At 36.7% G+C, this 72,089-nt stretch overlaps 1 protein-coding gene and 1 pseudogene across 1 annotated transcript; both read left to right on the forward strand.

Annotated features, from left to right (window-relative positions):
* Nucleotides 1–24,409: 24,409 nt before the first annotated feature.
* LOC149259947 (F-box/kelch-repeat protein At3g23880-like) lies at nucleotides 24,410–25,591 on the forward strand. Its single transcript, XM_089455885.1, has one exon. The coding sequence runs from the start codon at nucleotides 24,410–24,412 to the stop codon at nucleotides 25,589–25,591; it is 1,182 nt and encodes a 393-aa protein (XP_089312011.1).
* Nucleotides 25,592–28,758: 3,167 nt separating this feature from the next.
* On the forward strand, nucleotides 28,759–59,403 carry LOC149259948 (putative xyloglucan endotransglucosylase/hydrolase protein 6; annotated as a pseudogene).
* The last annotated feature ends 12,686 nt before the right edge of the window (nucleotides 59,404–72,089 follow it).

A 72,089-nucleotide genomic window follows, 5' to 3' on the forward strand; every position in this document is an offset into this window, starting at 1 on the left:
TTATGATGGATACTAAGCTAACACAATTTTTTTTACAGGTCACATGAGAGCCTAAATAGTCAATTTCTCAATTCTCTTAGAAAAGAAATGATAATTTTTATTTAAAAAGCTACATTTCTTTTATTCTAAAACATGATTATTTTTATATTATTTAAAATCAAAAGATCAATTTATTGAAAATATTAGTGATGTTAATGAAAAAAAATGCAAGAAAATAAAAAAAAATCTAAATATTTAAAGTTCTAAAAAAATGCAATTAAGAAAAAAAATGCAATCAAGCTTTAAAAAATGTAATCACGCTTGATTTTATTTTTCCTAATTTATCTACCTGATTTTTATTTTTACTTTTAATTATATGAATGTTTACAATGGATCCATATGTGTAACAAAATTATAGATATACTCATATGCAGGTTTGAAATATATTCCTTAATACATACCCATGTATGAGAGACCAACTACCTTGATTGAGATGATGTCAAAAGACACTGAAGAATGGAATACTGGGATCCAATGAGTATCTTGAACCAAGATTCAACATAATCTTGTCTTCCTTGGCTTCTTGCTATCATGCCATGCAAGTCCTCACATATGTGATCCCCATTAATAGAATCTGGTGATAAACATGCATAAAACATTTTAATCTTAGGTTCCAACAATTATTCTTTATCGATGAGCATCCATGATTCTTGGACCTTATCTGAATTTTATTCTTCTTCTAGCTATTGTTCTTCAATGGAAACTGGTAAATCATTTTACAATACCTCAACATTGTAAGTGGATTGAGGTGTTTTGTTGTTGGGGATTCGAAATGGTTGTGTAGGTAGTGGGAAAGATTGAATTGAGATTAACTAAGGGTGAAATTGATCTTGTTTTGGAGGTGAATGGTATGGATAACATTGAGATTGGTATTGAGGATAGTGAGGGAAATATTGAGTATATGGTGGACTTCCTTTGTAAGGCTCTTCCCAACCCTGTTTCCATGATTGGTTTTGAGATTGGGATTGAGATGACCAAGGTTGCGAAGGCAAATGTGTTTTCCAATTACTTTGAGATTATTGTGCATAACCTTGAAATTGTGCACAAGGTTATTGCATCATATTGGGTTGATGAGGTTTCCATGGTCCTCTTGGAGCTTGATTCACTCCATTATCCTTCTGGTAAACTACCTCTAACCCTGGTAATGATGGGAAAACTTTAGTAGTATGTGATCCTGCACGAATTTTAGAAATTTTAATGTTATCAAGTGGATATTCATGCAAAGCAACATTTTCAACTTTTTTCTTGTTTTGCATTCTCAGCATCTCAATTTTTTCATTTAAATTACCAAGAATGTTTAGAAAATTGTTAAGTTCAGTTTGACTTACCAATCTCGTTGTCAACTTACTTTCCCTTGCTGTAACTAGATCTTGAGGAGATCTTCCATACTTTTCTTTTCCTCCTGATATGTTCTTGCATAGTTCATAGATCTCTTGAAATGACAATTGATAAACATATCCTTTTCCCACTAGGTTAACAAGATCAATCTATTCATCGTTTATAGCATTTAGTAGGAGCGTTTTTAATATGTCTGATCCTAAATTATGCATTTTAAATATTTTGATATTATAAGTAAATCTCTCCACTAGGTCTTCTAGATTTTCATCCTCTTTTTTATTCATATTAAAGACTTCATTTCTAAGGTCATGGTTTATACAATAATCTTTGTATTTTTCCAAAAATACTCTTTTCATATCATCCCATGTCCTTGTAGAATTTGTTCCTAAAGTCATGAACCATCAAAGATCTTTATTCTTTAATGTTGTTGGAAACAAATTTAATTTTTGAATGTGTAATGGGTATCCATTAGATCTACAAATGATTTCAAATTCAAAAAGAAAAGTTTGCAAGTCTTCTAATCTCATACCTTTGAAGTTAGGAAGTATGGATTAAGGGATTTCCTTCATTTGAACATTGACATCAGTTTCTTGAATGGGAATTCCAAATGGATCTCCATCCATTTCTTCATCCTCCTTTGTCATTTCTTCTACCTGCAAAAATAATAATTCATTATGTGGATGTGTGGCTCTTACTGCACCACATGATATAGTGGGGGTGGTAGGTGATCGAAGGTCTTTTTTTTAATGATATGGGACTAAATGATTTATGCATCTACATGCTTTAATTGTGCATCTAGAAAAGACTGAAAAATGAACTCTAGACTGAAAGCTAGTTCATATGCACACTTCCTAGCAACGACACAAAATGTTGAGGGAAATTAACTACCTATCATTTAATTGTCAACCCGGGGGTTTTGTAAAACTTGTGAAGCATGCGTGCACTGTATATGCTAGAAATTAACTTCAAATTTAGACCAATCTAACTATGAAACCAAATAACGACAAACCAAATTCACCTATTCTAATTCAACATACAATTCAAAGTAAATTATAGTATGTTGCATGGAATTGAAATCTTAATCTATCCCACTTGCAAGAACTGAAATATTGATCTACCACAGTTGCAGAAATGAAATTGCATGGAATGAAATCTACTCTAAGGGATCAAGTGTGCATTATCAAATCAGGATCCTATGAAATGAATCATCGAAACCACATGATATGAAATGAAAGAAAAAACAATTATTCTTAACCACTATATATGAAAGCAGATAAAAACAATCACTCTTAATCTCTCACACAGGAAAAGATATGAAATAAATAAATCTTAATCTATGAAAAACAATAGATCTCACACATTATAGGTGTCCAATCGAAAATCATGATGGATGGAAAGTTGAGAGGCTCCAAATACAAGCATAACCAAATCAAAGTGAACATCACTTGTGAGCATGGTGCCAATTCCAAATTCTATATTCAAAACATCAGCATTTCCCCAATTTTTCACATGCCTTTCAAAGGACAAGGCTCTCCTATTTATACAAAAACATAATAAGCTACCTCATTAACGGAGGTCCATTATTCTCTCCCTAGACCCCTAGAAAATCTCATATAGTTACAACTCAAATAATTAATGATGAGACGCATATCCTCTTTGACCTTTATCCAAATCTTCTTCCATATCTTGAAGATAGTTCGAATTTGACTATTGAAGGCCACATAAGGTTGCCTTGGAAGCTTCCAAATGACCTACACATGTCAGGAAACTCAAGCCACTTTAAGTATTAGCAAGTATATGTCATTTTTCTAAGTTTTAACCATTTAATTCACTTATAATACTAGAAATCATTATCTTTTGGAAAACACAAAGGTAACCCCATGTAATCATGAAATTGGAGGCTAATGAAAGGTTATATGGTGATGGAGTTGTAACATGTGAGTGAAATGGTGGTGATAAAGGTGAAAGTGGATGATATTTTTAATACATTTTGGATACTCTACAGTACTACTCGAATCAATCAACACTATTACCTTTTTCTTCTTGATATGTCCTTCTATCTTGATAGTTTGAGGAGTGTTAATTCCAACCAATTCATTACAATATATGGTCGGATTCATTTATTATTTCTCTGGGTCATGAATGAATGATAATTATGATTCACAATTCCCTTCGAATCACTTCAAACTACTTTATCAAACAAAAATTATGCAAATGCAAGAAAACAAAAATACATAACTTTTCTTGTTTTTCCACTTTGTATGAGCATGATCTTGAAATAATTGTAACTCTTTAATTTTGGATCTCCAAGTTTCTAAATTTTGGCATGTGATAGCCCTCTGTGCCCTCTTTCCAACCCCATAAGTCTGATCACGATTGGATTCTCCAAGAAAACGTTATAACCAATCTCCCGCATTGACCTGATTATAGACTTGTTCAGTATATCGAACTTGTATGATGTTCCACGTGTCATTGTTTTGATATTCAGCTATCAAAATGATACCCAACAAGCTAAATTCCATCCTCTTTCTGCCACTTATTATGAAATTTGAATCCAATTCTTAGAGAGACAATTATGATGATTTTCCCAAGGTGACCTGTTTGATATCAAATTCGGGAGGCTGCAAAGACACTAACTTACTCAGTTCATATCTCCAAAAATATAATGGGCCAAGATCTAAAATGTGGGAGAAGTTCATAATGATTTTGGCTCAAACAGGTTTTAATTTCAGCTTCATAAACTTCGTAGAAAAAGCGTTATAGTGAAAATTCCACGATAACTTATTTGAAGCAGCGAAACCCTAGAATCCAAAGCTTTGATACCAATTTTTATGCTACCAACTCAAAAAATAGAAGAAAAAGATAGATCAATGACTTCAAAAGTAACCTCTTCTTGGGGGAAACCTCCTTTACATTACACAAATTAAAAATTATTGGATGATACAGATGACAAGACCTCCTTTGTATATATAGGAGTCTAAGGGGTCATAACATAATCAGAGTTGACATAACAATAATAATGTAAGGGCACAACAATAATAATAGTGGGCTTCTATGGGGCACAATAATAACAATATGGGGACAACAAGGGTGCAACAATAATAATAAGGGGCTACAATGACAATAATAATAAGGGAATACACTAGTATTATATGGATCTAACACTATCTTTCTAGTATGTTGTGAACTGACGATAATAATACATCTTTATTCGATTTAGTTATTTAGAATGAGTGATTATATCTGTCATGTTTGCATATGGCGATACGAATTCCACTGGCTCGTCCTATTTGTTATCATGAATGTGTTTTATTTTTTTAATATAAGAGTGAACGTTGATTTCAGTGTGGTTTACACTTTCTTTCTTTAAATTACTTCTCTTGTTTATACATTAGAGCAAAAAAAATGCCATATACCTTGCCCCTGTTTGTTTCGCTTGAGAAATGATTTCCTCTTTTTATGCAGGCTAGGATTCATCATAAACATAATTATGTCCTTTATGTGCAATAGAAATATTGTTCTAGTCTAGTACAGAGTTTATCCTTTCTCCTACCATAATCTTAGTCACTACAGACTCAGGTTAAATTTATAAAGTCTATTTACCTTTGGATATGTTGTAATGTTTACTTTTAAAGGAATTGTATTTTCAATGACTGTGGATATGATTGTATGTGTTGTTCTATGGTAATTTCTCTACCAAAATCATGTGCTCCTAGCCCAAATTTCTCGAACTAAACAATCTATTTTCTAAGTATGTTTTAGTCTTTAATTCTCAAAATTCCATATTCCTTATTGTTTCGTTTCTCTTTTGAGTATGATCATCTATATACTGTATATGAAATTTATAGTCAGTAGCTTAAAGTTATTTTTCCATAAAATCTACACTCAATAACTAAGCTATTTTACAACTATACCATAGTTGGTAACTTGAGTTGATTCCTTGAGCTTATCACAATTATGGCAACAAACAATGATTGATAGCTAGGTGATTTTGGGATTTCCATTCTGAGACTATACTGGCAATCTGTTACGAATCTACTACAACTTTCTTCCTAATGTTTTCTTCTTTGATGTGATAGTACATGATGGGGTTTCTCCTTAATACTCTTTCTCCCTCTTGTGAGGGTTACTGCTAAGGTCTACCACCTCTCAACATGTCAATTCATTCCTACTTTAAACTATGAAACCCTTACCATTCTGATTTGTAGCTATCATAATTCTAGTGATTTCCTACTAGTTCCTTTTGGGAAAAAGATACTTAATATTAAACCAGTTTACTAAGGTACACCTTCATAACTAGATATAAGGACTCCCACCAATTAGTTAATCACTCTCCCATCCTAATCCACCCACACAGCTACACATGTCACTGTGCATGCTACCCCATTTCCGGGCAGTGGTTCCTAGCGTCTTTATGCCAACCACTACCTAGAGATTCTATTGTCTTTGTTGTTATAGTCATGCATAGATTAAGTTCTACTATTTCCTAACTATGGCACTGAATATAATCACATAACAGATCCTTACAACTAACTTCTCAAAGATAAATCTCTTTATCTTAAAAGTAAAAGCACAAATTCTTATTCATAAAAATAAATTACCAAGATCATTCCCACAACAGAAATTAAAATTAAATCCAAAGGTGCAAAAAGCATAATTTACAATAATCCATCATATATGAATAATAACAGAAAACAAAATCTCTAACTAACAGTCCAATATGGAAATTGTATCTCGGACAAAACTGATTCACCCAACCTTGGATCAACCTCTAACCCCCCTGAGCTAAGATGATGCTGCATGGAATCAATGAGCCCCTCTGATACCTCATAATGTCTTTTCAACATTAGTTCTCCCACAAAATTTTCCTTGGTAGTGTTCTGCCTTTTAGGGATTTGTTAACCCTCCAACCTAGGTTTTTCTTTAGTTTTTCCTCATTAAGCCTTCTTTTATCTCCTGAAATGCTTTTTTGAATATTTATCTTCAACTTAGTATATTTATTTAAGGAATTTAAATCAAATCTAATTCACTTCATATTTGGGAAAGCATCTTTTTACTCCAGTGTTTCTTTCCCCACAATTTCCATCTTTATTCAACAATTTATTTATTTAATTACATCAACTGTTCCTGATAATCAGTTCATCATGGCTCATTTTCCAACATACCAATAATAGTCACTTACAAAATAAAATGTTTCTATAATAGCGAAGGGTATTACATATTTTCCCTCTAAAAAATAACACCGTTCTTGATGTTTATTATCCTTTGCCTGTGACCAAAACAACGTTGGGTACACTTCTTCATATGATATTCTCATTCCCAAGTGGCCTCCTTAGGTGTAAAGTTCCTCTAGTACACCTTAACCTGAGTGACAACTCAATTTTGCAGCACGGTTTCCTTCAGCTCAAAGATGAAAAGTGGCTCAGGAAGTAAATCTCCTCTGGGTTCTTCCTGTATCATATTCCAATCAATCACTTGAGAACTATCATGTACCTAATTTTTTAACAAGGACACATGGAATATATTATGAACTCTAATATGATCGGGTAAAGCGAGCTGATAGGCTATTGGACCAACTCTATCTAGGATTTCATAAGGCCGAAAAAATCGTGGCCACAACTTTACGCACATCCCAATGCTTACGATACTCTTCCTGGGCTTTACTCGCAAATACCCATGGTCTCCAATGTTGAAATCTTTATGCACTCTTTTTTTGTCTGCATAATGTTTCTGCCGATATTGTGCTATTTTGATGTTTTATTTGATTTTCCACACAATCTATTCCATTTCCTATAGGTTATCTAACCCCAATATTATCTTATCTTCTGGTTGACTCTAGCTTAAGGGTGTATTGCATTTCCTGCCATACAAAGCCTTAAAGGGGCTCACTTTCATATAAGGCTAATAACTATTATTATATGGAAATTATGCTAGATAACAAAAATTCCTCTCACTTGGTAGGTTGATTCATAACTTACCTTCCTATCATATCCTCTAAAATATGATTGGTCCTTTTGGTTTTCCCATCCATTTACGAGTGATATACTATAGTAAAATTCAATTGTGTTCCCATACCCCCAAATAGTTCCCTCCAAAACTTGGAGGTAAACTTAGAATCTCTGTCTCATACTATTAGCTTCTGTATTCCATGCAGGCAACAAGTTTCTCTCATGAAAATATTAGCTATCTAGGTAGTCCCAAACATAGACTGTATTGACATAAAATGGGCTTCTTTAATCATCACATCTACTACCACCATGATCAGATCATGTTGGCGTTTTGTCCTTGGTAATCGGGTGATAAATTCCATTGAAATTGTCTCCCACTCCAATTTGGGTATGGGTAGAGGGTTGAGCAACCCGGCTAGATGTTGATGCTCCAACTTTACCTATTGAAAATCTATGCACCTTGCTAGATATTTGGCCACATCCCTCTTCATACCGGGCCAAAGAAAATTTTTCCTTAATATGTTAATCATTTTCAAATAACCAGGATGGCCTCCACAGGGCCTTCAATGGTACTTGGCCGCTATTATTTGTTTCAGTGTACTCACATTAGGGATATATAATTGATTCCCATAGGTGAGTATTTTTTTTTCTGAATTTTCAACATATACTGAATTCCCTATTTTCTATAAAAAAAAATTCATTTCCAGATATTGATTATCTTAACGTATTGAGTTCTTCACCTGTTCCAAAAAATTGGTACTTACACTACTAACAGATATCCCTAACACTGCATGAGCATGTTAGCTTATAGAATCTGGTAGTTTGTTTTCCTTTTATTTTACATGTTGTATTTCAAAGTCGAAATCATTGAGGAATTCCATCCATCTTGCTTGCCTAGCATTTAAGTCCAGCTAGCTAAAACGATACTTCAGATTGATTGGATTAGCCAATAGTATAAACTTCTTCCCAAACAAATAATGTCTCCACATTTTAAGTGCATGTATCACTGTTGCCAATTCCAAATCATACAATGCATATATTTTCTCATGCACTTTTAGCTTCTTGGATCCATAAGCTATTACAACATTATCCTGCATTAATACTCCTCCAAGGTGTTCTAAACATGGATCGTTCTATTTGTTATCATGGATGAGTTTTCTTTTCGTTAATCTATAAGAATGAAGGAGGCTATCGACGTGGTTTGCGCTCTCTTTATTTCAGCGACTTCTCTTGTTTATACAATAGAACATCGATATGGACATATGCTATCCCTCTATTTATATAGCTTGAGGAATGATTTCCTATTTTTATGTAGGCTTGGATTCAACATAAACACAATCCTGTTCTCTATTTGTAATAGAAATATCATTCTAGTCTAGTGTAGAGCTTATCCTTTCTCATACAATAATGTTGGTTAGTATAGACTCATGTTCAATTGATAAAGTCTATTTACCTCCATATATGTTGTAATGTTTACCTAGAAAAGAATTTTTTCTCAATGACCATGGAAATGATTGTATGTGTTGTTCTATGGTAATTTATTTTACAAAATCATGTCCTTCTAGCCCGAATTTTGTGAACTGAACAATTTATTTTCTAGGAATTTTTTACTTTTATTTCCCAATATTCCATATTACTTAATGCATTATTTCTCTTTTGAGTACGCTCATCAATATGTTGTGTATGAAATTTACAATCGGTAGCTTAAAATTATTTTTCCATAAAATATACTTTCAGTAACTAAGATATTTTACATCTATACCATAGTTGGTAACTTGAGTTGACTCCTTGAGCTTAACACTATCATGGGAATGAAAAATCATTCATAGTTAGGTGTTTTTGGGATTTCCATTTTGAGACTATAATAGAAATATGTTATGAATCTACTACAAAATTCCACCTAGTAGCTTCTTCTTTGACATGTCAAGTACACGATGGGATTTCTCCTTAATACTCTTTCTCCCTCGTGTGGGGCTTACTATTGAGGTCTACTGCCTCTCGGCATGTCAAGTTATTCCTACTTTAAAGTCTGAAACCCTTACCTTTCTAACTTGTAGCTATCATTTTTATAGTGATTTCTTGCCGGTTCCTTTTGGGAAAAAGGTACTTAATATTAAACTAGTTTACTAAGGTAAACCTTCATAGCTAGATATAAGGACTCCCACCAATCAGTTAATTGCCTCCCCATCCCAATTTATCCACGCAGTTACACACGTAGTTGTGCATGCAGGTCCATATCCAGACAAGGGTTCCTAGGGCCTTTATGCCAACCACTACCCAGACATTCTCTGGTCTTCACTATTATAGTCATGCATAGATTAAACTTTACACTCTCCTAGTAACGCAACACTGAATGTAATCACATCACATAGCCCTAGAAGTATGTTCTTAAAGAAGAATCTCTTTATCAGAAAAGTTAAAGAAGAAATTTGTATTCATAAAAATAAATTATCGAGATCATTCCCACAACAGAAATTAACATTAAATCCAAAGTTATGCCAAACATAATTTACTCCGATCCATCATATATGAATAATAATAGAAAAATAAATCTCTAACGAGTAGTCGAATATGGAAATTATATATGGGACAACACTAGTTCACCCAACCATGGATCAACCTCTAATCCCCTTCGAGCTAAGATGATCATGCCTAGAATCAGCTAGCCCCTCAGATTCCTCATAATGTCTTTTCAACATTACTTTTCCCACAGATTTTTCCTTGGCAATGTCTTGCCTTTCAGGGATCTGTGAACCCTTCAACCTAGGATTTTCCTTAGTTTTGCCTCATGAAGCCTGCTTTTTTCTCCTGTAGTGATTTTCTTCGTATTTATCTTCCAATGAGTATATTTATTTAAATAATTTAAATCAAATCTAATTCACTTTAGATTTGGGCAAGCATTTTTTTACTCCAGTGTTTCGTTCCCCACAATTTCCATCTTTATTCAACAATTTATTTATTTAATTAAATCAACTTTTCCTAATAATCACTTCATCATGGATCATTTTCCAACATAATAATGATAGTTACTTACAAAATAAAATTCTTCTATAATAATAGAGGGTACTACATCTTTCCCCTCTCGAAAATAACACCATCCTCGATGTTTATTGTCCTTTTCGTTTTACCAAAAAAAAGCTAGGTATGCTTCTTCATATGATCTTCCTATTCCCAAGTGGCCTTCTAAGGTGTAAGCTTCCTCCACTGCACCTTAATTCCTTCTGCTCCAAGATGTGATGTAGTTCGAGAAGGAAATCTCCTTCGGCTTCCACCTATATCATATTCTATCCAATCACATGATAACTAGCGAGTACATACTTTTTCAACACGGACACACGGAATACATTATGAACTCTAATATGGTTGGGTAAAGCCACTTGATAGGCTACTAGGACAACTCTATCCAGGATTTTAAAAGGCCCACAGAATCATAGTCCGAACTTTGTGCACATCTCGGTTCCTAGAGTACTCTTCGTGGGCTTTAACCACAAATACACATGGTCTACGATGTTGAACTCTTTATGCAGACTTTTTTTGTGTGCATAACTTTTATATTGATCTTGTGCTATTTTGATGTTCTTTCTGATTTTCTGCAAAACCTATTCCATTTCCGGCAAGGTATATAGCCTCAATATTAACTTATCTTCTAGTTGACTCCATCTTAAGCGTGTATTGCATTTCCTACCATACAAAGCCTTGAAGAGAATCATTTTAATAGAAGCCTGCTAACTATTATTATATGCAAATTTTGTTAAATGCAGAAATTCGTCCCACTTGGTAGGTTGATTCATAACATACATTCTTAGCATATCCTCCAAAATCTAATTGGTCCTTTTTGTTTTCCCATCTGTCTACGGGTGATATGTTGTACTAAAGTTCAATTGTGTTCTCATACCAACCAAACAATTCTCACCAAAAATTTGAGGTAAAATTATCATCTTTGTCTGACATTATTAACTTGGGTATTCCATGTAGGAGAAACATGTCTCTCATGAAAAGATTAGTTATCTAGGGAGTCCCAAACATAGACTATACTGGTATAAAATGAGTTTCTTTAGTCATTACATCCACTGCTAATGTAGGTGGATGTTGGTGGCCACCCTCCTATTCCACTTGTACATCCACCAATATCTCTTTTAGTCTTTTCAATTTCCTTAATTGTATCACAATTTACTATTTTTGGCAGTTTTCGAGTCCTGAACTTCTGGAGCTGTTTTGAGGCCCCAAATGATGTTTATTGGGAAAACTAGGGCCAATTTTTCACTAAGCCTAATGTTTGCCACTCGAAAGTTGTATTCCTTGGATAGGTATTTCTAACAACATATTGTGCATGTCAAATGAAGATCGTGTGCGAAAGTTACGATCTTGGGAGGTTGATGTACCAATTTTCCCAAACAAGACCCATAGTTTTGGCGCTTCATCTTCTAGGGTTAGGTTTTGGATGTTTAGTGTTTTCCATTTTTTCTCAATAATAAATAGGCCTTTAAGTCTCATTGTAACAAAGTTCAGAGGCATGTAGCCGCCACATCTCCTCTCAAAGACAAGATACCAACTCCCGAGCTAGTTTATTGCCATTCTCTATGTAAGAATATTTCATTTCTTTGATATTAATGAAATGAAGTTTTATTTCTTGTACATCTTTGTGTTCAAGTTTATATCTTTATTTTGTTGCGTTACTGCATAAGTCTGGATCAACTACCACCATGATCTAGCCATGATAGCTTTTTGTCCTTGGTAATCCGGTGATAAAGTCCATTGAAATTGTCCCCCACTTCCATTCGGGTATGGGTAGAGGGTTCAAAAGTTCAGTTGGACATTGATGCTCCACCTTTACCTATTGAAAATCTATGCACCTTGCTAGATATTTGACCACATCCCTCTTCATACCAAGCCATTTTTTTTCCTTAATGTAGTAATCAATTTCTCATAACTAGGATGGCCTGTGTAGGGTCTTCGATGATACTGATCCAGTATTGTTTGTTACAGTGTGTCAGGGCCTAAATCTACCTCAGGCTAAGAAAGGTAGGTCTAGGATAACATCAAACCACCCTTAACCTAGTAGCTAGCCCAACCAGGTCGGGATAGGGCTCTCTCCTTGTCAATATCAACGAAAATTTATCAAATAAGGCTTGAGATGACTGATATAAAAAATAATTTTAGGCTAGGTATGTCTGCTCAGAGGAATTTGATTGATTTTAATGGTTGGTTGCTGGATCAGATGGGGAAGGCAGCTTTGGATATAGGAAATCAACACAGATTTGCAGAGGTTTCTATGGGGCGATGTAGGCAAGTGTTTTAGCACTTTGAAATGAGTGTAATGGTGAGTCTAAATACTGGTGAGGAGCTGGAGAGGGCATGCTAATGTCATGAGTCCTCTTCAAATAGTAGAAAACATTCAGAACTAAATAAACCCCAAAGGAGAGCACTGAAATACCAATGGATTCTCCCTTTTACACTTGATTCATTTACTTATGCAGAACAAGAGAGATGATGGAACACATAAACATAAGGTCAATTTAATTACAGAGAAGAAAACAGTGCTAACTCACATTACCGCAAAATCCCACAAAATTCTGCAAAACCCTGGTTTATTTCCTTGCCAAACTGCAGAAGTGATGTACAACAGTGCTCAATGCATCCACAAGAGTCCAACCTTTTCAAATGACTAAGAAATTATAAGAAATAGGCATCAAACCACCCATGTTAGCCATCAGGGGTCGAATCCATGAGTCTAGGAGCTATTTCAACAAGATCTAATCTAGGAACTAAAAAATAGGCAGTGGAACAGATTGCCTCTAAAACTATGGAAACTGATTCATTCAGTTCAAAACCACCTAAAACTGATGTATCTACCTCCTTAAGTCAATTTTCATCATTTTCGCATCAAAGTGCATCAATTTACATCAATTTACATGATGAATTTGACCATGAGAGAGAAAAAGTCAAAATGGTAGAAAACTAGGCAAAAATTTGAATTTTTGAGCAAAATTGACAAAACTCTGCCTGATGCGTAGTGCCTTTTCCAAGCTGATTTTGACGGCCTTTCCCTTCACCAAATTTGCTCCAAGAGGGCTTATTGGAAAGGTCTGTCTGTCTGCTTTCTAGGATGAGTGGAATTTTTGAATATGGTGTCCATTTTCCCCTTCCAAAATTAGTTCTCCTGAGACTGCTTCCTGTGGGTCCAAATATTTAGTTGGATGTTGATGCTCCACCTTTACCTATTGAAAATCTATGCACCTTGCTAGATATTTGACCACATCCCTCTTCATACCAAGCCAATTTTTTTTCCTTAATGTATTAATCAATTTCTGATAACTGGGATGGCCTGCGTAGGTTCTTCAATGATACTGATCCAATATTGTTTGTTACATTGTGTTAGGGCCTAAATCTACCTTAGACTGAGAAAGGCAGGTCTAGGGTAACATCAAACCACCCTTAACCTGGTAGCTAGCCCAACCAGGTCGGGAGAGGGCTCTCTCCTTGTCAATCTCAATGAAAATTTATCAAAGAAGGCTTGAGATGACTGATATAAAAGCTAATTTTAGGCTAGGTATGTCTGCTCAGACAAATTTGATTGATTTTAATGGTTGCTTGTTGGTCAGATGGGGAAGGTAGCTTTGGATACGCGAAATCAACATAGATTTGGAGAGGTTTCTATGGGGTGAGGTAAGCAAGTGTTTTAGCACTTTGAAATGAGTGTAATGGTGAGTCTAAATACTGTTGAGGAGCTAGAGAAGAAATGCTAATGTCATGAGTCATCTTCAAATAGTAGAAAACATTCAGAACTAAATAAACCCCAAGGCAGAGCATTGAATACCAATGGATTCTACCTTTTACACTTGATTCGTTTAGTTATGCAGAACAAGAGAGATGATGGAACACATAAACATAAGATAAACTGAATCACATAGAATAAAATAATGCTAACTCACATTACCACAAGAATCACACAAAATGTTGCAAAACCCTCGTTTATTTCCTTGCCAAACTGCAGAAGTGATGTACAACAGTGCTCAATGCATCCACAAGAGTCCAACCTTTTCAAATGACTAAGAAAGTACAAGAAATAGGCATCAAACCACCCATGTTAGCCATCAGGTGTCGAATCCATTAGTCTAGGAGCTGTTTCAACAAGATGTAAACTAGGAACTAAAAAATAGGTAGTGGAACAACTTGCCTCTAAAACTATGGAAACTGATTCATTCAGTTCAAAACCACCTAAAACTAATGTATCTACCTCCTTAAGTCTATTTTCATAATTTTTACATCAAAGTACATCAATTTACATAAATTTACATCATGAATTTGACCATGAGAGAGAAAAAGTCAAACTGGTAGAAAACTAGGCAAAATTTTGAATTTTTGAGCAAAATTGACAAAATTTTGCCTAATGCGCAGTGCCTTTTCCAAGCTGATTTTTAAGGCCTTCCCCTTCACCAAATTTTCTCCCAAATGGCCTGTTGGAAAGTTCTGTCTATCTGCTTTCTAGGACAAGTGGAATTTTTGAATTTGGTGTCCATTTGCCCCTTCAAAAATCAGTTCTCCCGAGACTACTTCCTGTGGGTCTAAAAAGTGGCAGAGAGGGCATTTTTGAGGTGTTTTTTACTCTTTAGGTGACCCAGATCTGCTCCAAAATTCATGAAATTTTTAGGGTTTTCCGATTTTTTCATGTGGAATCCAAAAATGTAAGGCATTCCTCACAATTCCTTACCAGCTCAATGGCGCTACGCATCAGAGGAAAATTTATGTGTTTTGCAATTAAAAATTAGGAAATGACAAAAAGTTCTCCAAAATTCTTACAAATTGGCAAGAAGCAAGCTTATCAATTGCTTTACTGGTCCAAGGAAGCTTCAGCCAAGATTCTAAGCTTATCTTTCTCCTTTCTCCCTAGCTTGGCTTTTAGGCTTCTTATTCTTGTCTTGCAAATTTTGTTCCGGGCCAAATAGTGATAGGCCATGTGGCGCAACATGTTCTTCTCCTTATTATCCTTATCAAGAAGCTTCTCAAGGTGGACATTCATTCTTTCCAACCATGATTCTCGGTCAGCCTCTATTTCTTGCTCTAGTGAAGTCATCTTTGATTTTCCTTCTTTTCGCCATTTGCTGGTTTTCCCTGATGCTTTGCAGCTCCATCATTGTTTGTTTGTCCTCCAATTGTTGTTCTATTGGTCAAGCTAATTAATGATCCATTTAGCTCTCTCAAGGTGAAGTGATAAGGCTTGGATCTTAGCTTCTTTTTCCTTAATGATCATATCCTTGATTTTTGAGCTTTGGGAGCCCAAATCAATGTGCTCTTCCTCAATCAAAATGAAATCCGTGTCTTGGCCTTCAGAAGGCCCTTCATCATGCAATGGTTGCTTTCCTATATCCTGTACCTGCTCTGCTGAACAACAAGGAAAAGCCCCTTTCACCCCAGGTGAAGATAACATTTGTCTATTGTTCGGTGAAGAGAACAAGACCCCTTCCACCCTTGCTGGAGATAATACTCATTTGGCAACTGCAAAAAGTCTTCTTGTCCCCTTTTCATAAGCTATAAACACTGGAATGTGATCCTCTTCAATTCTGCTTTCATGCTCTCTTTTTTGCTTGGAAGGTCCACCTTCCTCTTGAGGTTCTGCAAACATTTGAGGCCCCTTGAAAATCTCATGGGCAATGAAGGTTTCCCATGGCACTCCCAACTGAGTGAGCTGATGTACAACAACAATCTTGATGACAGCAAAGTGATAAATGCTATTAAGCTGCTGTGTGTATGGTTTCCTCTTTGCAAGTACATTCATCCTCTCTATGTTTTTGCAAATTAAGTATGGAATACTCATAATTCTAACCCTGGTAAAATGCATAAGCAATCTGATATGATAGGCATAGAGTCTGGAGAACCTTCCCTCACATGTGAAGTATTTAATGATGAGTTTCATTAATGGCACATACCGGTCCTCCAAAAACTTAAAAGGAAACACCCTGCCCAATTGACTATGATATTTGGCTTTAATGTAGGGTTCATAGTTCTGTTTGCTGATATTTTGTCTTTTGTTCTATCTTTCCCCCACATCTGGTATCTTAGTTTCTTCTACAATAATGGTTGTGAAAGAGTGAAATTGATGCCAGCAAGCTGTACCATATTGTCCTCCATGTTGATGACAAATTTCCTAGCCAATTCATGATGATACTTAACCCTCTCAACTAGTTCACAAAACTCAAAGCAAGATTAGTATCTGAAACAAGTGGTGGCAAGAGGGCATGCAAGAAGTTTAACAATGCTAATAGGCTCCTCTCTGATTATCTTCCCACCCTTGTGAGGTCTCCTAGGCTGAACATTTCTATCTCCTGAACTGTCACTTTGTGTTTCTTCCTCATAGCTTGAGTCACTGTTTCTTGCCATAGTGCTTGTCTTAGGAAAATGATGAGATGAAAATGATGATGAAAGAGGACAATGGTGATGAGTATGAAGAGATTTTACTCTTGGGAAATGAGGTTGGGGAATGAAGGGAATGGTTTTGGGAAATTAGGGTTTAGTGAGGGAAATAGTCACTTTAGGGGAGTTGGATATGGGAAAATGGGATAAACGGAGTGTATTAGGGTATAAAAGAGTGAGAAAGGGGTTTGATGATGTTTTTGTGAAGATGGGATGAAAATTGCACAATAAGATGGCAAACAATGAAGAGAAACTAGGGTTTCATTTTAAACATACAAGACCTATGATGAACTCAAGAGTGAACTCACTTTCAACCTTAGGAGGATGACTACTTACTTGTAGAATGCAAATATAGCAAATTTGAGGGTTATGGCATGATTTTGGATGATTTAGAGAAAGTTGGACTAATGCGTAGCGCACTGGGCCCAATGCACAACGCCCTCCTGATGCGTAGCGCCAGTTCAAAATTACACTGCAGTTCTGCCTCTGATGTGCAGCGCGAGGCCAAGTTGCCTTGAAAAACAGGGTTTTTGTCTCCTTGGCTCCCAAATCATGATTTTTGCTCTCTAAGTGTAAATTTGCACAATGCAATGATAAAGAGGACCTCTCTCACTTTAAATATGAATGACTTTAATTTTTTACTCATCTCAAACCCACTTTTCTAATGTCAAAGTCACTTTTGGTTTTGAACTTTGTTTTTCCATTGAAATTGACTTTTCTTAATCATTTGATAAACTGATGCATTGATGCTTGTGTTATTTCTTGCAGTGGTTGGAGTTGGCAAGGTGAGCTACAGCAGCAGCTCTGAACTTATTAGAAAAAATTAAAATTACATAAAATTTTGTACATAGAAATAAAAACTATGTTTTCACTTCAAAACAGAGTTTTGAGGTAAAAACCACTTATTGAGTATATCATCATTGACATTTTGATTTTGTGAACTTATTAGACCTCCTCATGTGCCTGCTGACCCTTTATTGAGCTTTTTGCTGACCATGGTGACAAACCCTAGACCTAATGAGACCTAAAACCCTAAAAATGGCTTTTTGCAAATGTAATGACAAAAAATGACTGTACATGACCTGAACTTGTGAAAATAGGTCGGCAGGTAAAGACCATGAGGGAAATTTGATAATGAACCACTAACATCAGTTGATCCATGACCTAATGGAATGCAGCTGATCGGATGGGACACCTAAAATGCAAGCAAAATGATAATTTGATCATTGATGGAGGGATGAAGATACCGACACTAACACAATGTACTCACATTAGGGATATATGACCGATTCCCGTAGGTGAGTAATTTTTCAGAATTTTCAACATATACTGAATTTCCTATTTGCTGTAATTTCTTCTACAATTCCACATATTGACTATCTTGTTGTATTAAATTATTCACCTGTTCTAGAAAATTGGTACTTACAATACTGAGGGATATCCCTAACACAACATGAACATGCCATCTTAGAGCATTCACTAGTTTGTTTTCCTTCCATTTTATGTGCCATTCAAAGTTGAAATCACTAACAAATTCCAACCATATTTCTTTCCTAGCATTTAAGTCTGTATGGCTAAAAAAATACTTCAGACTCATGTGATCAATCACTAGCGGCAAGAAACAAAGTTCAATTTCTTTATCTACAGCTGAAGCAGAATATGTGGCTACTGCATCTTGCTCGACACAACTACTCTGGATGATGCAAACTTTGCAAGACATTCAGATCACATGTACTCCACCCATATCCATTCTATGTCATAATACCTTTTCTATCAGTATTTCAAAGAATCCATTCATGCACTCCAAGACCAAGCACATACCCATCAAGTACCATGTTCTACGAGAACAAGTGCTTGAACAAAAGGTCAAATTGGAGTATGTACCCTACAAAGAACATGTTGTTGATATATTCACTAAACCACTTCCGAGAGAAATATTTGAATATCTCAGACAAAAGCTGGGAGTTGTTGCTACATCATTGTACTGTTAAATCCAGTTTTTAATAGGAAGGTTATTATACACGGGTTTCATGAAGTATAGTTGCGTATACACAAGAAGTGTATATGTTTTTTTGACAGGAAAAAAAGTGGGTCAGACTCTGATATGGGTGCTCTTTCTGATGTTGATGATTACAGTCTAACGATATGTTTTGTTCATTAATTTTTATCAGACTAACAAAGATGCCTTGATTAATGACTTGTTAACCATGCACAGGTAGCATAGGTTCAGGGGGAGCATTAGCCTTCTCACACAATCTGCATTGTTGGCATTATGGTTGCTGAATCTAGCTATGGCTTCAGATATTTATACCATTTGTTGCTTAAGTCATGTAAAAGTCTAGGGTGTGATATGACTTCTCATACATTTGAATGAGTCCTCTTGGACAAATGATGTAATTTGTATCCCCACTTTGCATGGGATGGATGATGTAACATTTATTGTATTTTTGTCATGTATAAATAATTGGTATATCCCCACTTGGTTGGGTGACTGAGCTAAATTTGGTATATCCCCACTTGGTTGGGAGATTGATGTATTTATGAGTCATTGGTGATAGGAAGGTCAAACTCACATAGGTGAGTTATAAAGTCATGTTATTCTTTTGGAAAATATTTTTACCAACCCTGCATGTGCTCAGGGGGAGCATGGATGGTTTAGTGCATCTCAACATCAGCAAATTCAGCATGTGCCTAGGGGAAGCATGATCAATGTTTATATTCAGTTGTTCAGATATGAAAGCCTTCACTTTAGTCACCCCTTTTTCCCTTGATATCAAAGGGGGAGAATATCTTGGTCTACCCTTTGCCCTTGATGTCAAAGGGGAAGAGTATTTTGGTGTTGGTTGTTATCTCTAACAGTTTGTACAGCTTGCAGTAATCAACACCAACATCATTGCCATCAAGTCCAAAGGGGGAGATTGTTGGCATTATGATGTATGTGTTGTACTTGATGGAAACCCACTTGTAATAGAACAACTCACTTGTATATGGCAACGAGATGAATCTACGTAACTAAATGAATCTACAGGAGAGATATCAAATGTAACATAATTCATGATAGTTGCGTTTACAAGTGTGACAAAATGCAAGGTAGTTCAAAGGAATCATTTCAGAAATAATATATAAAATTACAGTGTAACAAGTCTATTTAGAGGTAACAATGCACTCGTATAGAAGAACAGGAAGATGGAACTAAGGTCTACTGATCAGAATAAAAGAAGGTAAAGGAAAAGGCTGATGTAAAGTAGTTTAAGAAGTATACGCGAGTCCACTTAGTCAAAACAACGTATACACACTGGTGCACAGAATAAAAAGAACATATACATATACACTCACTTTCACAGAAGGAAAAGCACGTACATGTTGAAAAACCAAGGTTTTGGTCTGAGGTATTTAGTCCAAAGTACTTTGGTCCAAGGTATTGATCCAAGGTATTTGGTCCAAGGTATTGACCCTAGGTATTTGGTCCGAGGTATTGAGCTTAGGTATTTGGTCCAAGGTATTGGTCCTAAGTGGTTTTGGTCAAAGGTATTCAGAAAGGCCTAAAACTATATAAGGAGGAGAAGATCATTAGGCCAAGGTGTGCAAGTGAATAAGATTCTAAGGAATCCTTCTATCTGAAGTATATTTTATGTTGCAGGGTTATGTTTGGGACTAGATCCGAAATATTTATGTGCACCTTGAAGTTCAATATTAGATCAAGATCATGAGACCTAGAATGACTTATTCTTGAATGATCTGATATTGGTTGAGGCTAGATCTGATGTTTTGCACCTGTTTTATTTGTTATCTATCATGATCTTGGTTTGTTTGAAGTATGGAATTGCAGCAAAGTTCTGAGTCAATATTTGAAGATCTCTATGGAGGTTCGTCTCAGCAAAAGAGTGTATACACGCAAGTTCTGTTCTTTCAAGTAGCGTATACAAACGAAAGGCTTGATTTTTAGAGATGACTGATATATCATATCAGTATTACTGATTTATTGTTCTTGTTATTTTACTATTGTTTGTCATTGAAGTCTTCTTAGATCTGAATGTAAATCTGAATGCATAAGGAGGTTGATATTTGATTGATTGTATAAGTAAGAAGAAGTGTTTTATGTTGCTTGCCTTTGTAAAGTTCCGTAAGTTGATAGTAGATGTTCAATATACTATTGGTTGGTACAGTTTGTGATTCATATATTTTATGATTCATAGTCTTTAGAGGTATGCGCAGGTTGGGCTGAACGAAGCTGCGTATACATGCAAGTTTTCGTCATTGAAGTAGCGTATACAGTATGACACATGAATTTTTGAGGTTTCAGTTGGTTCTGAATGTTGATGCAGGTTTCTAGGTTCAGCACAGTGTTATGACGACAATGATCTCATTGTTTTAGATTAACTGCATGTTGGTTGATGAAGTTTGAGTTTCTAAATTTCTGATGGGTTATTGATGAGTCAAGGTCTTCATATGTTTTAATATGTGCCAAGAGCATCTAGTCTGAGAATTCTTGAAACCTGGTCCCTGGTGAAAGAGTGGTGTTTTCTGTAGGCTGCTACCTACGTATTAGTAAACATATCGGCTAGTGCAAGAGCTAGGGCGTTGTAGCCCCCTTGTAGTAGAAGATGGAGAATGAGAGAAGGTTGTAACCTTCTGTAGGTAGAAGTCTGCGTATTGGTATGAATCTGCACCAGTACAAGATTGTAAACAGATTTTCTTATTATTAAAGAAGACAGAGATGACAGCAGCAGGTGGTTTTCACCCACATTGGTTTTCCACCTTAAATCTTGATGTTCATGTGTGTTTCTTATGTATGATGGTTTGTTTTGTTATTAGTACACATGGTTACTGTTTATATGGTTAATGAAGTACTCATGCATTGATTAAAGATCAACATATGATGAATTAACTGAATCATAAGTCTGTTGGATATACGCTAGTTGCCTTAAATACAGTTGCGTGTACATGCGAGTTACCTTCAATGAAGTAGCATATATAAATCTGACTATGGAAATGAAAAAGTTATAGATTTGATAATACTGATTCACCCCCCCTCTTCGTACTATTTCCAACATGAAGGTGAGATTGATTATTTGATGTCAATTTTTTTGCTGTAGTAGTTATAAGTTTATTTTAGTGTTTATTATAAAAAGGAAGAATACAAATATTTTCTACTCATCAAAAACTAGAAAGGCAGGTGCTAGCTTCGTCGAAAAGAAACACAAAAACCATTAGGATGGAGGGAGATCCTACAATGAATAAGTGGGATAATTTCAAAACTCTCATAAAGTCATAATTTTACCCTATTGTGGATATATAAGACCAATGGATCTAGTGGAAATACTTTAGTGAGAGACAAGGGAAAAGTGTATAGGAGTACACCAAAAAATTGAGAAATATGACCATTATGTTGAGTATCTCCCCAAAGAACCAGATCATACTCCTTAAGAATCTACAGTATCTACACAACCATCTATGAAAAAAATTTATTCAAGTTAAACCCAGAATTATTGACGAGGCTTGCATATAGACATAATATCTAGACAACATAGGGAAAATGAATGAGTAATAAACCTAGTCAAAGTAGAAGGATCAACATGAAGATTCTGAGAATGGGAAAGAGAAGTTGAAAAGGGGGAAAGACAAAAGGAAAGTAGATGAATCACACCAGTGTAAATATCCCAACAACCACTGCAACCATTGTAGGAGTGATCACCATATAGAGGGGAAGTATTCGAATTTGCATATAGAGATTGACTAGAATAATAGAAACAAAGATGCTAAGAAAAAAAAATATCATGGAAACTAATTCAAGAAACTAGGTGGAAAGAAGATTGGATGTGGATGAGAAGAATTCATGTACACTGGTGCATAAAGGGATGAATATTATGATCCTTTAGAATTAGGAATAGATGTGACAAAACTCTTCCATATAAAGGTACACATGAAGAAGATAAAATATGATGTTTTATTTGACTCGGGATTGGAGAAAAATCTCATAAAAACAGATCTAGTAAAGAATTTTGGACTATAGACTAATGATAATCTTAGCCTATATCGATTGGGATGAGTCAACTAGGTAACCAAACAATGCAAAATCAAGTTTTCTATTAGTTCTAACTTCATTGATGAAACATAATTGGGCATAATTCCATTGGATGTCGCAGTTTTGTGTGTGAGAGTCCCTATATGTACATGTGTGATGTAATCCTCATGTAGAGAGCTAACCAATACTTCCTTGTCAAGGAAAGAAAAGCCCTCGTGGTTAATGCACAAAAAGGAAAGTCAAAGGTCTTGCTAGTAATTTCTAATCAAGCCAAAAAGTTGTACAACTTTTACATGAGATAAAATTGATCTATAGAGAAGTCCATGAGAGATAATTCATCCTTGGATGGGTGTAGTAAGAAACATAAAAAACAACTAGAAGAGGTGTTACACACGTATAATGGTGTGTTTCAGGAGCCTAAATGGGTACCACTAAGGAGAGAAGTGGAATATGAAATCCATTTTTTTTCAGACTCTGTGTTGCCAAACATTAGGATGTACAGGGAATTCGTTAATCTTAAGGGGACTTGGAAAGTGTGCATTGACTATAAGGTGTTAAACATAATTATGCTCAAGAACTACTAAATTGATTTTATAACATCTCATAATTTCTATAGAACTAACTAGCCGACAACTTTACTTAATAAGAAAAGTTATTTATAAGAAAAAATTCATCAATATTCAACTGAATTATTCAGTAAATCCTATTAGTTTATAGAGAATCACATTATGTTTATAAATTGATGTGAACCCAATAGAAAAAATTATCTTATTTTTCATAAAATTATAGCATGTTTTAAAAATAAAATAAAACATGGGTAGTATTCTATAGATACCCAAAAACTAATTATTTTACAATAAATAATAAGTGATCATACATAGTAAATCATTACTAATAATTTTACAATAATAAGTGATTCTATATAGGAAATCATTTAATTCATTAATTAAAAAGTAAATTAAAAAATAAAAAATAAATTAAAAGAAAGTGATTCTATTGAAAAGTAAATTAAAAAAAAAAAAATTCAAACAAAAACTGTATATTAATTCGTTCTTTTAACAATATTATATCTAATTGTTACTACTCAAAAAAAAAGATTTCCTCGTTTCAGCGGATTACTTGTTTTTGAATATCGTTATATTGTCTTCAGAATTTTGTATATTAAGATTTTCTTGCTTTTGCTTTGCTTTTGGGAAGATGGCTTGAATTGATAAATATAAATGAAAAAAATATAATAGATTGTGTAGAAATCGTTGGATATGGTTTTTTTCAAAGATGGAAAATTTTCTTTCAGATGTTTAAATATCATGTTGGTGTGAAATCAAATTCCATTTCAAATTTAGTAATAATGATTTTTAATCTAAATTATTAGAAAACGCGATAAAATTATTTAAGAAACTCCATGTTGATTTTAATGTCCAAGTTAACACAAATCAATCCTCACAAAATTTGAATAATTCAATGTATGTTATTTGAATATAGTTATTAAAGATCTCAAGTCAAATAAACGCATGCTGAAGTTTCATGTAGAGTCGCGGCGAGTCGTATCATAAATTTGCAAGAAATAAAATTATGTGGCATTTACCATACAAAACTGAAGCTTTTTACAATTGTTATAGTGTGACGGTCTGATTGTGGTTTTGCAAATATGGGCAATTCTGGGGAGTTTTCACATTTTTGTGAACTGCCAGATGATTTAACTGAAGAGATATTAGCGTGGCTACCAGTGGATTATCTCTCTAAATTCTCTAATGTCTGCCAACAATGGAAAGCACTGTTTTCGTCAACTAGATTTATTACTACACAATGGCTTGAGACGCTTCCTAACAAAAATCCATTGCTGTTGGTAGGTGCGGTGGACTACCATCGTGATTGTCTGGCATACTCTTTCTTCACACAGAGTTGGAAGAGCTGCCGCTTATTTCATTCCTTTATAGAGGGAAAAGAAGGTCCACCTTTCTCTTATCCCCCTCTCTTCCGTTACATCGCGTCCGGCGCCGGCCTGTTCTTGATTGGAGGCGCGTTCACCAACTCCATCTATGTCTGCAATCCTTTCACAGGGAAGTGTTTCACACTCAGAAAGCTGAGATACAGAATCAATTATTTAAATGGCCAGCTAGGGATCGTGCCGGAAGGGGAAAATGGATACAAAGTGGTGGCGGTGTACGCACCCAAACGGCAGGGGCGGCAGATAGTGGATATCTACGACTCCAAAAGCAAGGTCTGGGAGACTGCGGGAGAGTTCCCGGATAATTTGATATTACATTCAAGTATGACAGAGAGTCAGGGGCTATTGCTTTCCGGCGGCAGTTTTTTTAGTTTAGCGGCGTTAGAAGGTGTGGAAGGCATTGTGAAGTTCAACATGCGAGACGACACGTACATATTTGTGCCATTGCCTCGACGTACGGACGATGGCATCTCTTTTGTCAGTTACCTGATGAAATGCGGCTCACGGATCCTGCTGGTGTCGGAAGTGGAGAAGGAAATAGGTTTTGACGATGAAGGTGCATTGGTGCAGGGAGAGGACGTGGTTATATGGGAGTTTATAGACGGTCCAGTAGAACAGTGGAAACTGATTTCGACGATGCCTCAAACGATTTTTCCGGGGCGGCTGCTTCTGAGCGCTCCGTTGACCATTCTTCGGTACACTGGAATAGGGAACTGCCTGTACGTGAGAGTCCAAGGTGGTGGATGGAAGCAGGTCGCAGTTTACAACTTGACCCAGAATTCTTGGGGTATGCTGCCAGAGACTTCCTTTCCCAGAGATGAAATTTCTGATCATCCTCCCTTCTTCGGCTTTACACCCAGACCCGACATGAAGGTGGACTGAGTTGCCATGAAGTTCCATTGAAAGATTTTCTTTTGGTCTTTCACCATGGTATGTGAGTGCAAAAAGATATACACGTGAATAAATTAAGTGGGAAAATTATTTTTTCATTTGTCTTGACGATGAGTCATACTGGTTGGTTCAAAATAGGTCGACAAATGTCTCTCTTTATGTGATTTACCTTGAAATTTTATTTATAACTATTATAGATCACAGAAGCCTCAATTCAAAAAAAAATAATTAAATATTAATAATAAAAATAACTATAGGATAGTCACTATCAAATTGAAATAGTTGGAATTTGACAGCCAAAATGCCCGTCACATATGTGACTTTTAAATATATTGTATAATTGTCTTCCGTGATGTGTTGGGCAATTTACGAAAATATTTTTGATGGTTTATTATTTTTCGAAAAAGTGGTTAATACTCTATTAAATAATTGTACTCTATTTAGGTTGGCCTGCCAACGTCATTACCATGCAAAATTCACAAGATTTATTGAATCTGTTCAAAGCTTGATGCTTTTCCCTTCGATGTTACACTTACATATAATGTAGGGTATTAGATGTCCATTCCTTTCCCTCCAAAACTTGTACCGCAAGATCAAATACATAAATATTTGTTTAGTGGTATATCACATCATCATCGTTGGAATTTGGAATTTGAGTAGGTAATTAGGTCGATAGGCGTCCTCTTATTAGAATTGGTAATTTAATTATTTTTTAATTAATTTTTTTGATTGGATGATCTGAATTGAAAGATGCCAATATATTTTTATAGTGGTCACTAAATCAATGAATAAGATTCGCAACAATAATTTTTTTGCATGTCTAGAACACATGTTTAAACCATACTTAAATTAATTTTTTATAAAACATGATTAAAAATTTACGGTGTCTTTTGTTGATAACCACTTATGTTAATTAGTGAGAACAATCCACCGATAGTTTTCCTCAAGCTTGTGAAACGATTAAAAGTTGAGACGCGCACCTTATACCTCTTCATATTCGGAAACATAGGTCTATTCAAGTTTTTGCCAACTATTTTCTTTATTAATTTAACAATTACCTTACGTGGGTGGTTTAAACGTATCTGTGTTCAACCATACATTTTCACATTTTGGTTTCAAACGTACCCATGCTCAACCATATCATTTCACATTCTCAAAGGTAACAGTGTTCAACCATTTGCCAAGTGTTTTCCGACACCTATAAGGATTGAGTGATTTCCTATTCGTTACTAATTCTCAATCGATTTGAAGGTGGTTGCTTTACTAATTCAACAATGCATTATGATTCTCGTACAAAACCATATATTTGCTATACATATTATGATTTAGTGTATTGATCTCGCTGAGGTTTTGATCTCCTGAGGGCTTTGCCATATAGCTCTCACAAAGGTTTTCATTCTAATCCCACTGAGGCTCTGATCTCAAGAACATTAGTACTATAATTCTATGACTCTGATCTTGCAAAAGTTTTGACTCATATCTTCAATACATTCTCATCTCACGGAGTTTTTGATTCTGATCTCCAACAGGTTTTGATCTCACTGAGGTTTTCGCGTATTGCTCTCACAAAGGTACTGATATCGCGGGCGACCTCAATCCCTTAAGCGGTTTTTTAGGGAATGCACCTGTTGCCACTCACCGATGAACATGTAACTATGGGGAGGAGGACTCAGAAAACCACCTCTATCGAGTGGGTTTTCCTCGCGCTACATTTCCGCCCGATATTCTTAACGGTCGTAGGATCTAATATAAGCAGATCAACCACTTAGGTTTGTCGTGCAAGTTGGATGATCAGGTAAATTTAATTAGTGACTTTTTAAAATCAAAATTAATATATAGACAGTTCCATGCGTGGTCAAGAGATTTGATGATTTGATTAGAAATATCATCCCAGCAACGCTCAGTCAATCCTATTTTGGGACGAGAATTTAAGAGGAAATTACTGTTGTTGGATCTTGGGACTACTATTGTTTTATGGGTTTTGCATTAAGTGTTAGAAGATACAAATAAAAATATTTTTCTTTCAGCAAAATGCAACGGATAGTTAAATATACATTAGATATAGATTTAAATTAAGTGTAATAAGAAATATGAAATGGAAACTAAAAAAATGATATTTTGTTTAAATATATATGAGATATCGTTTTAAATTAAGTGTAAGAAGAAATTTGGAATGGAAATAAAAATGTTTTTCATTTAACAAAATAAAATGTGGTTTAAATATTGTTTTAAATTTACGGTAAAAAAAAGACTTTAGATATTATAGGGTAGGAGTTATTTTAATAGATTATAATATTGAAAAATTATGGCTCTTTTAATTTAATAAATTTATTTAAAGCAAATAAAATAATATATACAAATAACTATTAAATTAAATGTTATATTTTGATTTAATTCAGCATTTTTAATTTTTTTACAAGAGCTATTAATCAATATACATTCAAAAAATATAAATAATCATTATAATTTCATAAAAGTATATATATGTAATAATTGTATTTTTAAAATTTTATTATATATAATTATCATTTCTAAATTGTTTTGCTATAGTTAAAGTGGTTTTCGGGCGAGCAATGGTTTTTTAGGGAATGTACCCAATGCCACTCACCAATCAACACGTAGTTACGGGGAGAAGAGAGGAAATCACCTTTATGGGGCAGGTTTTCCTCGCGCTACTTTTATGGCCGATATTCTTAAGAGTCGTAGGTTAACGTATATATTGGCCATAGGGATTAGGGTTCACCATGGTAATGTCATATAGCTATTTGCCATGGAAAGTTTGAACCCTCTATGACCAGAAAAGTTAGTAAATTGTGATTTGGGCGTATTGATCTTGCTTCGGCTAAGCTGAATTATCAACTAGATCAGTGTAGTGTGAAGTGTCAGCTAGATTTGTGTAGTTTAATCAATTCAACTGAATAATAGAAGTTTATATATATGGTTTTAAATTACATAGCTTTTTCAATATAGTTTTTTTTTTCTTAAGCAATAGCGGGTCCTTTTATTCATTTAATTAAAAAGAAACATAATATACAATAAATACAACGGAGGTGTGGCCCACCTATATGACAAGCAAACCTAAGCCTTTGTATCCGAGACATCATCTCAAACAACGGGCCGAGGGCCCACAAAAAATTACAAACAGTCCTTCTAAGACAATGCGGTCCTCCTCCATAGATCTAACAGTCAAGAATCATTTCGGGTGGCTAACAAGCACACCCTTTATCCTTCAAATCGGACCCGATGAGCCCAATGAACTGTATTTAATAAGAATTTTGGTTGTGTCTAGGGTTCAAACCTCTGAGCACTTTACGTGCTTGAAATCCACCATTTGTGCGCGATCCTGATGAGGCCGTGCGACTAGCCCGAAACTTAACCTCTAATTCGGACCCGAAGCTAGATTAATATCCCGCCGGGTTTGTTTCTCTTCCATGAATAAGTATCTTTTCAGACAAGTGCGAATGAAAATAAAGCTCGTTCCCAATGATTCTGTAGGAACAATTACTGCTTTCTATGTAAGATCTTACTGTTTATATAAGTTGATAATAAGTGAAAAGAAACCCTTTAATTCATTGACCCTTCATAAATTATGTGCTTGCAGATGAACTCCGACACTGATACAGTTCGAGATGAATTGGACTTCGAGTTGTTGAGGAACAGATCTGGACAACCATATACAATCCAAACCAATATATAACTCATGGCAAGGGTGACAAAGAGCAGAGAATGAACCTATGTTTCGATCCTTCTTTAGCGTTTTACTCCTATTCTATTATATGGAACCACTATCATGTCATGTAAGTCTAAATTCAAAAGGTTTTTCAGATTGATTGGTTTATTATAAATTCTGCAACTTGGTATGGAGCTCATGGTAATAGCTAATATATAATGCAGATTCTTTTTGGACAACACCCCTATTAGGGTATTCAAGAACAAGGAAACACAAGGGATCCTCTACCCTAAGTCTCAGACATTGGGAATCTATTCAACTTTGTGGGAAGCTGATGAGTGGGCTATAGGAGGAGGGTTGGAGAAGATCGACTGGAGCAAAGAGCCCTTCTCTGCATATTATAGCGATTTCGACATTAAAGGATGCATAGTGCTGGCGAGTGCTAGTACTGCAACAAGAATGCTGCAACTCATGGGCTGCCAACTTTACTTTTATCAACCCGGTAGTTCGTAACAAACTTGGAAGCATCGGTGTTATATGCACAAGTACTAGTTCTCACTGCAAGTTGTCACTTGGTCAGCCTGCGCAAGATCACTAGGAGCTCAAGCCAACTTCTATAGATTTCAAAAGAAGCTGTATGTGTGATGTAAGGAAAGAAAGATTACTCTAGAGATGCTATTCTAACTGAAGAAAGGAGAGAGACTGGAATGTAAAGCAAAACCTAGTAAACCCTAATTAACAAGCTAATTCTACTTTTGCCAAAAACACAATCAAAACCATGAAATAAATTCCATTACCTACTCAGGGAAGTAAACAACATCTAACCATGCTATTTTTGTAAGTAAATAAGCAAAAAATATATTTTTGGATTTTTATGTGTTTTTATGTGAATTCACATCATCTAATTGATTGTGTGTGAGTCTGGTAGGGAACAGGTGGCATTAGAGGGCATTTTTGGAGCTTGGGTGGATGTAGGATGGTGTGGATGGGTCCTAGGAGGTCTTAGGTGGCCTTCTGGAGGCTTTTCCTGCACTCAACCTTCAAAATAAAGCCTACAGGAAAAACTATAGGAGAACACAGGAAAACTACAAGAGAAAAACAGGGAAACTACAGGAGGCCTACAGGAGGAGGCCGACAACAATTTTCATTGTTTTGAGGGTGTGAGAGTCAGTGGAAAAGGTGGATGAAGTTTGTAATGAGGTGTTAGGGTGCCTAAGGTCTACCATGATTCACCAGGAGAGAGAAAGGTGATTGGTTTTTCTCAAGGAAAGAGGAAGAACTTTTATGAAAAATGCAAGAAAACTATGGCAAAATTGAGGTGAGGTTTGGGAGACCTATAGGGCATGGATCAGATAGAGGGTGTGATTGCTGGTAAGCTGGCCTACTGTTGGAAGAGATCTGCTGCATAGAAACTGGGAGTCAAGCAAGAAAATCAAGAAACCAATGAAATGAGTGCATCCTAGGAAAAACAGAGTTTTGCATTAAAATGGCCTAGACTATGATGTATAGAAGGAAAAGTTGGGAAATGCTGCAAGAAAGGAAAGCATGAAAAAGGATTATTGTGAATCAAGAAGTGAACATGATAGAGAAGATCTAAAGAAAAGCAAAACTAGGCTATCAACCTACTAAAGAGCTGCAAACACTAGAAGTCTTAGGAATGAGGAAAATCTATGTTTTGGGGCAGCAATAGAGTCCTTTCCTCCAATCATGGTCCTAGAGGGAGGAAGAGAGGCCAAGGCATTGTTGCTAGCCTTTCAAATCTTCTCTGGTCATCGCTTAACCTCCTACAAAAAGCACAAATGGAAGAAAACTACTAAATCATCAAAAGAAACCTTTTCTTAACCATAAGAGAAATACATCTAACAACAAACTAATATACAAACTGAAGCAAAGCATTCAAATACAAGTAAAGAGGAGCTTGGTTGCTTGGATTGGGCCCTAACCCAAGAGCTTCAGCCCTCTGAGGTATCTCAGTGCTAGCTCAAAAAGGATTCCATCTTTATTATCAAAAAATAGCAAGATTACATGAAACTATCACAAAATAGTAAGCTCAAAATTTGAGCAGAGTTTACATAAGCAAAAAATCCGACCCTAGTGAGGCCCTAGGCCTCTATACTTATACATTTGAAGCTACCAGCAACCTCCTTAAACTCAAGGAGTATTGGCTCCCAAAACTCGAGATAACTATCAGTCATCCTCCACTTGCTGGGCTGCCTTCTAGTGCATGATTGGGCTACTTGTACTCTGATTTGAATGAAGGGGAATTCGAAGTGAGGAGTGTCGCACGAAATGAGTCGATATTGCGGACAAGATAGACCTTCCTAGAATCTAAAGAGGACCTAATGACAAGCAAACCAACCAGACACTATCTTTCTGTAAATATTCTTCAATAAACAATAGCAAACAAGTGTTTTTAGGGCCTACCTTTGGTCCAATGCAAGCTTGTGGATGCCCTCGCTCCTTTGATCAAAATGAGCTCCTTTTCGCAAATCTGCAAACACAAACAAGGAAAACAAATTAAATAACACCTGAAAAACCAATTGCATAAAACATATTTAACATGAAAGTCAAGAAGTCCATGAAACAAATAACATAAGATACTTGTTGAGAAAAATGAGTTTGATTGTATTAATTCAAAAGAAGAAGAACTTTACAACCTTTGCCTTGACGTTGTACAAGCTCCTCCCAGGGTCCAACAAGATGTCTCCTCTACTTTGACAAGTTTCACTCACTCTCCAATGGAACCAAGAGGTATGTGATCTCTCCTCTCAATCTCAACCAAAGAGTCTTAATTTCACCAACATTTACCCTCAAAATGTTCAACTTCTAACCTCTCTAGTCCTCACCCCAATGCCTGTATTTATAGTGCAATGGAGGGAAGTTACTAGGTCCTCTTTCAAAGGGATAAAGCCATCCTTCAAAGGGATAGCTCCTTTAGTCAAGGGATTAGCTCCTTCTCTTTTGGGATGCATGAACCACCTCAGAGCGAACAATCCACGTCAAAATTCCTTCTAGAAAACTCTAGAATTAACCCAAAGTGAGTTTTTTAAGATAAAACTTGCGCCTTTTAACTTTCACAGGGGTCTGCACCTACACCGTTAGGGACAGAGCGGGTAGGTACGCAGCTTTTGTACACAGAAGGTGCGGGACCACAGGTGACCATGAGAGAAAGTGCAGAACTAGAGTTACATTGATTTTTAATGTCTTTCTCCCACTTCCAAATCTTGATTTGAAGAGCTGAGGTCTTAGACTTGCTTAGGAGGACAGTACAAGTGATGATAGACCCATACTGACTGTAAATAATCATAGTGATGATATTTTTGTGTAACAAATTGCCCCCTAAAGTGCGAAGTCTGTAGTAGATGAGGATTTCATTTATCATATAGTAAGAGTGAAGTACTTTATCATTTCGAGGATCATCTTGTGGAGAGCCCGGTCGGAACCTATAAAAAAATTCAATGCAAGATATATATATGAGATCATATCATCGCTGAGGTAGGCATTCCCATACTCAGATCAAAACTAACTAGAAAGCTATCTACTGCTCTGATATAGGAATGATCTTGTAAAACATCACAAGTATAGACTCATGTGAACACAGTATGGACGCAGCCATCTGTTTATGAATAGTCCACAATACAATGAATACAAAATTCCTCGTAGCCTGGATGGTAGAAACTAGATCCAGGGTCTTCATTTCTACTTCCCGAAAAAGTACGATTCTATCCATGCGAATAAATGTGTTGATGTCGAACATGGTAGAAACCACTTGATTACCAGTCAATGATGTAAACTGTTAAAAAGTGTGAGAGAAACCACCAGTGATGTCAATGGCTCTCAAAGTACCTAGTACAATCCATGAGATGTGAATAAATGTGTTGATGTCGAACATATCACAGAATCCTTCGATCGAAAGTCAATGATGTAAACTATTGTCAAAGGCGAGAAACGTGCCATTGAGGCATGCAGATCTCAAGGTACTGACAATTCCTAGATCATATTTCTAGATAATGAGTTGATGTCGATAGAAAGCGATCTGTCGTAGGCAAGCCCACAACACGAAATCATAGATCAAGTTGAAGAAATTTAGTTGCAAGGACTGACTCAGGGATGGTCAAGATGGATGAAAGATATTTTTACATATGAATGGCTTATTGACAGTGACCTCTTGAACACATAACGACACGACAGATGGCTTGGTGACAATTGACCCAAAGTTAATACCCAGAAACTGGCTGAAGACTTTCAATGTGGTTTGATCAATTGTTAGGCAAAGGATTTCCCAACCCAGGAGAATAAAAGTGTCGTGTTCAAGAGTGGTTACAAAGTATGACAAACACACTCATTTTTCTGTCTTTTCCCCCACCATTTCTGGCAAGTACCTCTTTATTTTTGACAAGCTTGAGGAGGATAACATTTGCTTGATTATAAGCTCATCCTTTGGATGAGTCCAACTTAGTTTAAATTCGAACCCTAAGAAGGAGTGGTTCGTTCCTGTTTGTATTTGAACAGGTCCTTTACGGTGAAATTTTAACGAGTCCAGTATATGAGAGACTCGGAGTTTTTCAATTTTAGAGAGTCTGAAAAAACGTAAGAAGACTCCAGGGTTGACCTTTTCCGTAAGTTTGTGTCTCCCAAGCCCGAAAAAGTATAAAATAATACTTTAGAGAACTTCTTGATCTTTTACGACCAAGGAGTACTTTTTGTTAATAGTGCCCTTGACCCAAAAAAGTAGAAAAGTGATCAATGGCACGTCGTTTTATAACCAATATCGAATTTGAAACGACAAAAATCCGGCAATCTTTTCATGTTTTTACGGTTGGAAAAGAGTTGTAAGTGGACCGTCTTTTAATTTTGTTTTAACGAGTTTAAAAGAAACACTCGGCAATCTTTTCATGTTTTAGGAGTCAGAAAAGAGCTTAAAGATGACTCTACATGTTTTTCTGTCGAAAATGATAGATTTCGCCTGAATAATCCTTTATTCTGCACAAAAATATAAACATTACTCATACCTGTTTGAAATGGATAAAAGCATTGCAAAATACCTTTTCAAAGTGAAACATAAACAAATTTGCGATTTATTTACTCAAAAAACTTATAAAAAGGGCCTTTGTCGATTCATTTTTACCATTCGAGTTTGGGTGAGAAAATAGTGCTTTTGCTTAGAAAACTTCCCGTGAAGATTGTGGAAAATCCAACCGTCGGAATCGAGTGCCGTCTTCTCCAGGTAATCCACATCATCCTACTCTTCATTTTCAATCGTTTAGTTTTTTTATTTAGTCCTTCATTTCATTTTTTGGGAGGGTTTTTAGGCGCAAAACACGCGCGCGGGGGTCCGCAGGTTTACCATTGCGGACCCGTGGACCCCGACTTTTTCTCCATTGGGAAAAAGCTCGGGGTCCGCACCTTCTGTGTAGACAAAGTGCAGACCCACGCACTGTGTCTAACTCGGAGGGTGCGTACCCCGCCGCAAGGGTTTTGAACCCAAAAATTCTCAAAACTGGACCAATCAAAATGTTTTCTAGCAATTTAATTAATCTTTATACTTGATGCAGAGAGTATATCATGCTAGATTGGCGTGAACGAGAGCATGAGGATGTGGATACTGCCGCATGGAATCATCAAACTTCACTTGATGCTTTGAGGGCATGCGGACTGTACAAATTCTGGACCATTCCTGGCATGAGGGCTCAGGTGGATTTCTTGCAGTGGCTGGTTGACAAATGGAGCATACAAGACCAGTTTTTTTTCATTGGCGGCCACCGGCTCGAAATTGAGCCGGCGGACATTTATTTCTTGACTGGTTTGCCTAAGAGAGGCGAAGACTTGACTCTGCACGGGACTAGGCCAGGTGGCCAGTTTGTCGATAGCCTCCGGCTAGAGTACTGCAACAGCCAGGCTAGAGACAAAGGGATAGACATAAAGACCATATCCCATCCTGAGCTCATGGTGATTGCGTTTACTCTCACCAGACTTTGCGGAGCTGCCGCATTACATATTGCCACCGGATCCCAGATGCGTATGGAAGTTGATTGCTTTCGAGGCACCATCTTCAACTGGTTCAATGCTGTGCTGGCCAATGTGAAAGGCCAACTGACCAGGGCCAAGAGCGGACGACTAAAGACCTTTGGTTATGGGGCTTTGGTCGTGAGTTTTGGCCTGGAGAGGGTTCCTATGCTGATCCCACAGCACCTTACTGTTGGAGCTGGGCTTCCTCGAGAGTCCAAACTGCTGCGATGGGTCGCAGTCATGGCCCGTCACCCGGACGAGAGGACAGAAGTTGCTCAGTTCAAACCTGAGTATTTCCAATGGTTGGAAAGTCAGGTCTTTTCCTTCAGGACTTCCCTTACGCTGGGATAGATTTCCGTGGTGACCCAGACATGGCTCTTCCACCAGGAGAGCAGTGGGACGAGTCAGGTAAAATCCTTTTGAACTTTTCCGATTTTAATTTTTTTACTTTTCCATCGTCTCAAAACTGATAGTAAAAATTTCAAATGCAGATGTGGGTCCACAGCGACCAGCTGCTCTCCAGCCTTTCGAGAGGAGGCAACCAGTTGCACCCGTGCCAGCCCCACAAGACGAATCAACAGAGGTTTTGGCCGAGTTGGAGGGTCATCTTGAGCGCTTGACAGGGGATATTTCTCAGACCACTATAGACGACATTCCTCGTCGACTTCAGCGCTATGTGATTGGAGTCCCGAGACCTTTTAGGAGGTTCCTTTGCAAGGTGGCCTGGGCAGTGGTTTCTTATAGAGATCATCACATGTGATAGGATGATCGCCTTTTGTGGGCACATGTGACATTTTTGTTTTTTGTACTTATCATTTTTGCCGATTATAAGGTGTTTTTCAACCTATGATTGAAGACGATGTATTTTTTGACACACTCCTATATATATCACTATTACCGGCTTATCTTGTAAATCATGTTATGGAATGGTTTTAAATTTACATGTATGATTATTGCAAATGTCTATTTAACATTCGAGAAGCAATTGCATCTGCTAATGTATTTAAAGACCTTGGAATATGCTGATATTCAATATAATCAAACTCACGTTCCAAGAGACGCACTCTCAAAAATAATCTTAATAACACTGGATTTCTAATGGCATACACTCTATTAAGCTATAACACTACAAGTTCAGAATCTAACCTCACTATCAAACTCCGAATCCCAAATGAAATAGATTCAGACAATAACTCAATCACTGCACTGTACTCTGCAATGTTGTTGTTGTTTGACCGAGGCTTACCCCATGCATAGAAACTAACTCGTCAGAGGGCGAATAGATAACCCAAGCTACGGAAGAGATGTTTCGTGTATTACGACAAGCACCATCAGAAAATCCAATGTATGTTTGGAGAGGCATCAACATCTGCAATATCAAGATTAAAACCAAGATAAGCAGGAATAATGACGGAAAAACACTCTCTAAGCTAAGCACACCTTTTTTTAAACTAAAACACACTAGCTAGAAAGAAAAACTATCCTAACTAGAAATCTCCATACCCCATTCTTTTAAGCATAATACCTCTTCAAGTAAAGGCCATTTCTGGGTTTACCCAAAGAGTACCCATCAAAGTCTACCAATTCGTAAGCCCCTTTGGCTAGCTTTCGCTTGACAACATAGGGACCATGCCACATAGGAACAAATTTTCTAGCGCCTAATTTATCATTAGCTTGATCATAAACTAAGACTAGATCCGCTTCCGAAAAATTTCAAGGGGTCACATTTCGATCATACTGAGCTTTCATTCGCTTTGCGCGAGTCTTGATCGCTAATGCAGCATCACGTCGATTCTCATCTAATTGAGCTAAGTATAATAAACGCTTTTCCTCTTCGGAAGTGGCTGGAAAGGAGTGAACCCTGTTGATGTTTTTACTGAGGTTCGGTACGCCCAAAGCGCTGAAAATAGCATGTTGTGCCAATTCGACCGATGAATCCCAATGATTCGTCGGATCATGATAACTAAAACTTTGTTGATGGATTCAACCAGACCATTCACTTGTGGATAATAAGGGGTTGAACTATCGTGACGTAACCCAAGCTGGCCTGTAAGTTCGGTCATCATAACGTTGTGAAAATGACGCCCATGATCAGTGATTATCGCTTGTGGGACACCAAACCTAGCAATTATATGATTGAACATGAAAATTGCAGCTGTTTTTCCATCTGCCTCGAATGTAGGCATCGCCTCGGCCCACTTAGTAAAATAATCTACCGCAAGGATGATATACGCATGCCCCCGGCTGAGTGAGGGTTACATGTAATAAAATCGATACCCCATTTGGCAAAAGGACCAACAGCAATTATAGGGTGGAGAGGAGCAGGTGGAGTGCGCATCTTACGATAAAAAATTTGGTAGTTGTGGCATTTTCAGACCGCCGTAATACAATCTTTAAACAAGGACGGCCAGAAATAGCCAGTGCGCAATATCTTTTGGGCTGTGGCATACTCAGACATATGACCGCCACACGCTCCAGAGTGACAGTCATTTAGAACCCTTTCAGCCTCTTCGTGAGTTAAGCAACGTCAAAAAATAGAGTCCGCCCCACGGTGATAAAGAGTATCTCCAATAATTTTGAATTGTTGGGACTGGAATCGAATTTTCCGACGTTCCGACCTTGAAATTTCTGGCCGAAAGGATTGGGTCTAGAGATAGATGATGACATCCCCATACCACGGATCTAAAGTGATGATTAGAAACAAAGATTCTTCCGCAATGGGCTCCTCTGCCACAGTTTCCGTGTCAGCACGTGGGAAGTCACACATTAATTCTGCAAAAACTAAAGATTTCTTAGACTTAGATTTCTCAAACTCCAAGTCGAACTCCTGCAGGATAACGGTCCATTTAAAGTACTTGCCCCCTAGCAATTGTTTGGTCAAAATGTAGATCATAGGGTTGCAATCCGAAATTACCGTAGTTTTACGTAGTAAAATGTAGTGACGAAAACGTTGGACAACTTGAACGACTGCCAATGCCAATTTCTCCACATGTGAGTATCTTAGATCAGTTGGATTTAACGTTCAACTAAGGTAATATATCACATGTTCCATTCCGAATTCATCTTCCTGAACTAAGACCATTCTAATGGTGGAATGGGAGGCGACGAGATACAAGAAGTAATCCTGGTTGTAGTTAGGAGGATGCAACAACGGTGCATGGGTCAACGCGTGTTTGAGTGCATCAAAAGATTTCTGAGCTATCTCATCCCAAGGGAATTGAGTATTTTGTTTCAACAACCGGGTAAAACCCTTTGTAACTTCGGCGTAGTTAGGAATGAATCATCTTAAAAAGTTTGCTTTCCCCTGCAAACTTTGGAGTTGGCGAAGACTCGAAGGAGGAGGCAATTTGATGATAGCTTCGAACTTTGAGTGATCAACACGAATGCCAGCTTTCGAAACTACAAATCCCAGCAATCGACCCGTTTCTATACAGAAGACACATTTGTGTGGGTTCAACCGAATACGATAATGCCTACACCTCATAAAGATTGCTCGTAAATGGACGAGGTGATCAGCTCGATGTAATGAATGAGCAGGCAAATCATCGACATATGGTTGCACAATGTGTTTGATGTCATGAAACACATAAGACATCGCCCTTTGAAAAGTTGCTCCGGCATTCTTAAGCCCAAAAGGCAATTTGCAATAAGCAAATGTCCCCCATGGACAAATGAAAGCCGTTTTTGGTTGATCGGCAGATAGAATGTTGATTTGATTGTATCCGGAAAAACCTTCCATAAAGGAAACTATTTCGTTGTCGGAACAATCATCAATGATTTGATCGATATAGGGGGTTGGGTAATTGTTCTTTGGACAAGCTCGATTAATGTCCCTATAATCGATGCATATTCTTATTGTTCCCTGTTTTTTGTTAACCAGAACAATATTCGATACCCAATCCGTTAACGGGATCGGATAAATGAAACCTGCTTTCAACAGTTTTTCAACTTCTGCTTTAATTGCAGTAGCTTTTCGTGGGTGAATCTGACGCAAACGTTGCCGGATGGGTTTAGCGTCCTGGTAAGTCTTGATCTCATGAACAACAATCTCGGGATCAATTCCTGGCATTTCCTCATAGGACCAAGCAAACACGTCACGAAATCCTTGAAATAGGGCCTTATATAATTGAATTTCGTCATCTGTACACGAGGCACCTATATGAATGTTCTCAACAATTCCGGGCTTAACCGAAATGTCAATGGGGATAGTTCGAGAGATGTTTCCCAAATTTAACTCTGATTCAGGATGTTTCATTGGATTCTGAGGTTTCTTGACATATTTAGTCGTAAAGATTGATGAGAAATCATTTTCAAAACGATCATCCTCAGGTAAAAACGAAGATCTGTGATGGAGATCTTCCCATGGTAAATCATCTACACATAGGATTTCACGAATTTGCTCAACAGAGTGAACAAGTTCAGAAAACGTAGTTAAATCTAAGGTTGATGTGAAAAGTGATTCCTCATGGACCACATTCATTAAGTCATTTTCGGTTGAACATGGGTCGGCAAAAGAATGCACGGCTTCATAGGCAATTTCATATGGACTCAAAGGCATGGAATTACCAAATGAGTCTATTTCAGATTCAGAAGGAATGATCCAAGGATCATCATAAAAAATGGTGTCTGATGTAATCATATGAATGGTTGCAAATGAAGATGATGCATTGATTGGAGGAAAAGGAAAAGTTCCCAGTAAGCCGGCATCTTTAACTAATCCTACTCCAACATCCTTATATGGGATAGTAGATTTACTGACATGCTGAATACTCTCCGAAGAGGCCGGGTCAGATGAAAAGTAAGCCAGCTGGTCTATTGTTACGATCTTTCCATTATGTGGAAACTTTATTACTCGAAAGACTAATGAAACGACCGTTGTCATAACGTAAGACCAACTTCGACCCAAGAGAATGTTGTAGTCTAGAGGGGCATCAACCACCTCCACATCTAGACTAACGGTTTTTCCTTCAACCCCTATAAGCAAATCCTGTAGAATGCCAAAAGGATGAAACCCACGGCCATCAAAGGCCTTAAGAATTGTCGGGGATTGATTTAGTGAAGGAGAACCAAGCGATCTCCAACACTATATCGACATAATACACATTGAGGCTCCATCATCAATTACAATCCGATGAATAGGCCTGTTTTTTACTATCACTGGGATCTGGAAAGCCATTTGATGAGGCAAACACGGTGTACTATTTTCTAGATCAAAGATTATTAGGTTCGGGTCCTGAACGTCAACAGCTCCTATAGCCGACAAAAGTAAATTACGTTGTGCTCGGCATGGTTGCAGCACTTCCAAAGCCGACATTGCTAAGGGTGAAACAACTAAATCCTCAACAATGTTATAATTCTGAGCCGCTCTCGCATGTGGATTAAAAGCTGACTTTCGAAGTATACCCTTGGCGGGTGGTTTGATTACTAAGTCTGGATTAGGTTTCTCGATCTGTAGTGGATCGGAACCGGGAGCTGAGGTTGATGGATTAGAATGAGAAGATTCTGCTTCTTTACCATCAACAGGACTTTTACTGCCATAATCTTGCGACCGAGTCACAATCCTTACATGGGACATCATTAATATGGGTTCTTCATTGGCACTCGAGGAAGAACCTATGATCTTGATATCTTGACTTGGAAATGGATCCTTCAAAACAGCAGGAGTTTGGGAACCTTTGACGATCTTCGCAACCTCTGCTCAATGAGGGCAGTCTCTTGTAAAATGTTCTTCGCCACAAATGAGACATGGATAACGAGGTTTGTGCTTTTCATCATTGGATTTCGCCTTTTCAGATTTCTCTTTTGAACTTTTGTCCATTTTATTCTTCTTCTTTCCTTTCTTCTTCCCACCGGATTTTGATTTAGCTGTAGATGACTCTACAACGTGAATATCGGCGGAAACCTCTGCAGAAGAATCTCATGTTGGGGAATCAGGCAAGGTTATGATAGGAGAAGAATTCTTGGAAGACTTCTTCTTACTTTTAGTGTTAACCGCACCAATCATACCGTCAGCAGCATGAGATCCCGAAGGAGCTGCAGTGATTTCATTTGACTTGGGAAGATCGGGGATCTTTTCGTGTAACGTACCTGACTGAGTATAGACCAAGTCAAGGTACTGTGCTTGAGCAATCACTTTCTCCTCAGTAACAACTCCGGCTTTAGCAACATCTTCAGTGATCCTTGGCAGCAAAGATTTTACAAACCACTCACCCAAGATTTGATCCGGAATAAATACCTTCACTAAACGTCGTCGACGTCTCCCCTCATGAATATGATCTGAAATGTACGTGGATGTTGACTGTTTTAGCGAAGTTAACAATTCCGTGCCATTGCCATATCGGACTGGCAATTGGAAATGAGTTAAAAACGAGGTAGCTAACTGACTAAAATTATAAAAAGTGCCTTTTGGTAACTCAATGTACCATTTGGCCGCGAGACCAATTAGAGTGCGTTAGAAAATTCTAAGATGGATCAAATCATCTGTGATGGAGTTAGATGCACACCAGAGGTGGTAAGTCATCACATGGTTCGATGGGTCCTCTCCTGATTTACCTTCGAACTTGGGAATGTCACTGGGCAACTTATTCGGCATTGGCGGCCAAAACGGAAGACAATTAATCGGATCATTCGTTAGGCGCGACAAGTCTGGTAAGTCCAAAGTTGCAATAAATGGTAACTAGCGATTAGGATCCCTAAAACTTTGGGTCATGAGACCAGCCCCAGGAGGAGGATATCCGGGATAACTAGGAATAGGAATCGCGTTCGGGATATTGTATCCTCTCGGAAAACCAGGATTAACCGGACCGTACTGGGGTTGTTGAGGTTGTTGATAAGTGTACCCAGGATACGGTTGATACTGATAAACTGGCTGCTGGACAGCAGGACCAAATTGGTATTGTCCCTGGTACAGTTGATAGGTGAATTGTGGTTGACTTGTGACAACCGTACTTAAACCAGGTTGTCCTACAGGCGTCTGAACCATAGTTTGAATCATGGATCCAGACGGTGGTAAAGATGTCTGAGGAGTAGATACAAGAACAGTAGAAACCAGAGCTGTTGATACTCCAGAAGTAGGTGGGGTAGATTGAACAGATGTTGCGGCAGTTGCAGTAGTCGTTTGAGATGGAGTACGAGGCGCAGTAGGCCCAGACTGAGAAACTACCGAAGGTACAGAAGTTTGAATATTAGACTGGACTCGTTGCTGGGGTGTACCAGAAACTAAGGGTTGTCCAGTTTGAGACGACAACTGTACACTTGGCTGCAACACCTGTTGGGTTTGCGATGGATCCCACACTATATTCATTCCAGGGTACTGACCCATAACAGGTTGAGAATATTGAGGACCATAACCGGGTTAAGGGTAGGATTGATAATTGACAGGTACATTTCTCGTTCCTTGAACATAAGATTGACCTTGGGGTGGTTGGAAACCTTGGGGTAGATACCCTTGAGGCACATACTGATACTAGGGTTGACCTTGAGGTATGAATTGATACTGGGGTTGACATTGGGGTACATACTGAGTCTGGGGTTGACCTTGAGGAACGTACTGTATCGTAGGTACGTACTGTCCTTGAGGTTGCCCCCCAGATGCAAATTGTGTACCTTGAGGTTGCCCCCCAGGCATTAATTGAGGCTGCCCCCCAGGCGGTAACTGGCCACCTTGAGGTTGAGAATTGGGAATATAACCTGACATCATAAGAATGTCTTCTACGCTCAATGGCTTTGTACTATTGTTTCCAGTTAATAACCCTTGCTCAATGGGTTGAGGAGATGCTCCCGAAAAAGTACCAAAAAGTGACTGATACCTAGAGGGAACAAAAGGACTACCGTACAAAAAAGATTCAGGCGATTGAGTAAACATGGACGACTGACCTGACATATTTACGGGAGTATAAAAACCTCTAGGATGATAAGGAGCACGAGGTGGTGAAAAACATAACACTGGGTTTTCCAAATAATTAGTCAAAGAAAGATACCAAGTAGTACTCCTAGGCGGACTGTAAAAAATTGATTCACGCTCCCTTAGATCAAGAACATGTTGATTTTTAGGGATAGGGATACCTACTTCTTCTTCCAGAGCAAGTTCTTCAATAGCAATAAGTCCAGAAGGAAGATCTTGGGTAATTACTCTTTCTACCCTAGGTGAATTAGGACCACTAGAAGTTGGAGAGACAAACCCCGATGTTGGAGTAACAGGTTCAGATATCTCAGGTTCTTCACCTATATCACTAGTAGATGAAACGCTACCAGCAAGTTCGGAGAACGAAATAGATTCAGGATTATAACCTGTTACTAGAGTTTGGTAATCAGGATGTACAACTAATGAAGACTCTCCTTCTTCAGGTGACCCAAATTTACTACCACTAGGAGTTACGAGGACTTTCAAGCCTTCAAGCTGGCTCGGGACTTCTTCAGGAGGTTGGCCCCGAAGTCTACGGGACTTCCTCAATAAATCAGCCACGGTTACAAACTCAGGAGACTGGCCCCGAAGTCTACGGGACTGTCTTGGTAATTCAGCCACAGTTAAAAACTTTTAACTACTTCACACACAAACAACGTAAAATCTCAATGAAAGCCACCTAAAGCCTCTAAAGAACCAAACAAATTTGAATCACATGCCTAAAGAATCTAGAGATCAAACACATACAAACAGTAACTTTCCAGACCGAAAACACTAGTTGGTGATGAAATCCAACGTCGCAAAATTCACTACAGAAATGGCGGTTGGAACAGTTACCTCGGCAACCTGCTTAATGAATAGAATGGACCAAGTTCCTCCACTTAACCGTCTCGAGTGAAGTGAAACCCCCAGAAAATCCAAGTGAGTCTAGCCGATGTCTGCTCCAGGTACAGTGGGATCTTCCCACCACTGTCACCTTAGGAAGAATCCTAAAGAATATGGCCACTAAGGTTACCAACTTAGATAAATACACCTGGGGGAATAGTCTACGATCTGATACGCATGCAAGGGTAGAGTAGCAAGCTCAATCCCCTTGAAGGCTCCTTGACATAATCCAAGGTTTACCAACAAGTGACCCCAGGCTCCTCGACAATGGTTAATCCGAGGTTTACCGTTTTTAATACGTGAATATCTGGCGTCGTTCCCAATGAGGAAGGATTGATTCCCACACTGGTTCAGACACGATCTCGTGCTTCTCCTTTAAGAGGAGCCTTCCCAGAGCATAAATGCAACAATTGGATTTCTTCCTACCACAAGATACAGCTACTTGTTTGTTTTTACTGTCTTGGAGAGTTAATCACTCTCTTACTCCAAGACACTAGCCTAAGATAAGTTGGTGTATCAGAGCCCTAGAAATAAAATGTTACTTGGTGAATTTTACTTTAAGCATTAATTTTAGTGGTTGTTGTTTAAGCCAAGAGGTGGCGGAGATGAAACTCGTGGTGTAAAGACTCGACTCGAAATCACTAAAAAGATGCACCTAAGATGATTTAAACCATCTTTTCTCTTCGATGAACTTCTATACTAAGAAAGAGTTTGAGAATGCAAATACTTTGTAAAGACAAATCTTTCTCAATTAAACAAATTTAAAGAAGAGCTTTTTCCTTTCCAGAGCACTCAAAACGAGACATCTAGCTATTTCACAAAAATTTCCCTTTTCTTTTCAAAGCACCCAATCACTACAAAAACAAACTTTTTCCAAAAGAGATTTTTTTTATATTTTGTAAATAAAACACTCAAAACTAATGAAAATGACTAACTTTGAGAGCTAAAAACTATAAAAAGCTACTTGAAGTCAAAGCCTACTAAAAGTCTTTTTGAGGATGTTTTACTTAGCTAAATGTGAGCTAAGGACTAATTTATGCAAAATCACAATTAGTCAAAAAACAACCAATCTTTCATTTTTCTTTTTAAAAAATGAAAATTCCAACTTTCAAATACAAGTTTTTCAAAATTTTGGAATGGGAAAACACAAAGCGGCTTCCTCAACAAGAGGAGATTTCATAAATGGTCAGACTCATAAGAAGACTGGTAGACACCAAGGTAATCTGAGGTCCCTACGGCTTCTAAGCTCAGAGCCACTACACAACCAAAAACGAAAAACAAACCCAACAAGCAAAATTCCTAGGAATTCCACCTAAAACCCTAACACTAATGAAATTAAACCAAGGAAAGTTTTTGACAGGGAACAAGTAGGTCTGGGCAATGGCTAAAACCTATAAACAAATTCTAAACTGATAAGAAAGAGAAAAATTTAAAATTTTTCAAATTTTTGACAGGGTACGCAAGCAACCTGTTTACACAGGTGCGTCCACGCTCTGTGCACAAAGGAAAAGTGCGTACAGGTACGCACTGTGCTTAACTCAGAGAGTGCGTACCTCTCCCAAAACTATGAAAAATAAAAACTGACTCAAAATTAACTAAATTCACCCAATCCCACAATCATCAAGTCAAAAACAGAAACAGAAAATACAGTTTCTCAGGTCAAAGTGTAGACAAGGAAAACAATCAAGTCCCCAATGGAGTCGCCATTTTGTCGCACGGAATGAGTCGATCTTGTGGACAAGATAGACCTTCCTAGAATCTAAAGAAGGCCTAATGACAAGAAAACCAACCAGACACTATCTTTCTATAATATGCTTCAATAAAAAATAGCAAACAAGTGTTTTTAGGGCCTACCTTTGGTCCAACGCAAGCTTGTGGATGCCCTCGCTCCTTTGATCCAAATGAGCTCCTTTTCGCGAATCTGCAAACACAAACAAGGCAAACAAATTAAATAGCACCTGAAAAACCAATTTCATAAAACATATTTAACATGAAATTCAAGGAGTCCATGAAACAAATAACATAAGATACCTGTTGAGAAAAATGAGTTTGATTGTATTAATTCAAAAGAAGAATAACTTTACAACCTTTGCCTTGACGCTGTACAAGCTCCTCTCAGGGTCCAACAAGATGTCTCCTCTACTTTGACAAGTTTCACTCACTCTCCAATGGAACCAAGAGGTATGTGATCTCTCCTCTCAAGCTCAACCAAAGAGTCTTAATTTCACCAGCATTTACCCTCAAAATGTTCAGCTTCTAACCTCTCTAGTCCTCACCCCAATGCCTGTATTTATAGTGCAATGGAGGGAAGTTACTAGGTCCTCTTTCAAAGGGATAAAGCCCTCCTTCAAAGGGATAGCTCCTTTAGTGAAGGGATTATCTCCTCTTTTGGGATGCATGAACCACCTCAGAGCGAACAATCCACGTCAAAATTCCTTATAGAAAACTCTAGAATTAACCCAAAGTGAGTTTTTTTAAGATAAAACTTGCGCCTTTTGACTTTCACAAGGGTCCGCACCTACACCGTTAGGGACAGAGCGGGTAGGTCCGCAGCTTTTGTACACAGAAGGTGCGGGACCGCAGGTGACCATGAGAGAAAGTGTGGAACCAGAGTTACATTGATTTTTAATGTCTTTCTCCCGCTTCCAAAGCTTGATTTGAATAGCTAAGGTCTTAGACTTGCTTAGGAGGACAGTACAAGTGATGATAGACCCATACTGACTGTAAATAATCATAGTGATGATATTTTTGTGTAACAAGGAGAAATAAATGAGGGGGATTCCCTCCTATAAGTCCTCTCCTCTGTCTACTTCGAGTTATTACTACAGTTTGGCCATTAAATCCTTGACTTTGACCTCGAAATCCATCAATAATCTGCATTAAATACATGTTAGACCACATGGAATAATAACTAACTCAACTCACCCTATAAGCATAAATATAATTAGAAAATCATACAATAATCTAAGGGAATGGTTTATTTGACTAGACTAGGAGGTAAAATGAGCCTATATAATTATCCATTTCTGAGGCTCATCATCACCCCCTAATAAATGTATTGCTCATCCTCTGAGCAACCTAGTCAATCCCTTCATCTTTTATGACCCTAGCGGCTTCCCTAGCATTCCAGGCTTCTGATGTGGTCTGCTCATGTTCTCCATAAAATCCTGCCTTTATGTCTATGTCCTTCTATTGCTCCTCCTCTTCTTCTTCTCTTTTTCCTTCTAACATACCTAATATGAGTGGAGGACTCAGTTTGAGGCCAATCTAGTTGACCTTCAGCCTTTGCATGGAGCGCTTGTACATTGGCACTCTTTTTAATGCCTCCTTCAGCCTCATGGGGGAATGGTCTTCCCTAATCTGCAAACTGTGGGGTGGGGTGTTCCATCTTCTCACGCATGCATGCACACAGTCATCCCTAAGTAGCCTTTGCATATCTTCAAATTGTGCAATGGCTTGTGCCTAATTGGCTAGATATCTAGGGGCAATCTGAGGGTCATTGGTTAGTAGGTTGTGTGTGCTGATGAATGCCATAAGATCTGATGGTTCAACTCTTATCATTAATGTTTCATTCTTCTCTTTTATCATCGATATTTTCATTTCTGTTGCCCTCAATTCTTCATGGTTCATCCATGATGCCATGACCATTAATTGTAGATCCCCTAGCTTGGAATTGGGGTCCCATACATTCAAGTTTGTGTGGGCCATGTTGTGTAGATATAACTCTGCCATCTTTTCTTTGTCCTCAGAGGTGTTTTGATCACACAAATCCATTAACTGCCTATAATCTTGGAAAGGCATTGTGCCTCTTTGTGCCAAAGTTTTTATTTGGAATTGAAGCCATTGATCCTTCAGATAAAGGCCATAAGATTTGGCTGGTGTTCTACATTACAGTGCTTCCATGGATAAGCTGGTGATGTATGCCAAATATGTCTCTTTCTCCTGCATCTGCCTCCTTAGCATTTTATTCTCATTCTCAAGATGGCTTCTTGTGATGGCTTCTCTGTCTCTAAGAGCACTCAATTCTCTTTCCATTTCTTTGATTTTGTTTTCCATATCGCCAACATCCTCAACCCCTTTGGGCTTGGCTATCAACATCCACCCGTGTGTTCTCACTCTCTCTTTGTCTAATTCGAAAAACAATGGAATTGCAAATTTCTGTGGGATTATCCTACCTCCCTCAAGTAGATTGTAATAGGAGGGAAGATTAAGCTGGGGGTTAGGTTCTTGTAGCTCTTGTGCTTCCTCCTTCACCTCTGGCTATCCTCCTATCTTTTTCTCAAGCTTTTGTGTCTCCCGTAGTTTAGATAGTGTCTCCTGTAGGACTATTTCAGCCTCCTGTAGGTCTGGTTTGGGGTCCTTTAGAACTGCCTTTCCCTTCCATGTAGTATATCTTGGGGTCCCCCTTCATAAGTTATAGGAGTCTTGGAAGGAGATACTTTCACCTTGGCAGATGGTGAATCTTTGATGGTAATGGGAATCTTTGAGGAGGGCTGAGGTTTGCCTATTTTAAATCTTGTGCTCTTCCTTGCCCTGAAATACATGGAGGTTTTGCTTTTCCTCTTTTGCTTTGTCTTGAATGGTGTACTGAGGGCAGTGAGGGTAGCTATTGCTTCCCTTTCAAATGTTTGAAGGGATTCTTCTCTTTGCTTTGCCCTTTCTGCCTCCTTTTCTCCCTCTTCTGTCTCTTTTTCCTCCTCCTGTTCTATCCCTTTAACTCTCACCTCCTATGTTTCATTTCTTTCCTCCTTCCTCTCTTGCTCTGCTATGCCACCACTGGCTTCATCCTATCCTCCTTGTTGTTCTCCCACCTCACTGACAGCAGGACTGACATCATAGGTTAATGGCTTGATGTCATCCTCAACTGTCATATTTATGAAAACTTCCCATGCTATAGGGAGTGTAACGGTATGGAGGGCTTCTTCTACTAGGATCTTAATTAGGCCATGGTGGGCTAGCTTTTGTGAATTTCCTTCTTTTACTTTGGTGCTGGAGTCAATGAGGGATTGAAGGAGAAAGTAAGGGATACTGAGCTTTTGATGTGCTAGAGTATCCATGCCATATCTCAATTATTGGAGGATTTTGAAATGATATCCATAAACAATGCTATACCTCCCCTCACAAGAAATTTATTTGATCATTTGGTAGCTAAACTCATCCCAGGGATATGGTATACTAGCCCTCGTAATTCCATTTTTGTCTCCAATAGGGGTTTCACTATCTTGGAAAAAACATTTCTTGGCAGCCTTACCAATTGGTTTCTCATCTTTACTCCAAGGCAGACCAAGAGGAAGGGTAGTGACCTTACTGATGAATTCAGGGCTTATTTCAATGGAGAGGCCTCTAATGGTTATTGTAGCATGAGTTCTTGTGCGAGGGACCAGATAGAGGGAAAATTCATGGGAAATTTCATCATCAAACCCTCTAAACTTCTTGAAGAAATTCATCTAGTTTGCCCTTGTAAATATGTCCACCACTTGAGGATGTGCATTAACCCTAGTGGATTTAGCGGGCTCTTTTCTCATAAACCCCCATGTCATAATGCCTGTACTTCCTTTGAAACCAGATATGGAGGTGGAGACAAGACTTTTGACTAAAATTGAAAAACAGAGGTGACTGTGTTTTTAAAAAAAAATCAGATTTTTTATTTTTATTTTTTATTTTTATGTACTTCTACCCTCTTAAAGACTCATTTCACCTTCAATTTAAGAACAATTCTTTCACATTTTTATTTTCAACAAAGGGTATTCATGAAGCCTACCTCTTCAGCTTGAGATTCGTGCTCAAAATCACACTTCCTCTCTTCAAAATGACTCGCTGCCCCTCCTGTAGAAGCTCGCTGTCCCTCCTCTAGATTTCCTGTAGGTGCTCCTGTAAAAAATGTCGAGAGTGAAAATATGGACAAAATCAACAGAGGATGGTGGTTATGAGGTTGTGGGGGCATAAGAAGTCCGTTGTGTGGCTGAGTTATGAGGAGAAGCTGAAGAAAAGTTGGTGAGAATGATAGAGGAGGAGTGCTCATTACCCTTTATGGATATTTTTAGTTATGAGTGCTGAGCTGGCAAGGTGTACATTGCCCAAATTAGGACCGTTGGTCCCCACCTTCTTGGTCATCATGCCCCCTCCTCGTAATCATCCCTCATTATTTCATCAGTGTTGACTCTTCCTTCCACTACCTGTCCTTGGCATCTTTTGCTTTAGTTGACTGTGCACACGTGAGGGTGACATATCGATTAAGTAGAGTCAACTTAATGAAGGTGGCCAAGTTAACTGACCACCTTTCCCTCTTTCAGTTTCAACCATCTCGTTGCCTTCGTATGTTTTCTAATCATAGAAATGCAGATAGAGGAGTGATTTAGCTACTTACCTGTGATCCAAGTGTATTTGTTGTCATCGACTGTGAGGTGTTGTGGCTTTCTCTACTACATGCCTTCATTTTCCTTCATGCATGTTGTCTCTTCTTGCTGATGTGTTGTTGTGTGTGTTTGCAGGTTCCTCTTTTATTGGAGCTGAGCTGCATGTGCCTTTTCAACCTTCATATGTGTTGTCCCTTGCTATTGGTGCTGGACTTCTATGGGATCAGCTGCTAGAAGAATTCCTACAGGAGCTCTTGTAGCTACTTCTCCCCTAGAAACTTCATCTTTTCCCTATGCTTGGAACTTTGAGAATGATGCCAGAAGTGTAGATAAAGATGGAGGGATAGTAGGTAAGCTTCAGGTGAAGTTGATGGTTCCTTCTCTCTTATTTTTTTGTTTTTTATTCCAAACTGGAAAATTGCTTTTCTGTGTTTTTCTTGGAAAGGAAGAAACATCATAATGATGCTTGGAGTGTGATGAAGGCTTGGAAATGGTGGCAAGGAGGTTTGGAGACGGTGAGAGGGATTATAGGTTCCTCACGAATCTTTCCTTGTTCCTCAAACTACCTCCTGTAGATATTTTTGGCTCTCTGTAATTCCTACAGGAGCCTCCTGTAGAAAACACAGAGCCTCCTGTAGAAAACAATGTTTTGAAAGAAAAAGGTACAGTGGGGTGAAAGAGATACCAAAAAAATGATGGAGGAAGGTGTGGAGAAGATGAGATGGATGTTGGTGTGAATGTTAGAGTTCCCTTGGCACCTTCTTCTGCAACCTGTAGTATTCCTGCAAACTAGAAATGGAATAAAAAATCATTTTTACTTCTCTCTCTTTTTTTTTAAACAACTAGGGTGCCTTAGAGAGGTTTTCACCTCAATTTCCTGCCCTGGGCGCCTCCAAGAGAGGTTTTCACCCAGGGATCTTATTCTTTTCCTTTTTCTCTTTTGACATCACTAGGCCACCTCACAAGAGGTTTTCAACCCAATGATGGGACTCAAGTGCATCATGGAGGTTTTCACTTGATTCCTTATTTCTTTCTCTTTTTTCTTCTGTGAGTGGGTGAAGTGGAAGCTAAGACATGCTCCACTACCATCACTATTTTATTCAAATCTTCAATGAACTCCCGCTTGGAGAGGGGTTTCTTGTAGAATTTCAACCGATGTCCATTAAGAAGCATGTCATTGCACTTCTTCATAGTGTAGGGTCCCAGCCATCTTGTCCTCATCTTGCCTTTGAAATCCTTGTATCTTGAATCATAAAGTAGTGCCCAATTTCCCTCTTGGAATTGCTTCTCCTTGAGATTCCTATCATGCCATATCTTTCTCTGAAGTTGAACTACCTCTGTATGGAGAGGGGCTTGCAATCTATATTCATCCAATCCATTGAGCTGAAGTAATCTCTCTTTTTGTGCATGGCTGAGGTCTAGGTCCAGTTGAGCTACCACCACTAGGGTATTGAATTCAAACTCCATTGATATGAAATATTTCTTCCCATAGACTAGTTCATAGGGTGTGAACCCAGTGGTGGTCTTCCATTTGGTGTTGTAGGCCCAAGTGGCCTCAACTAATACGTCCACCCAGTCTTTTCTGTTGTTGCTCACTACCTTGGTTAGGATCCCTTTCAATGCTCTGTTAGCGATCTCCACTTGCCCATTGGCTTGTCGATGGTAAGGCGTGGAAGTCCTATGCTTGATCTTATGATGTGTTAGTAGGTCTTCAATCAGGTTGGAAGTGAACTAACTACCTTGGTTTGTGACCAACCCTCTTGGATACCCGAACTTGTAGAATATGTTTTCCCTCAAAAACTCAACTTCTTTTCCTTCTGTCGTTGCTTTGATTGCTTTTGTCTCTGCCCACTTTGTTAGGTAGTCTATGCACACAATGATGTACTAATTTTGTTTTGAAGGAGGGTTGATAGGCCCCATAAAGTCCATGCCCCACTTCTCGAATGGCTCAATGGTCACTTGAGGTTGCATTGGAATTTCATCCTTTTGAGTGGGTTTCCCCATCCTCTGATGCTGATCACACTGGCTCATGTATCTCCTCACATCGTGATAAAGAGTGGGCCAGTAGTAGCCTGCTTGCGATATCTTGAAGGTGGTTCTTTTTGTTGCAAAATGACTTCCATAAGGTCCATCATGACAGGTCAAGAGGATGTCAAAGACTTCCTCCTCCCTGTCACATCTTCTCAAGATTTGATTTGGGCCAAGTTTGAAGAGATTGTCGTCGATCTAGGTGAAATTCCCACACTTTTCCTTACTATCTTGCTCTTCTCCTTTGAGGATAAGTGTGGTGGGAACTGTGCTGAAACCAAGTAGTTTTCTATATCAGCAAACCATGGAGAGAGTGCTGATATAGCAACTAGGTGTTCATCTGGCATTTGGTCATCCACCATTCCTTCTTCACCTGTAGGCAAATTTACTCTAGACAAAATCTCAGCAACAACATTCTCTTTACCAGGATTATTAAGAATGGTAAGATCAAACTACTGCAGTAAAAGAAACCATCTAATAATGTGAGCATGTACATCTGATTTGTTCATTAAATATCTAATTGCAGCATGATTAGTGTGCACAAAGGTTTGATAGCCTATGATATAATGTCTAAATATGTCTAAGGAATGCATGAACACTAGGAGTTCCTTCTCGGTCACTGTATAGTTTAACTCTACCTTTGACAAGTTTTTGACTATAAAGTATATGGCATTAGGTAACTTTTCATCAATTTGTCCTAAGGCTGCTCCTATTTCTTTGTTCGAGGCATTTGTGTAAATGTGAAATGGTAGGGCCCAGTTTGGGCCTCTGAGAATTGGGGCAGTCAATAGCTTGCTCTTCAAGGTATCTAGGGCTTCTTGATAGTTTTCTGACCATATGAATTCAACACCTTTGCCTAGGAGGTCAAACAAAGGAGAGGCTATCTTGCTGAAGTCTTTAATGAATCTCCTATAATATCTAGCGAAACCTAGGAAGCTTCTAACATCTCTCACCTTTTGAGGAGGTGGGACCCTTTGGACTATGGAAATTTTGTTGGGGTCCACCTGCAATCCTTGTTAATATATTGCATGACCTACCACGGTCCCTTCAGTCATAAAGAATTCACATTTTTTCAGACCGAAGGACAGGTTCATCTCAATACACTTATCTAGAACTCTTCCAGGTTAGATAAATTTTCTTGAAAGTTAGAGCCATAAGGAGTAAAATCATCCATGTATATTTCTATTGCATTATGAACTAGTTCAGAAAATATACTCAATACGACTCTTTGGAAAGTGGTTGGAGCATTGCATAAACCAGAAGGAAGGACCCGGTATGAAAAGGTACCCCAAGGACAAGTTAAAGTGGTCTTATCTTTGTCTTCATGGCTGATTTGAATCTGATTGTACCCGCTAAACCCATCTAGGAAGGAGAAAAACTTTTTCCCTCCCATACCGTCTAACAATTGATATACGAAAGGTAAAGGAAAATGGTCCTTTTTAGTGGCTTTGTTCAATTCTTGATAATCGACACAGATTCTCCACTTACAATTTTTCTTTGGCACTAGCACCAAAGGACAGACCCATTCACTATTAGAGATGGGATAGATGAATCCTGCACCAAGTAAGTTCTGCAGTTCTTCCTTAACAATGTCATTAAGTGCCGGGTTCATCCTCCTTTGAGACCGCCTGACCCGCTTGCAATCTTCCTTGATGTATATATGATGAGTACATACTGAAGGGTGCACTCCCTTCATCTCCTTATAACTCTAGGGAAAGGCATCTAGATGTTTTCTTAGTATGCTGCATAGCTCCTTCTCCTAGGAAGTAGATAGGGATGGATTGATTTTCAATGTTCTATCTAGGTTGAACTCTATATTTTTAACATAGAGAGAAGTAGGGTTGGCCACACAAGGATCAGTTGAGGGGTTGTTTTTGGTTTCTCTTACTATGTCTTCTAATAGTGATACACTAGGAGGTCGATTCTGAATCAATTTTTCAATCATATCATCCTCATCTTGCGGTTTTCCCCCTATGGTGATTTCTAATGCATAAAGTGGTGCAGAACAAACTCCATCCTCATCCTCCTCCTCCAACTAGAGAGGTATATCATGTTATAGAAAGGGTTGGGCAGGAGGATATAGGATTAACTGCTTAGACATGTGCCCATTATTTATGGTCATGTTCCTATCTTGACAGTTGATGTAGGCATCGACTGTAGCCAACCAGGGTCTTCCCAGAATGAGAGGATACCGAGTGAACTTTGACTTTGGCTAGAGAACTACGAAATCTGTAGGGTACTCCCAAGAATCAATGGAGACCATCACATCTTCCACAATCCCCTCAAGGGTCACTATGGAGTGGTCTGCTAGCTACAGCACTGTTGTGGTCTTCCTCAAGGAGCCCTAGAGGTTAAGATTGAGCACTGTGTCCTTTTTCATCACATTAATGGCACCTCCCAGATCAATCAAGGTATGTGGGACAATTGTGACATTGTTGTGGAGATCAACTACTGGGCTTCCAGGGTCAAGATATTTTGGACAGATTATCTGCCCCAACATCAGATCATACAGTTGTCCTATGACATTAATGGTTGTGGCATCTCTCTTGAACCTTCCTAGATGCCTAAATAACCTCTGTTTGATCAACCTATTATAGATAGGCACATATTTTATGGCTTGGAGAAGTGGTGTCTTCACACAAAACTGTTTTAACTCTCCGAGGAGTTCGCTGTCTTCTGGGGTAGGCTGGGTTGTTATGGATAGTCTCTCAGGAAAGGGTGGATTTGTTTTAGGTTTTCTTTCCTCTTTATCTTCCTCAACCTCCCTAGGTGGATGCTAGCTATGTGGGAGAACTTTCCCTGATTGCAAGTTAATTTCTTGAATCTCGAAAACATAAGTTGAGCATGATGGTTCCCCACTACACACTTACTGAGCTTGTCTATTGTTCGGGTTTGGATTTGGCTGGGTAAGCATTTGTGGTTGCCTTGGTGGAGCATAAGGTAACAGTTGTGGTTGAGCAGGTGGTGGAGGCAGAAGAGCAGGAAGAGAGTTGTATTGGGGCTTCCACCCCTGATGAGATGCAATCCACTGAGGTTGCGGCTGAGCATAGAATTGAAATGAATGTTTGGCTAGTTGGGCATGATATTGAGATGTGAAGGACCAAGGAGGAGGCATGGACAAGGAAGGATGAGTATGGGAGCCCCAAGAAGGTATCGAGGTGACTTTTTTTGGGTTGTAGTATGCCTGAGATGTCTCTTGCATCCCCTACTGGTATGGTCTAGGTCCATGGGACCTTCTTTGGTTTATTTAATAGAGTTGTTCAGTGACTCCCTCGGGCCCTTGGTATATAGCTTTAAGTCTGGGCAAGGAAGGGAACTTATCTATAGAATGATCTTCTTCATAGACTAAACAAACCTCTATAGAGTTTAATGGGCATTAATTCCTAGGATGCCTCCTGGTGCATCTAAGGAAAAAAATGGCCAAAGCCCTCTCTGCTTCCTCTTGTTTTCTTTTGATATGTAAGGTATCCATTTTCATGGCAAGATTCTGCAGCATCTCAATTTTGAAGTCTTCCAGCATGTTTCCAATTTCACCTTTAATGGATGAATTGGAAGAAGAGGTACTGGCTATGGGTTTACTTCACCTAAATTTCTTTCTAGATGCTCTAGAATGGTTTCTAAAAATAGTCTTTATGTCCTCATAGGATAGTTGGTAGATGTCTCCCTTGGCCAGTAGATATAAGGTGTCTAAAAGATCTTCCTGAATTCCCCTGAGCAGTACCAGCTTTAGAGACTCAGGGTCATGTGTACACTTGGCCCTTTTGTAATTGAGCTAGAACCTCTCTTCATAGTCTTCCGGGGACTCATCACTTTCCATGGTCATTCGGAAGATTTCTTCTTTAGTATCTTTTGACCTACAATAGTCTCGATACTTGTTGTTAAAGGCCTACTGCATCTGAGCCCAAGTTGTGATGCTATTGCTAGGTAATCCCAAGAACCAGCACACTACTGCATCCTTGAGAGTAGAAGGGAACAGTTTCAACTTTTGCTCGTCTTCTGCATAGTCATAAGTTCGATAGATGACAACAAACTCAAACAAGAAGGTGTCAGGATCTTCTGTAGTCCAACCATGGAAGTGAGGTAGGGCTAAATGACTTATATTCTTCATTTTGGTGTCCTCATTGGTATCCCGAATGGGGAAGGTACTCTCTATTCTCTCTCCATTCCCCCTAGCTTTTCTATTTTCAACCATTGGCTTAGGAGGAATGTTTTCTTCTTCTTCTTCCCCTATAGTATCTTCAAAGATGTTTGGCTATTCACCTAAGGGTTCTTCTTGATTGTAGCTACTGTATAAGAGAGAAGGTTGGCTGTGTGAAGCAGTGGGGGCATTGGTCAAATATTTTCCTAAGTTATCTCTATTCCTACGAGGCATGAAAGGAAATATTTTTGGTTGGCTTTTGTTTCTTTTCCCCACACTGAAAGTACCTACAGAAACTGAAATTGTGATTGAACAAAACAAATTGAAACTAGCTTAAATGAACTTGTTGAACGGAAATTTGCAGAATTGAAAAGGAAAGCAAAGAAATGCAGAACTAAAAGAAAAGAAATTACTAGTCTACTTTTGCTAAAATAAACTATTAGCAGAATGTTGCAATAGGAAATAGAAGAAAGCAGTAATCACAGAATACTCTGATGCTTCCCTGGCAATGGTGCCAAAAAGGTGGTGAGCACCAGTATTGAAACAATAATGCTACAACTCCTAGGCTACCAACTTTACTTTTATCAACCTCGTAGTTCGTAACAAACTTGTAAGCATTGGTGCTATATGCACAAGTACTAGTTCTCACTGTAGGTTGTCACTTGGTCAACTGATGCAAGATCACTAGGAGCTCAAGTCAACTTCTATAGATTTCAGAAGAATCTCTATCTGTGACATACAGAAAGAAAGATTAATCTACAGATGTTATTCTTACTGTAGAAAGGAGAAAGACTAGAATGTAAAGCAAAACCTAGTAAAGCCTAATTAACAAGCTAATTCTATTTTTGACAAAAACACTATGAAAACCATGAAAAAATGCCATTACCTACTCAAGTAAACAACATATAACCATGCTATTTCTGGATGTAAATAAGAAAAAAAACATATTTTTGGATTTTTATGTGTTTTTATGTGAATTCAATATACATGTAATTGATTGTGTGTGAGTGTGGCAGCGAACAGGTGGCATTAGAGGGCGGTTTTGGAGCTTGGGAGGATGTATGATGGTGCGGATGGGTCCTAGGAGGTCTTAGGTGGCCTTCTAGAGGATTTTCCCACACTCGGCCTTCAAGAGAAAGCCTACAGGAAAAACTATAGGAGGAAACAGGAAAACTATAGGAGGAAAACATGGAAACTATAGGATGCCTACAAGAGAAGGTCGAGAGCAATTTTCATTGTTTTGATGGTGTGAGAGTGGGTGGAAAAGGAGGTTGAAGGTTGGAAGGAGGTGTTAGGGTGCCTAAGGTCTACCATGACTCACCAGGAGAGAGAAAGATGATTGATTTTGCTCAAAGAGAGGGGAAGAAGTTTTATGAAAAATGCAAGAAACTATGGCAGAATTAAGTTGAGGTTTGCGAGACCTATAGGGAATGGATCATATGGAGGGTGTGATTGTTGGTAATCTGGCCTGCTTCTGGAAGAGATCTGCTGCATAGAAACTGAGAGCCAAGCAAGAAAATCAAGCAACCAATGAAATCAGTGCATCCTAGGAAAAGCAGAGTTTTGCATTAAAATGGCCTAAACTATGATCTATAGAAGGAAATGTTGCGAAATGCTGCAAGAAAGGAAACCATGAAAAAAGAATATTGTAAACCAGCAAGTGAACATGATAAAGAAGATCCAAAGCAAATAAAAACTGGACTATCAACCTACTAAAGAACTGAAAACACTAGAAGTCCTAGGAATGAGGAAAATCTATGTTTTTGGGGCAGCAAGAGATTCTTTGCCTCAAAATCATGGTTCGATATGGAGGAAAAGAGGCCAAGGAACTGCTGCTAGCCTTTTGAATTTTCTATAATCACTACTTAACCTACTACAGAAAGCACAAATGGAAGCAAACTACTAAATCATCAAAAACAACCTATTCTTAACCATAACAAAAATACATCTAACAACAAACTAATCTACAAACTAAAGTAAAGCATACAAATAAAAGTAAAGAGGAGCTTGGCTACTTGGATTGGGCCTTAACCCAAGAGCTTTAGCCCTTTGAAGTAACTCAGTGCTAGCTCAAAAAGGATTCCATCTTTATTATCAAAAAATAGAAAGATTACATGAAACTGTCACAAAATAGTAAGCTCAAAATTTGAGCAGAGTTTACATAAGAAAAAAATCTGACCCTAGTGAGGCCCTAGGCCTCTCTAATTATACATCTAAAGCTACCAACAACTTCCTTAAAATCAGGGAGGCTCGGCTCCCAAAACTCGAGGTAACTATTAGCCATCCTTCACTTGCTCGGCCACCTTCTAGTGCATGATTAGGCTGCTTGTACTCCGAGCTGAATGAAGGCGAATTCGAAGTTAGGAGCAATAAATGAAGGGTATTCCCTCCTATAAGTCCTCTCCTCTATCTACTTCGAGTTATTGCTACAGTTTGGCCATTAAATCCTTGACTTTGACCTCAAAATCCATCAATAATCTGCATTAGATACATGTTAGACCACATGGCATAATAACTAATTCAACTCACCCTATAAGCATAAATATAATTATAAAATCATACAATAAGCTAAGGGAATGGTTGATTTGACTAGATTAGGAGGTAAAATGACCCTATATAATTATCCATTTATGAGGCTCATCAAGTGCTTGGTAATAAATTGTGTGCTTCGAACCCTAAGAATTGGTGGGGAGGTATGGCTTATAGACAGCTAAGTCCTTCAGAAACAAAGAGATACGAGTGGGCGAGAAGAATCACATTATACATGATTATCGCACCGACAGGTCTAGGTACCCTGTCACACCTCTAGAATGAGCTCCTGGTCTTTGAGTTAACTCTCAAATAGTGCCCCATTGCTATGCAAGAGCATTGAAGAAAATTATACATGGTATGGTGTAAGTATGGTATTGTGAATATTGAACTTAATAATTCGGTGGATTGAACTGGTTGCACTACGTCAAAAGCAATGAGGAAAGAATGCATATTTCTAATACTATGTATTAAAAACTTTAGGATAATTATGCATGATAAATCCTGTAAGATTACTACGTGCTTACTGCTCGCATGTCTGTCACAAGCAACTGTTAACTGTTTATATGGGAGTGTATGCATCACTGTCTAATAAGCAAAGAAAGTGTCTGTTTTCATAATAATATCATGTATTTAGCCTTTTTTTAGATGGATAGATTTTTTTTGAGATGCAAATTATTTATATACTGTTTGTATTTTAAAAGATTTGATATTTTTGGGGTTAATATTGATTTGTAAGAGTTTTTCCTCTAAATTGTATTTTCTTGTATCTCACGAGAATTCCATGGTTTTATATATAAATTACAATGAAGAATTTATATGTTTTTAGCCTTATTTTTGACATGTCCTAAACAATTTAATGAATGGATTGTTAAATGTTTTATTGTTTATTTCATTGTTTTTTATATTCACAAGAAGAATGTCATGTCACTATAAAATATAAAAAATAATATATATATATATATATATATATATATATATATATATATATATATATATATATAATTTTGATTTAATTGATATATGTATAGAGAGAGAGAGATTAAAATATATTAAATAATATGGTTGTTGAAATAATTTATTTAAAGATGATATTAAAATAATTTTAAATTATATATATATATATATATATATATATATATATATTCTCAAACTTGAAATAAAATTATGTTATAGATATTGAAATATTTTTTTTATGGATGACATTTTTTTCTTATTAATCCTCTATAATTAAGTTTAATAAACTATTATAAATATTAGTATTATTACAAACCTTTACATTTTTTTTTTTAATTTTATTAATAAATCCATGGTTTAATGAACTTGAAACATGGTTGTTTTGAAACTTCCCTAACAAATCCTATTAATATAATATAAAAAGGTTGAAATATTCACGTTTTGAAACATGCATGTTATATTTCAAGAAGCCTTCTTTTCAAAAATCCCAAACCCCCATATATCAATTTGATTGATCATTCATTACCAGTTTTATTCACTCGCCTTCATTACGAGTTTGATTTTATCTTGAGTTTGAGTGGGTTCGGAGGTTTCAAGACTTATTTATTGTTCAAATATGTATTTTATTGTTGAAGAAACTATATCTAGCTAATACAATTTCCATATTTTTAAAATAAAGACTTAGAAAATAAGATGCTTATAAACCTGCAATAAACATGTAATGGATTAATAGCTTGGATATTTCTATAAGTTTGTAGTTACTTTGATTTCATTTTGTCTGGAAATGGATATATAAACTTGATCTATAGTGCAGATAATAAAATGAATCATTTTAAATTTATATTATTATGTTTTAATCTATTTTTTTTCTCGGTAAAGGCTAATTCTATTAAAGGAAAATCAAAATAATGTTACAAATAAGTTGAAGCCTCAAGCAAGAGCATCTGAGAGCATTCAATGCAGCAAAACTGTCCCAAGAATGGGAGAACCGGTTACAGAAAGCAAGGAGCCAAACATTGGAACCGAAATACAACAATAAGATCATAGGAACCTAAAACTGTCAAGACCAGAAAATAGAAACAAAGACGCACACCAAATGCACAGAAGAGCTACAGGTTTCTGCCCCACCAGGAAAAAAGAACCAAGCTACCCTTCTGCCAAGGGTAAACCAGAACCACCATCCTAAAACCGCCTGAACTTTAACCAAAAGAACCACTAGAAAGAAACTGGGAGGACACGACATTGTCCAGGTGGCATCACATTTCCACGTCCTGGTCCAGAAGCTCGTCCACAAGTGGGCATGCATTGCCATACCATGTTTCTTCATCCCTATCCACGTCACCAGCACCACTGCCGCCTGGAGGAACTAACGAGGGACGAGTGTCGCTAGAGCTACCTGCCATGGCCATCGAGACATAGGCTCCATGAGAGCTGCCACCTGGTGGCTAAGTGTCGCGAGGAGCACCACCCTCGTCATGCTGCTTACCACGCCCTTCCACCTTGCCTTTATCTGCCAAATTCTACTCAATGCCATGGCTGCCCGCCCTTCTGTGACTGCCCTGAGAAAGATCAGCCTAAGTGCACGCTGTAACTTGAGGTGGAGCCTCTTCTTTAGAAAAGAGAATAGTGATATTGGTCGTGATAATGGGCCTGTTTAGGCTACTCTGAAACTTAAAATGAGTAGACTGAAAAGCATTATGCGGGAAAGGCCTACAGGATGGGCTGAGAGGAGGCGAATTCGCCTGAGATAAGGGCTGAGTAGCAGGGGGTGGGGGTTGATCGACAGAGTGAGCCATCTGAGAATGCCCACGACCACCATGGCTCCCTCCATGGCGGCTTCTCATGCGTTGACGGACCATGGTGAGGCCACGGAGGGAAAGCTCAGAAAAACAGGAATCTTTGGAGGGGAGACGAGACAACACCAAGAGAATTCGAACAAAGTCCAAAGAACAGGCCTGAGATTGGAAAGAGGGAAGCTCAGTTCCAATCACAGGAGCCACCGAGAGTGAAGCACTGAAGGCTAAAACCGACCTGCTACAGAGAAATGCAACAAGGGACGGGCAAAGGCAAGAAGACGGGGAGTAAATAATGGGATGGAGAGCCATATTCGCCATGATTATATCAGCAATAGCCTTGCCTCGGACAGAGTGAGCACTTAAGTCAATCTTCAGGTAGAATTGCTCTCACCTTAGGTGAGCCAGCTTGAGCTAGATTTGAGCATGGAGAACAATGCTATTCTGTAGCTGGAAGGACCGAGCTTCTGCATCCTTAATTAATTCCATAAATTGACATTTAATTCACCCGCGTCCGGGTATTATGTTTTAATCTATTCATTCATGAAAACTTACAAATGTATAAACTTAATTGTGAAATAAAAAAATAAAAAAAATAATAATGCAAATACATAATAATATTTAAAATGGTAAAAACTAATCATTTTAAACCAATTTACAATTTCAACATGTAAAATTATGTTTCAAAACTTATTTAAACAACCACAATTTACAGTTACCCCTTAATGTTTGGTTTATTTATATTCAAGTGATTAATAACATATTAATTTCAATATTCATTATTACTAATTAATAAATAAATTAATATGTATATGAATATTACTTTTAATAATGTTAATATTTATAAATATTAATTTTAATGTTAATTATTGATGTTAATGACATTAATATTATAACTAATATTAATATTAATATTTATGAAAAATATTAAAAACATTTGGTATTAACAATAATATTAATAAGTTTTAATTTACAATATTATTCTTTATCATTATTATTATTATTATTATTATTATTATTATTATTTTCATATTAATATTAATTTCATATTAATATTAATATTAAGTAATACATTTTAGTACCAATATAATTCATATTAACAACATTCACTATAAATAATTTTAATTTTGTGTTTTTTTAATTTATTAATAACATTAATATTAATACGAATAAATATTGTTATTATGAATATCATTAACATTAATAGAATTAAATATGTAAAAAAATTTACTATAAAATTTTAATATTATTTATTAGTATTAATATTAATATTAATATTAATTTTAATTTTAATTTGAATAAGTGTATTACTTAATATGAATGTGAATATTAATATTACTTTTAGTATTATTAATATTTATGTCAATATGAAAATCAACCATGGTCAATGATGGCCAACCATGTTTATTTTAGGGTTTATAATATTCATTCAAACATCACATTGTGAAAAAGATTGTCTCAATATGAAAATCAATCATGGTCAACTATGGTCCAACGTCACATTGTGACAAAGATTGTCACAATATGAAAATAAACCATGGTCAACCATTGTCGACCATGGTCAACCATGGTCAATCATGGTCAACCATGGTCCAACATCTCATTATGAAAAATATTTTATCAATATGAAAATCAACTCTGATCCATCATGGTCAACCATGGTCAATAATCATGGTCACATTGTAATGAAGATTGTCTCTTGGTCCAACAACAATGGCCATCCATGGTCAACCATGGTCCAACGTCAATTGTGACAAATATTGTCTCAATATGAAAATCAACCATGGTCAACCATAGCCTAACGTTGCATTCTGACAAAGATTGTCTCAATATGAAAATAAATCACGGATAACCATGGTTGAATGTCGCATTGTGACAAAGATTGTGTCAATATGAAAATCAACCATAGTCAACAATGGTTGACCATGTTTATTTTGTGGTTTATAATATTTATCTTAGGGTTTATATACCTAGGGTATATAATATTATGCCCTTAGATTTGATATTATTCCCTTGGGTCTATAATCCTCTCAGTTTTTAGTATTAATTCCTTTTGTTTATTAGTCACTAGGGTTTATAATATTAATCCCTTGGGTTTATTAATCTAAAGGTCCATATTCCTAGGTTATAATATTATTCATATGGTTTATAATATTAATCCTAAGATTTAATATAAATCCATTGGGTTTATAATCATGGTCAATCGTGGTCAACCATGGCCCAATGGCACATTGTGACAAAGGTTGTCTCGATATGAAAATCAACCACCACCAAGCATTGTCATTCACGGTGAACCATGGTCCAATGTCACATTATAACAACGATTATCTCAATATGAAAATCAATCATTGCCAACCATATTCAATCATAGTCAATCATGTTCAAGCATGGTCAAATGTCGCATTGTGACAAAGATTGTCTAAAAATGAAAATATGGTAAATATGAAAATCACGCATGATCAACCATGGTTAAAAGTCACAATGTGACAGAAATTGTATCAATATTGAAATCAACCATCATCAACCATCGTCAACCATTATCAACCATGCTCTAATGTCACATATGGTCCATCATGGTCAACTATGGTCCAACGTCACATTGTGACAAAGATTGTCACAATATGAAAGTAAACCATGGTCAACCATTATCGACCATCGTCAACCATGGTCCAACTTCTCATTATGAAAAATATTTTATCAATATGAAAATTAACTCTGATCTTTCATGGTCAACCATGGTCAATAATCATGGTCACATTGTAATGAAGATTGTCTCTTGGTCCAACAACAATGGCCATCCATGGTCAACCACAGTCTAATGATGCATTCTGGCAAAGATTGTCTCAATATGAAAATAAATCAGAGATAACCATGGTCGAATGTCGCATTGTCACAAAGATTGTGTCAATATGAGAATCAACCATGGTCAACAATGGTCAACCATGTTTATTTTGTGGTTTATAATATTTATCTTAGGGTTTATATACCTAGGGTATATAATATTATGCCCTTAGATTTGATATTATTCGATTGGATCTATAATCCTCTCAGTATTTAGTATTAATTCCTTTTGTTTATTAGTCACTAGGGTTTATAATATTAATCCATTGGGTTTATTAATTTAAGGGTCCATATTCCTAGGGTATAATATTATTCATATGGTTTATAATATTAATCCTAAGATTTAATATAAATCCATTGGGTTTATAATCATGGTCAATTGTGGTCAGCCATGGCCCAATGGCACATTGTGACAAAGGTTGTATCGATATGAAAATCAACCACCACCAAGCATTATCATTGACGGTGAACCATGGTCGAATGTCACATTATAACAACAATTGTCTCAATATGAAAATCAATCATTGCGAACCATATTCAATCATAGACAATCATGTTCAACCATGGTCAATTGTCACATTGTGACAAAGATTGTCTCAAAATGAAAATCAATCATGGTAAAACATGGTAAATATGAAAATCAAGCATGATCAACCATGGTTAAACATCACATTATGACAAAAATTGTCTCAATATTGAAATCAACCATCATCAACCATCGTCAACCATTATCATCCATGCTTTAATGTGACATTGTGATAAAGATTTCCTCAATATCAAAATCAAACATGGTAAATCATGGTAAAATATCATCAATAGTCATGCTTACAATACGAAAAAGATTGTCTCATAGTACAACGTCACATTCTCACAACCATGGTCATCCATGGCCAACTATGGTTAACCATGGTCCAACGCCGCACTTTGACACAGATTGTCAATATGAAAATAAACCATGCTCCAATGTCACATTGTGACAAGGATTCTCTTTATATGAAAATGTGGTCAACCATGGCCCAGTGGTACATTCTGAAAAATATTGTCTCAATATGAATATCAATCATGGAACATGATAAACCATTCTTGTTTTAGGGTTTATGATATTTATCTTAGGGATTATATATCTTAGGTTTACAATATTAATCCTTCGGTCTTTTTATGCTTTTAGTATTAATCCATGTCTCACCATGAAAATAAATCATGTTTATTTTAGTCTTTGTAATATTTATATTTGGGTTTACGAATGTTCGGTTTATAATATTAGTCCCTTGGGTTTAATATTATTCCCTTGGGTTCACAATCCCTTGGGGTTTTAATATTAATTCCTTAGGTTTATTATTCATTTGGGTTCATAATATCAATCCCTTGGGTTTATTATTCCCTTAGGTTTATATTATCAATCATGCTCAACCATGGTTGAATGTCGCATTATGACAACTTTTGTCTCCCAATCAAAATAAATGATATCTAATTTAGTGTTAGTAGTATTTATATTTGGGTTTACCAATGTTGGGTTTATAATATTAGTCCAATGGTTGAATGTCACATTTTGACAAAGATTGTCTCACCATGAAAATAAACCATGCTTATTTTACTGTTTGTAATATTTATATTTGGGTTTACCATATTAGTCCAATGGTTGAATTTCCCATTTTGACAAATATTCTCTCACCATGAAAATAAATCATGTTTATTTTGGTCTTTGTAATATTCACATTTTGGTTTACGAATTTTGGGTCTATAATATTATTCCCTTGGGATTAATATTATTCTCTTGGGTCCATAGCCCCTCGGGGTTTTAGTATTACTCCCTTGATTTTATTATTCATTTGGGTTTTAATATCAATCCCTTAGGTTTATTATTCCCTTAGGTTTATAATATCAAACATGGTCAACCATAGTCAACCATGGTTGAATGTCACATTGTGACAAGGATTACCTCAACATGAAAATAAATCATGTTTATTTTAGTCTTTGTAATATTTATATTTGGGTTTATGAATGTTGGGTTTATAATATTAGTCCCTTGGGTTTAATATTATTCCCTTGGGTTTAATATTATTCCCTTGGGTCCATAATCCCTCGGGTTTTACTATTAATCCCTTGGGTTTATTATTCATTTGGGTTTATAATATTAATCCCTTGGGTTTATTATTCCCTACAGTTTATAATATAAATCATGGTAAACCATTGTCAATCATAGCCAAACATGGTCAACCGTGGTTGAATGTCACATTGCGATAAGAATTGTCTCACCATCGAAATAAGTCATGTTTATTTTAGTGTTTGTATTATTTATATTTGGGTTTACGAATGTTGGGTTTATATTATTCCCTTGGGTTTATTAGGCTTAATATTATTCCCTTGGGTTTATTATTCATTTCGGTTTAAAATGTCATTCCTTTGGTTTTTTTATTCCCTTAGGATTATAATATCAATCGTAGCAAAACATGGTCGACCATGTTTGAATGTTGCATTGTAACAAGGATTGTCTCACCATCAAAATAAACTATGTTTATTTTAGTGTCTGTAGTATTTATATTTGGGTTTACCAATGCTGAATTTATAATATTAGTCCCATGGGTTTAATATTATTCCCTTCGGTTCATAACCCCTTGGGGTTTTAGTATTAATCCCTTTGTTTTATTATTGCTTTACGTTTATAATATCAATCATGGCCAACCATTGTCAATCATAGCAGACCATGGTCATGCATGTTTGAATGTTTGTAGTGTTTGTAGTGTTTGTATTTGGGTTTATTTTAGTGTTTGTGGTGTTTATATTTGGGTTTAACAATGTTGGGTTTATAATATTAGTCCCATGGCTTTTAATATTATTTCCTTGGGTTCATAATCCCTTGAGGATTTAGTATTGATCCCTTAGTTTTATTATTCCTTTATGTTTATAATATCAATCCCTTGGGTTTATTATTCCCTTAGGTTTATGATATCGATCATGGTCAACCATTGTCAATCATAGACAACCATGATCAAACATGGTTGAATGTCATATTGTGACAAGGATTGTCTCAGCATGAAAATAAACCATGTCTATTTTAGTCTTTCTAATATTTATAATAGAGTTTACCAATGTTGGGTTTATAATATTAGTCCCTTGGGTTTAATATTATTTCCTTGGGGTTTTAGTATTACTCCCTTGGGTTTATTATTCATTTGGGTTTTAATATCAATCCCTTGGGTTTATTATTCCCTTAGGTTTATAATATCAATCATGGTCAACCATGGTCAACCGTGGTTGAATGTCACAGTGTGAAAAGGATTGTCTCACCATTAAAATAAATCATGTTTATTTTAGTCTTTGTAATATTTATATTTGGGTTTACGAATGTTGGGTTTATAATATTAGTCCCTTGGGTTTAATATTATTCCCTTGGGTCCATAATCCCTTGGGTTTTACTATTAATCCCTTGGGTTTATTATTCATTTGGGTTTACATCTTTATTAATCCTTGTCACATTCTGATAAGGATTGTCTCACCATGAAAATAAACCATGTTTATTTTAGTCTTACTAATATTTATATTACGGTTTACCAATGTTGGGTTTATAATATTAGTCCCTTGGGTGTAATATTATTTCTTTGGGTTCATAATCCTTTGGGGTTTTAGTATTAATCCTTTGGGTTTATTATTAACTTGGGTTTATAATATCAATCATGGTCATCTTTATTAGTCTCTTGCATTTGTAATATCAATCCCTTGCGCTTTTTGATCCCTTAGGTTTTTAATATTTATGTGTTGGGTTCACTAATTCCTTGGGTTTATAATATTAAACATTAGGTTTATTAGTTCCTTGGGTTTATAATATTAGTACCATGGGTTTATTATTATTCCCTTTGTTTCATAATCCCTTGGAGTTTTAGTATTAATCTCTTTATTTTATTATTGCTTTGCATTTAGAATATCAATCATGGTCAACCATTGTTAATCATAGCAAACCATGGTCAACCATGTTTGAATGTCGCATTGTGAAGTTCTCACCATCAAAATAAACTATGTTTATTTTAGTGTTCGTAGTGTTTATATTTGGGTTTAAGAATGTTGGGTTTATAATATTAGACCCATGGGTTTAATATTATTTCCTTAGGTTCATAAACCCTTGGGGCTTTAGTATTGATCCCTTAGTTTTATTATTCCTTTAGGTTTATAATATCAATCCCTTGGGTTTATTATTAACCTAGGTTTATAATATCAATCATGGTCATATTTATTAATCTCTTGTATTTGTAATATCAATTCCTTGCGCTTCTTGATCCCTTAGGTTTTTAATATTTAATCTTGGGTTCAGTAATTTCTTGGGTTTATAATATTAAACCATTGGGTTTATTAGTTCCTTGGGTTTATAATATTAGTCCCATGGATTTAATATTATTCCCTTCGGTTCATAATCCCTTGGGGTTTTAGTATTAATCTCTTCGCTTTATTATTGCTTTGTGTTTATAATATCAATCATGGTCAACCATTGTCAATCATAGCAAACTATGGTCAACCATGTTTGAATGTCACATTGTGACAATGATTGTCTCACCATCAAAATAAACCATGATTATTTTAGTTGTTTATAGTGTTTATATTTGGGTTTAACAATGTTGGGTTTATAATATTAGTCCCATGGGTTTAATATTATTTCCTTGGGTTCATAAACCGTTGGGGTTTTAGTATTGATACCATACTTTTATTATTTCTTTAGGTTTATAATATCAATATAATAATCCGTATGAGTTTGTATTATTATAATAATATTAATACAATAATCATAAATATATAATTATATAAGAATATAATTGCTATTATTTGTATAGTTATTATTTATCATAAATAATAAATAATTAGTCTTCATTGTTCTTATTTTAATAATATTGATTAAATTATTACTATAATAGTAATATAATATTTTTATTATATTATAATCGAATATTATTAATAACTATATAAATATTAACAACGAGATTATTTTTATATATTATTATATAAATATTATATTAATATTATAATAATATTTATTATATTATTTTGAGAATATGGTAATTATATTTGTATATTATTATAATAATATAATAATAATATAATATTATTATAATATTATAATCAAATATTAATATTATTATTATTATTATTATTAATATTATTATTATATATTATTATTATAATAATAATTCATTATTATTTTTTTTATAATTTTATATTATTAGATTTTTAAAATAATATATTGATAATCTAATATTATTATGAGTTATTGTTGTTATTAATTAATATATATTAAAATTTTATATAATTATTATAATATTTATAAAATAACATATATAAATATATAAATAATCTGGTTGTTAATATTTATATAGTTATTAATAATTCTAAATACATATAATAATTATTAATGTAGTTGATATAAGCCTATATATGTATATCAACCACATTGAAATATCTGGTTGTATATATGCTTCATATACATTATTAGGGTATGTCAACCATATTTACCTTGGTAAATATGGCTGTGCTAGTAGTATTTAATAGTATTTAATAATGTATGCTCCACCTCTTCATCTAACTTGTGGTTTGAAATTCATACATCAAATTTTTATTTTCTATTTTTTTTTATTTGTAAGGGAAAAATAATTTTTATTTATTAAATAAGAAAGTTTTACACTAGCATATTTCATTAAACCTTGTAACTTGAACTATGAATACAAAATCATGTATTTACAAATAAAATCAAAACTAATTCTATGAGACATCAACATGCACATGAAAGGCACCGCAAAAAATAGATATATAGATATATGGTGTAGTAAAAACCAGGTTGTAAAAAAAAGGCAAATCCTAGCATAGGGAGCAATCCTGAAAACATATTTCCATTTGTATGGGCAAAATACAAGAAAATAAAATCAGGAAGATAACCTGCAATATAGTAAAACATCGAAACTAGATCACAAAATAATCTTGTGCCTACCCCTTGCCATCAAGCTACAGATGAAAGACAATGAAACCAGGGGGAAGTACAAGGCCGCGCTTAGAAAGTGCATTGGCCATAGAATTTTGCTCCTTGTATACATATTGAACTAAAAAAGATTCCTTTAGATCCTGGATATGTTGCATCGAGATGCAAAAAGAGGGACCTCCAGAGAATTTCTCCCTTGTATCCAATTGATCAAAGTCAGAGAGTAGCTCCAGAGAAATTTGAAATTTATTTAGAACTTTGAATCATGGGTCGGGGTTTTAGGTGTAGCAAATTGTCGATGACTTTCAGGTTCAAGTGGATGTCTAGGCTCTATTATGCTCTATAAGATAACGAAGATGTCACAGTCGAGTGTGCAGATGAAATTATCAGGATGAAAACATGAATCTTTCAATACACATACAAATCTTTGAAACAAGAACGGTTGTTGACAGGTATCTTGCAAAATATCTTGGCGAGTTTTTTTTTTAAGGATGATCATATGTTGCATAGTTTTTCGGTGTATAATCATGGATTTCCGCTGTGATATAGCGATTTATTGTAAAACAAGGGTCTGACTCTAGCACTCCCTATTTACCTATCACATTAGGGATTTCTCTTGTCACACCCTCGTTTGACGATAAATTCGTGCGACACAACTGAAATCCATAATTTCAGGTACTAGTCGAAAGCAAATTCAAAATATTGATCTTTCAAAGGAAACTTATATTTTTTTCAGGTTGTTCAAGTAAAACTCGAGGAGTTTCTCTTGTCGAACCTAGATATTGCTTACAATGTTGTTATTTCCTGAGTGACATTTACTACTTCTTGGTCTTAGATACTTCCCATTTATCGTGTTGATATACTTTGAAATATGTACATGGTATATAGCTAAAAAGAATTTTAATAAAAATTACTTTGAATTTTTATTACCAGTGGTTTTTGTTTATTTTCAAAAATTTTCTTATAATTTGACGGCTATATCTATGTGTGATTAGAAAAAATAATTAGTTTCTGAAGTTTGCAAGTCCTTTGTTTTTGATATGGGTTCTGGTTCTACACTGTAATAATCAATTTGTGTTTCATGTGGAAAGTGGTCTGGTGTGCATGTTTGAGCATCGTTTTTTAAAATTATTTACATTCATCATCGCGTTTCCTGAAGGAAGAAGAGCGCTAACCATCGCAAATTCCAGAGAGAAAAGCGCGTTGATCGGACATTCGGTTAGACCATTTTTCATCATCATGCCCGAAAATAGCAGATCTACCTTTCAAGATCACACTGATCTGTTGACTGTGGTGTTGATGCTCGAAGGGCGTTGAATCACCCTGAAGGCTGTGGATCGGTGTGCGGATTGGTGGTCAATAGACGAGCGAGGAATGCAGTGGCATGGAAATCGTGGTCAATCGATGAGCGAGGAGAGCTCCTG

Source organism: Pinus tabuliformis, chromosome 6, assembly GCF_031772625.1.
Source record: "Pinus tabuliformis cultivar Carrire ecotype Pingquan chromosome 6, CPIR1, whole genome shotgun sequence".
In the NCBI taxonomy this organism is placed as follows: Eukaryota; Viridiplantae; Streptophyta; class Pinopsida; order Pinales; family Pinaceae; genus Pinus; species Pinus tabuliformis.

Bases quoted from the DNA above. Each gene is read 5' to 3' on its own strand.
- LOC149259947 (XM_089455885.1), top strand. From the start codon at position 24,410: ATGGGCAATTCTGGGGAGTTTTCACATTTTTGTGAACTGCCAGATGAT.